The sequence below is a fragment of the Jaculus jaculus genome, unplaced genomic scaffold, assembly GCF_020740685.1.
Source record: "Jaculus jaculus isolate mJacJac1 unplaced genomic scaffold, mJacJac1.mat.Y.cur mat_scaffold_46_1_974171_arrow_ctg1, whole genome shotgun sequence".
Classification (NCBI taxonomy): domain Eukaryota; kingdom Metazoa; phylum Chordata; class Mammalia; order Rodentia; family Dipodidae; genus Jaculus; species Jaculus jaculus.
In genome coordinates, this window is record NW_025423499.1 from 476,121 (window position 1) to 548,209 (window position 72,089).

A 72,089-nucleotide genomic window follows, 5' to 3' on the forward strand; every position below is an offset into this window, starting at 1 on the left:
ATATCCACCAGGGTGTTCTGGCAGGAGGGGCCCCTCTTCTGGGTACATTTACCCTCCAAAAGTTAAAAACGTGGGATTTATATCCCATAAAAGGCTCTCCAAGAAATATCCTTCATCATGCCTTGTTTGTCCTAAACTTTTTATCCCTTAATACTCAGGGTAATTCAGCTGCTGATAGCCTTTGGCACACAAATACAAAAAATAACTTTGCTAAAGCCATGTGGAAAGATACTTTAACTTTAAAATGGAATGGCCCAGACCTAGTACTCATTTGGGGCCGAGGATAGGTATGTTTGTTTGACACCAAAAAAAAATGCTGCAAGATGGTTGCCAGAGAGACTTGTAAAACAAGCTGATGATCCTCCAGTGACATCTCACATATCTAGGGAAGAAACACTTCCCTGAGAGAATCTCCTTTTTTTCCCTAACAGGACAAAGCTGGAAGGACCTCGACTTATCTTAATCCTCTCACTCACAATTGGACCCATTGTTATAATTAAAATCATGTCTTTTATATGTCAACAGATTAAAGCCATTAAGGTGCAGCCTTTACAGGTCCATTATCACTGACTGGAGCTGGTGGATCAAGGCGTTGCCACTGAAGACCTACCACCTGCAGCTGTCACTCTCCCTTTATCTTACATTCTGTACTTATTTACTATACTGCTGTCCTCAACACCTCTGTTAGATTTTGTTCTCCTTATTGCTTGAGGTAGGACTTCCAGTACTATATTGAAGAGCAGACGTGAGAGTGGACAACCCTCTCTTGTTTCTGATCTCAATGGGAATTCATCCAATCCCTTTCATAAAGTATTATCTTTTTGCTTTAGGAACTTTTATGTAGAGCCTATATTATGTTAAGATATGGACCGATCATGACAATTCTCTCCAATGTTTTGATCATGAAGTGATGTTGATTTTGTCAAAGGCCTTTCCTGCATCTATCAAAATGATCATGTGGTTTTGTAATTAATCTTGTTTATGTGCTCCATTTTATGACCAGATAATAGAAGGGCAGGGTGGGAGAGGAGGGTAGTGTGGAGGTGGGGTACACTAAACTGGACCCAGATGGCAATGGTACCATAAAATCGTACATCCTAAAAGACAGACTAAATGTTTGAAATTTCATCAAGTCATTAGAGGGAATACCTGAATCACAAGGCCCTTGGGAGGGTATGATGAAGACTAACCTTAATCTTCTCCCACCCACCTCTCTCTCTCTCTCTCTCTCTCTTTCCCTCTTCTCTCTCTTCTCTCTATCTCTTTTATATAACCTCTATTTTTCTTCCTCCTTTTCCTTGGCGCTGGCCTGTAACTCCCACTACCAGCATTGGCTAACATCCACAATGAGCTGTTGATCAGAGAGACCTACAAGGTGTCCAAAAGAAGACATATTTCTGTCAGAGCAATTCATGATCCACCCTAGAGTAGTGCTAATATCCCACTGCTGAAGACACCAATGCTGTTGGTATGGACAACATGGAATGACAAAATATGTCCATATCTAACAATTAAAAAAAGAAAGAGAGCATGAGTGTGAGAAAGGAAGACTGAAAGAACGACAAAGAATTGGGGAGCAATGGTCTCTAGCCACTGCAGTCGAATTCCACACACATGTTCCACCTTGTGCACATGTATGAATTACTCCTGTGTCTCCTTAGGCCTCTGACTTATGAGGGATGTAGTAAGTCAAGCATGGGTCTTTCAGCTTTGCAGGTAAGCATCTTAATTGATAAGCAATCTCTTCTGCAATAGAAATCATAGGAATTACATTATGTAAGCAATGCTATTATATAATTCCAATACACTACAAAAATATTTTATTCTTTGAAGAAAAACAAAGGATCAGGCAAATATATAAGGTAAGTTAAGTGAATGAAATACAGCTTTGTTAGGCTGAGGAGATTGCTCAGCAGTTAAGGCACAGGCATGCAAAACCTAACCAACACAGTTAAATCTCCCATTACACAGGAATGACAGATGGGCAAAGTGGTACATGTATCTTGTGTTTGCTTTCAGTAGCTAGAGGGACAGGTGAACACATTTTCTCTGTTTCTCTTACGAATAAATAAATATTTTTTTAAAGCTATGTTTATCTCACCATAATGGTCTTTATTAGTTGCCATCACAACGATAGAGAGAACTACCTTAGTTGTCAATAGGAACATATAAGTATGGTTCATCTCTCAGACACTTTTTATGCAGCATGCCATGACAAAGAAGGCAATGCTACCACTAATCTGATACTTTGCTTAGTTTTCAAGATATGGATTAATATGTGAAATGCCCTATCAATCAGTATGCCAGCATAGAGAAAAATCAGTGTCTCTAAAAACTATGAAGTTTCTGACTTATGAAGATGCCTTGAGGACGGCTCTACTTGTATAGCCCTGTGCTTCTCTATATTTACTGCTCTTGTACTTGGGACTTTTGTGAAGCACCAAGACACACCGATTGTGAAGGCCAATAATCAAACAAACAACTACATGCTGCTCATCTTCCTCAAGGTCTGCTTTTTTGGTCCATTAGTCTTCATTGGACATTGCAACACGGCCAAGTGCATCCTGAAGCAGATCACATTTGCAGTTCTATTCACTGGGGCTGTGTCCACTCTTTTCACTGAAACCATAACTGTGGTTCTGGCCTTCAGGGTAAATTTTCCAGGAAAAGAGATGATGGGGCTGCTGGTATCAAGAGCATCTAACTTCATAATTCGCATCTGTACCTTGATTCAACTTGTTCTTTGTGGAATCTGGCTGGGAACATATGCTCCCTTTGTAAAAGTAAACAATGCACCACATGCTTCTGTACAATAGGTATGCAATATTATATTTATTCTTCTACTATTAGCTAACTACAGACCATAAGTTTCATCATATTTTCAAGGATTCAATGCACATTTCAAAGGCCTTACTTATTTTCATCACTGTCCAGAAATGTTTCATTTTTCACAATTTGGGCTCTTCTCACTGAAAGCAATTAAACTGCCTGACCTTTCCTCCTAAAACAGGAATATGATTATTTCAGGCCAACAAATCAAGACCGTAATATTATAGTATAAATCTTTGTGTGTGTGCCACTTTAACTTTTTAAACTGTGGTTTGTATTTGATTATGTAACTGTGAAAATGATGTACTTTATTGCTGGCAGCAACTGGCAACTTTTAGTGTAAATATTGTAATGGGCCAAAACGCTGATCAGTTCAGCGTTGTGGTCACATGGTCTCTGTGTCTGCTGTGAGACTCCACTGCTAGAGTGTGAAAACAGACCTAGGTGATGCAGACTAGATGGATGTGAAATATTTGGAACAAATCTTGAGATAGCATACTATAACTAAGTTTTTAATGCAACTCACATGTTATGAATTTGATTTTGAGAACTTTTTTCACATATGAATATTGATAATCCTATAATAATGATTGAAAGCTGGAGTTCAAAATCTGTTATTCATTTTATGAATAGCTATAATTAGAACATATAGCCTTCCAAAATACCAAAAATATGAAAAAATTGACTATTCTGAAACATAAATTGATACAAATTTGAAATATAATACTGCAAAATATCAATATGTAACTGTGAATCTTACATTTTTTAAAATTATACATATGAAAATTGTGAATTTGTCAGTTTTTCACTTAAATATGAATAAACTAATCTTACTCATTTGCATAAGTATGTAAAAAAATTCACAATTAATAAAACAATCCATAGAAACCAATGTTAGTTTATGAGCTATGCAAAAAAAGGTTCCACAATTTCAATTCTACATTTAATAAAATGAAGAAAATTGTAGTTGTGTAAAATGAAAGTATTCTCCAGTAAATAGGGTTTTGCCACATTTATGTATTAGTCAGTCTACACAAAGGGTTACAGAAATCAGCCTGTTTCTTAAAACAGAGTTTAGTGACTAACGTAACTATTCAGTAATTCTTATAGGCTGAAAGTTTTGTCTCCAGGACATAATCCTATTGTAGATTGTACATTTAAGTGGGGTGATCTGCTGTCATTTGTAAATGATATTCAACTATGTTCTTGCATGGGATACTGTCACACAAACTGCTCCTCTCCCTCTGTACTATGTGGCGGCACATTCTGCCTTTCATTCCACTAAGGATGTGCTGCTGTCGTCACAGCATAGAAGCACTGGCAGCAAACACGTGAACATAGAATAAACGTGCTTAAACTGTGAAACAAACTCACTGCTTTCTCTACATGATTAGGGACTATTCCATATGCTGCTGGAAAAAAAAAATGGGTGCTATGTCACAATGGGATGGGATATTCTATAGAGGTGTAGATTTTACAGATTTTTAAAGCTTTGGAGATTTATATGTAAGAAATAAAAATGAAGTTTATAACTTGTTTTATGTATGCAACTGCCATAGCATATATTGTTTTGGTGGCCTATGTCACCTCACTGGGCCACAAGTCACTGGCAGGTATCTCATCACTGGCATAGAATGTTTCTAAAGAATTTTATTTTTAAACTTGTAATCTGGGACAGACAGTAAGGAGAAAAACAGCAAGCTAGAGTAAGAAAATGGCTATACCATGCCATCTTGCCACTTCTAACAAAGTTAGATACATGTGCCAATTTGTGTACCTGGCTTTATATGGGTACAGTAAAATCAATTTAATGTCATTAGGCTCTGAGTGGTTACCCTGTTGTCATACCATTATTTGGTGAAAAGCTTTTTTTATCATATGACATATGATTAAATATTTTAAATTTAGTTTTTCAAAAGAAGAAAACAGATAAATTAAAAAAATAATAACAGGATATTACAATGGAAATTTATATAGAGAAAAAACAATGAAAATAAAATTGAAATGTTTCTGGAAAGAGGAATTCAAATTAAAAATTGTGGAAATCTTCTCCAATTGCATCCTATGAAACGCAGACTAACAGCAGGTAAAACAGGAAAACTGAATTAATGTTTCAGTCAAAATTAATAAGGTCGGGTTGGAGAGATGGTTTAGCAGTTAAGCACTTACATGTGAAACATAAGGACCTCGGTTCGAGGCTCAATTCCCCAGGACTGATGTAAGCCAGATGCACAAGGGGGCGCACACATCTGGAGTTCGTTTGCAGTGGCTGAAGGCCCTGGAGCGCCCATTCTCTCCCTCTCTCTCTCCCTACCTCTTTCTCTCTCTGCCTGTAGCTCTCAAATAAATAAACAAATAAACCAAAAAAAAAAATTAGTAAGGTCAAAATATGTAAATGAAATAAGGGATATTTGCAACCCTACAGCAGGACCAAGTTTACAAATTGTAGGCTTAGAAAGAAAAGAACCCTTGTCTAAAGGTATGGAATGTTTCAAAAATGTAGAAGTTGTTTTCTATTTCATTGGGGAATGCTTTCATCTCAATTATAGATATTAATCTATAACTTTCTCTTTTTGGGGGGGTCTCTGGTTCAGGTATGAGACTAATGGTGACTTCATAGAAGGACTTTGGATCATTCTCTCTTTTTCATTTGTGTGAAATAATTTTATAAGAAATATTTTTGTTCTTGAAAAGTTTGGTTCAATTCAGTAGTGGCTCTGACTTGATTTTTTTGTTGTCCTTTTTGGAAGATTCTTAATGACTTTTCCATTTCCTTGGAAGTAATATATTTGTTTAGGATGTCTGCTTTGTAAATTTACATCTGGACTGGGACATGAATCAAGGAACTCATCCTTTTCTTCCAGGTCTTTCAATTTAGTAGAATACAGTTTTTGAAATATGCCCATGATTCTCCAAATATCATTGGTATCAGTGTGACATCTCCACTTTCACTTTTAGGCATGTTACTTTGAGAAATCTTTTTGTTTGGTCGGTTGGTTCATTTGACCATTAGAATATCAATCTTGTTCAATTTCTCAAAGAATCGACTCTTTGTTTCATAAACTTTTTAATTCTTTTATTTCCAATTCCTTGTTTCTACTATGACCTTAATACTTTCTTTCTATCTCATTCTTGGACTGTTATTGTATTTTCAGCATCTTTAAACTGGTATTTAATTTATTTATTTAAAATCTGTTTTTGTAACATGGGCATTTAATTGTATAACTGGGAAGTAATGTTTTATCTTATGGAAAAAGAATGATTTAAATTACTTTCACAATTACAAAGAAATTAAACATTGGACCTAATAAACAAGTTGCAGACATATACAACGTGTTAGTTTATATGTAATCTCCCAAGTTCAGACTGAGTCCCCTAGCATGTTATGGGTCAATTGAACTATGTGCTTGCTCCAGTTTGATAAGAGAAGTTTCACAGGTCTGATGGTCTCACTTTTGTATGGTACTGAATGTTTCTAGAATGAGCTCTCAATACACTTCTTAGTTCTGTATATTAACAATTCTCACTATAACATACCCTGAATAGTTTCTTTTGTGGCTCATGTACATTTGCTATTTACTATAACTTTTGTACCTAGATAGTATCTTCTCTCCTTGAAAGAGGAAAATTCCTTCTACATGTTTTTCAGTGCATTCAATATCTTTTTTCACGGGTTCTTTTCTTTCTAAGCCTATAATTTGTACACTTGTTCTTTCTGTTGTGTTACAGATAACCATTATTTCCTTTATACGTTTTGACCATATTAATTTCGACAGAAGCATTAATTCTTTGTCTTTGTCTTCATCTGCTGATATTCTGTCCTTCATAGGATGCAATCGATTGGAGAGGATTTCCACAGTTTTTAATTTGACTTATTATGTTTTTTCTTTCCAGAAACATTGCAGATTGATTTTTCATTGGTATATTTCTATTTATAAACTTCCATTAGAATATCCTATTATGATTATTTTAATTCTCTTGGTTGTTTCCTTTGAAAGGCTAAACTTAAATTTTCAAATATTTAATCAGATGTCAAAACCCCAAATGAGGAAGAAAACCTTTTTCACTAAATAATGCTATGACAACTGTGTAACCATTTACAGCCTAATAACATTAAAGTGATTTTACTCTACCCATATAAAGCCAAGTGCACAAATTGCAACATACAACTGAAATTTGTTTGAAGAGGCAGGAGGGACTAGGGCATGCATTTTTTCTCTTTCTCTCTGTCACTCTCTCTCTCTCTGTCTCTTTCCTCACTGTTTGTCTCCCCTTACAAATATATAAGTAAAATTTTTTAGAAACATTCTATGCAAGAGATGAGATACCTGCCAGTAAGTTGTGGCTCAGTGAGGCAACATAGGTCACCAACACAATATATGCTATGGCAGTTGTCTTGGTTGTATACCTAACATAAGTTGTAAATCTTCATTTTTATTTCTTACATATAAATCTCCAAAGCTTTTAAAACATCTGTAAATCTACACCTCTACAGAATATGCCATCCATATGTGGCACAATACCCATTTTATCAGCAGCATATGGAGCAGTCCCTAATTAGGTAGAAAAGGCAGTGAGTTTGTTTCACAGTTTAAGCACGTTTATTCTATGCTCACATGTTTGTTGCCAGTGCTTCTATGCTGTGACGACAGCAGCACATCCTTAGTGGAATGAAAGGCAGAATGTGCCGCCACATAGTACAGAGGGAGAGGAGCAGTTTGTGTGACAGTATCCCATGCAAGAACATAGTTGAATATCATTTACTAATGACAGCAGATCACCTCACTTAAATGGACAATCTCCAAGAGGATCATGACCTGGAGACAAAACTTTCAGCCTATAAGAATTATTGAATAGTTACTTTAGTCACTAAACTCTGTTTTAAGAAACAGGCTGATTTCTGTAACCCTTTGTATAGACTGACTGATCCATCAATGAGGCAAAAACCTATGTACTAGAGAATATTTTCATATTACACAAATATATTTTCCTTCATTTCATTAAACATAGAATTGAAAATTCTGGATCATGTCTTTGCATAGCTCATAAACTAACTTTGGTTTGTATGGGTTTTTAAAAATTAACTGTTTATTTTACATACTTATGCAAATGTGAGTAATTAGTTTATTCATGTCTAAATGAAAACAATTCTTGAAATTATCATATCTATAATTTTTAGAAAATGTAAGATTACTAGTTACATATAACCCATATTTTGCAGTATTATATTTAGATAAATTTATATTTTAGAATAGTCAATATTTTCACATTTATTTTCACAGCGGATAAAAGTTTGAATCATTTGTGTAATTTTTGTTACAAGAATGGGATAGAACACACACTAAAAACAGCCAAAAATAAAACTGCTGATGAGCTATTCCCTTGGCCACTATGATTTAAACTTCTCTACATATTACATTCAGAATTCCATGGTCCAGATAGACGTTCAGGCTTGATATAAGTTCAGGTTTCATGAACACAAAGGCTGATATATTCATTCAGGAAAGACAAGGAATATTCAGCAAAAAGATGATAGGGTAATCATCATAGTTGTACCAGGAAGCACATATTGGATTATTCCTATGCCTGACTGTCTTTCTTATTGACCATGAACAGCGTTTGCACTGTCACCAATGTTTTGCTGACATTCTTTTGTATATTCCCTACCACAGAACATCAAGTGGCTAGTGATTTAAACCATAACTATTCTGTTTCAATTTTCCAGGGGATGAACTATTTGCTCCTATGCATGAATAAACCTTAATGTATATTGAAAACATTTTAAGTAAGGCCTCTGCTACTTTCAAAGGGAGCTATTCTTTTCCCTCCTAATTAAACCCTCACTGTACCTCTGAATATTGTTTGAACACTCAAATACAACTTTTTAAGACATTCTCAAAGATATTTGTTCTATCCAGCAAACTATAGTAGATTTCTTTGAAACAATCTGAAGAAGGCATCAGATGCAATTCAGGTTATCCAGAGTAATGGGAGCAAAATACAAAGTACATTAGTAATGCTTTGTTCTAAGTGTCTTTATTTACTAATTGGAGAGAGATGTGAGAAAATGATTATTCTTGTTACTGCAAACCATCTCCAGAGGCATATGACAGTTTGTGAAATTGGCTTATCATAGGAGTTGGTAAATGGAACATGGCCTGACAGCTGTACATGGAAGCTGATAAACAATGTTAGAATGTAAGAGCCAAAGGAAGGGTAGGACTCCTTACAACTTGCTCCTTCCAGACATAAAATGGCCTGGGTATCTATGACCTCATAGTGCCTGACACTACCTACACAAGACTGTCATAAGAGGAGGAAAAGATCATGACATCAAAATAACAAGGATACTGATTGAGATGAGGAGGGGATATGACGGAGAATAGAATTTCAAAGGGAAAAGTGGTGGGGGTAGAGCATAGAGGGTATTACCATGGGATATATTTATAATCATCCAAAATGTTAATAAAAATTGAGAAAACAAACAATGTTAGAGACCAAATAATACTTGTACATATGAACAAATATCTTAACCTCTTTTTAATATTTAGTGTTTACAATAGTGCAAGGGTTTCTACAGGATATAATTTAAGTTAGTACTTATGAGGTAAAATTTAAAAATCAATTGGTTGTACAATATGATTTTTCTTCACCCTCTTTAGAGTATTTTTACTGGGTCTTATCAAAAGGATGTAACACTTGGGGAAAAATATGCAACTTAGCAATCCTGTACTGGAGGCCATGATAGAGAAGACTTCCACTATCACCATGGCTATCCCCTTGGAGCTGTGATAGACAGGGAGGAAAGTGACCCACACACTGCAGAACACCAGCATGCTGAAGGTCAGAAATTTGGCTTCATTGAATGCATCAGGCAGGTTTCTGGCCAGGAAAGCCACAGTAAAGCTCCCTATAGCCAGAGATCCCAGGTATACCAGGACACAGTAGAAGGCAGTGTCTGAGCCTTTGTTGCACACAATGATGATGTACCCATGTTCTGAGTGTTCATCAGTGTCAACAAAGGGAGGGGATGTTCCCATCCAGATGGCACAGAGAACAAGTTGGATCAAGGTACAGATGGGAATGATGAAGTTAGGTGCTCCTGATACCAGCAGTCCCCTCAACTTTTGTCCTGGAGCAGTGGCCCTGAAGGCCAGAACCACAGTTATTGTTTTGGCCAAAACAGTTGACACAGCCACAGTGAACAGAAGTGCAAATGTGATCTGCTGCAGGACACACTTGGCTGTGGTGGGGTGTCCAATGAAGAGTAATGGACAGAGAAAACAGCACTTGAGGGAAATGAGCAGGATGTAGCTGTTTGTTCGATTATTGGCCTTCACAATTGGTGTGTTTTTGTGCTTCACAAAAACCCCAAGTACAACAGCAGTGAGTGTAGAGAAGCAAAGCGCTATACAAGCCAGAGCTATCCCCAAGGCATCTTCATAAGCCAGAAACTTCATAGTTTTTTGGAGACAGTGATTTTTCTCTAGGCTAGCATATTGGTTGATTGGGCACTTCACACATTGATCCATATCTAGTAGACAATGGAGAATATCATCAGATTAGTGGCAGTATTTACTTCTTTGTTACAACATTCTTGTATTCTAGGTCCTATTTACAATTAAGGTAGTTCTCTTTATAGCCATGATGGCAATTAATAAAGACCATCATATTAGGTGAGGTAAACAAAGCTTTTTTTAAAAAGAATACTTTATTTACTTGCTCATAGGCAGAGGGAGACAGAGAAATCCGGAGAGAATGGGTGCGCATGAACCTCTAGCCACTGTAAACAAGCAACACATACATGTACCACTTTGTACATCTGTCTTTCTCTGTGCAATGGGGAATTAAACTTAGGTAGTTAGGTTTTGCATGTCCTTTCTTTAACTGGTGAGCCATCTCCTCAGCCTAAGAAAGCTGTATTTTATTCACTTATCTTACCTTATATATTCTCTTGACCCTTTGTTTTTCTTAAAGGAATAAAATAATTTTGTTGCAGTGTACTAGAATTATATAGTGACATTTCTTACATGAGGTATTTCTTATGATTTCTACTACAAGAGTGACAGCTTATCAATTAAGATGCTCTCCTGCAATGCCTAAGGGCCCATGCTTGATTCACCACATCTCTCATAAGTTAGACACACTTGGTAATACATGAGTAAGTCTCACATTTCCACAAGGTGGCACATGTTTGGAATTCAACTGCAGTGGTTAGGGACCATTGCACCCCAATTATCTCTCTTTCACTCCCTCACACTCATGCTCTCTTTCAGTAAAAGAGCTAGTCTTGTCTCAAAAAGAAAAAAATACTAGCTCAGAGTTCTGTACACAGTGTAGTATGAGATCAGAGAGGTACATGATACTATGTTGATTTTAACACCTTTGTTAGACAACAACCATAAATTTAGATAATAAAATGTGATTTTTCCCTCATACTACAGTTCTCTGTCTTATGAAGCCTATCTGTCTGTATCAGTTGATGTTTTATGGCTTTGTACCCAAATGTCAGTAGGCACATATAATTGTTCCAACACATATTTTAGGGAATATAAATGAAATTGAATAAACCTAGATATAATTAACTCTGATATGATTATTGCTGAAATCTATCTACTTGGAATAGGTATTCATATACAAATTTTGAGATGACATTCCATTTATCTGTTTCTCCAAATTTACCTCAATAATCCTTGGTCTATGTTTTAGCATAATTTGGTCAAGAAGTTTATTCAAGAAAGGATTATGAACAAGATAATTTGCCAACTTTAAAAAAAGAATGAACATGACACACAATAAGGAACTGGGGAGAATTCTTGCCCCCTATAGGTTGTATTTTCTATCATGGTGCTTTACAGTTTTGATTGTAATTGCATTGAATCATAAAAGAGGACTTATAAGAAATAAATGGTATCTCCTATTGAATATTTACATAAAGGAATATTTTTCCAATAATTGTAGTATTACTTCTCTTAATCATGTATTGTAAATTTATGCACATATATTTTATGAATCATATATTATAAGGCCATACATACCACCTAATTTGGTAAATATAACATGGCCAACATGTACAAATTAAAAAAAAAAAAAAAACTTCAATGCTAATACTGAACTTATCCAACACCACTATAGTTTGTATTTAATTAATTAGTTTGGGGCTGGAGAGATGGCTTAGTGGTTAAGAGCTTGCCTATGAAGCCTAAGGACCCCGGTTCAAGGATCGGTTCCCCAGGTCCCACGATAGACAGATGCACAAAGGAGCGTAAGCGTCTGGAGTTCGTTTGCAGAGGCTGGAAGCCCTGGCACGCCCATTCTCTCTCTCTTCCTCTATCTGTCTTTCTCTGTGTGTCTGTCGCTCTCAAATAAATAAATAAAATAAATCTATCTTTAATTAACTAGTTTGGATTGCATGTTGAAGTATTACTTGAATGAACACTGTTTTAATATACTTCTAATTATATTATTTTATTCATTTTGTGATATTATCCAATCATACTAAAAATTCATGTCAATCTCATTCCTTTTTAACATCATATACCAATATTACTCTGTATCAACTTTGACTTCTGGTACACTGAAAAGGTGGTCTGGATGTTAGCATGTGCTCCAGACTCTAATAGATGAAAATACTGAGGAATTAATATTTATATCATATTTAAATCCTATTGATAATATTTACCACAGCCTTTAGGTTCTATTAACGTGCCACTCCCATTGTATTGTGTTCTCACCTGTAAAATAGAGAGCAACATAAAATAGTACCTATTTTTCCATTCTGTGCTCAACCCAGTAGGTTTGACATATGAGATATGTTTTATTCTTATTTTTAAATTCAGAATATTTCCCATTATCTCCTTAAATGCTTCAAGTTACATCTAAAATGATGCACATGATATTTTAATTGGAATGTTTATGTTTCCTGATAAAGGATTTAAATAGCTGTGATATGCTATTACCTAAAGTCTTGAAACCAACGGCTTTCTGAATTATTATTTCATAGACGCTAAGGAGATATTATGCTTATATTGAAAGTGTTTGCAAAATTACATATCGCTAAAGCCAGAAAAGGGAGGAGTGGTGGCATACTGTCTAAAGTACTTTCTTGCGAAGACTAAGGACCCAGGTTTGACTCTCCACATCCCATGTAAACCAGTTCTACATGGTGGCACATGCATCTGAACTTCGTTTGCAGTGGGTAGAGGCTCTGGCATTCACATTCTCACTTTACTCTCCTTCCCTATCTAATCAATCAATAAATAACAGAATGGAATGAATATAAAAATTTATGTCCAAAAATTATATCTCTGAGCATTTATTATTCATCAGCAACCTTTTGCATCCTGGGAAGATAATGATGTGAAAGATTCCTTCTTTTTAACTTCATTTTATGTCGATTCACAGAGGATTATATGAATATGTGACATTCCTTGATAGAAATAATATATTCATTAACAATTTGACCTCAAAGAGTATTTTTATTGTGGGAGAACCAGTATGTACAATGGATCTAGGTACTAAAAATGTGGTTCATGGAGTAAAGTGAGTATTATGTTTATGGTCATGAGTATTAATCATTTCAACCAAGTGATTACAATAGGCAATGAAGAAATATTATCTGTTTTTTTCAGAGAGATGGATAAAAGAGACAAACTGGAGAAAGACTCTCTAACCATCAACTTACACGTTTTGTTAGAAATCTCATTTTCTGGGCAGGGGAAACAATCAAAACAACAGGCTGCGTTTCCTTCATGTCGGAACTTCCTGAAACCAAGCTTGCAAGTCTCACTGCACACAGAGGAGGGAATCTGAGGTAAACCAGAAGTGTAGTTGTAAAAGTTAGTAATGTTATATACTCCATTCATAACGATATGTGAAAATAATCACCCTTACTAAACTCTTTTTCCACATCTACAATAAAATTGAGGTGTCACACTCCATTTGTTACAATGTATGTTGTCATGTCTGTCAAGATTTTTTTTGTTTTGTTTTTGAGGTAGAGTCTCACTCTAGCCTAGGCTGACCTGAAATGTACTATGTGATCTCAGGCTGGCCTTGAACACACAGCAATCCTCCGAACTCTGCCTCCCGAGTGGTGGAATTAAAGTCATGCACCACAACACCCAGCATGTCTGTCAAGATTTTGATGAAATATTTTTCCATTTCCAAATATTTTTCAAAAGATATAAAGAAAATCTAGGACATTGGTAAAAGAAACATAAACAACATGTTGCACTTGGCCAAATCGTGAGGGCACACATGGGCCCACACGATTTTATCTATTTATGTTGAGAGTAAAACATCACAGTTAGGTAAATATACCTGCCTACTCCCTGTGGCCCACTCTATGGCCTCATCAGACAAATACAATTGTTGACTGAAGGAACCATATGATGTAAACTGTCCTATTTTCACCTTGATTCCAAGACCTTGTGGATAATTTGAAATGTGGAAAATATCATAGTCTGCATCACATTTTCTTTTCTCATTAATAGTCACTAGGTCTCCAATGGGGTTAATAAATTCCATATTCTTCATAGTGTGGTAAAACTAAAGGAAACATATCAGTTCCAATTAAGTAAAGACAAAATGGACATAATATGTGATATGAGTAATACCTTTATTTTTTACAACCCTACCCAGAAAATGAAACTCTATTGCATGTACCCAATAATGTGAAATAAGTGATTTCCCAGAGATAAATGTAGAAGCACCCAAATTCAAAAGTACTCCCAGCAACAGGTTTTAAACTTATATGGAGCTACTTAGAAGGTATTACTGGTGACAATACATACCTTTGAGCAGTCAGGTACACATAGAATTGTTATTGGGTGAACATCTACCTGTTCATAATACATTGCATGGTAAGCATATACCCAGGCATACACAGCATTATATAGATTATAACTCTCATCATTCATGGCTATGTCAAATCCTTGACTTGCAAACCATTTTAATGAATTATTGAGTGCACATTTACTCTGTGTTCTACATTTAGATTCCATGTCCAAACAATTAAAGTATATCCGTTGTGATCTCAGAACAGAAATGTCTATTGGATATTGAGAAGTGTTCACTGACTGAATAAATTTTGTAAAATTGGGAATCTCCTGATGACGATTAGAAAATGTGAAAGCACCATAGAATGAGTCAAAATTGATGTCTCTTCCTGTATTTGTAATGACATCCCACTGTGAGGTGGAGACCCAGATCCTGCGGATGCCTAAATTTGCCCATCTTCTAAAGCTCACTTCCAGTGTGGAATTTAATTCACCATAAATGACCACAACATTTGCCAATGATGTCACAATTTGTTTATAATATTTCTCAGCCCTTGTATTGTATAAGTCCATGTTTAATGTGATCACATTCACAAAGGCTAAACAGAGTTCATTCCCTTGCATCATTTCTCTGAAGTCTGAGAGAAATTGAATACCTTGGTCATCATCGGAGATGACCAGCCCCATCCAGGTCCAGTTGAAATGAATCATTAGGGAGACTATGGCAAAAGGCAGCCTTGTTTCCTTGGGAGCAATCTGATACAGATAATGATACTGAAAACGGTCACTCAGAACAGGATTAAATGGGCCATAGTGAATCTAAAGGACACAGAATATAGAAATGAATGTGAGGAAGAACAATGGATGAAAACTCAAACTAAGATCTGAATCGCTTTAATCACCATTTGGGAAGAATGTTTGGAAGGATGTTTGCTCACACCATTATTCATTGTATTTCACTATCCATAAGACTCTGGAAAAGTACTGAACAGTTTAAGAGTTGTAGCAAATCCACTTTTATGTCTTCATAGTTCCTCCTATCAATTTTTAAAAGTTAAGTGCTGAAACCCCACCAAGTCCAAGATTATGATATCTATTAATTGGATGTAACAATACATGAATAATCCAAATATCTACTGGAAATATCCCTAAGCACATGAGATTCATAATTCTACTCTGTACATCACAAAGCCTCACCTGTCCTATATTAAATATTGTGAAAAATGTCGCAATTTTGCTACTTCTTTCCCATGATGGTCCTGTAAATGATAAGCCACAATCATTTATTTCACAATGATAATTAGGAAGAACAATCCGTTTAGCTTCTGTGTAATGTAGGGAAGAGACAATTGTCAATGAATCATCACATGTGGAAGGATGGAATGAAAAATTAATAGACTTGTTGGGTATAAGTTTGGGATTTCTGTTGATCTCTTCAGTGACAAAAATCATTGTGAGAATACATTGATATTTTTTGGTTGGCACACTGAAATGAAACACAGTAATCATTATGGATGAGGCTTCAAACAGGATAATCTTCAAAAGAATTTGAATGGACATGTAATACATGTTTTAAGTGATGTTTTGCTCCTGAAATACTCATGTAATCATGCACCTTTTAGTGAGGATATGACCCCACATAGCATAAAGATCAACTAGGTATTTTTAAATTATTAAATGAATGCCAATTCATAAAGGGATTTATGTTATGAATATATAGAGAGAGCTGTATTCACTTTTGGCTAATGAGAAACTGGTGAAAAGTATATATATATATATATATATATATATATATATATATAGTTTATTGGTCATAAACGAACTTGGAAGTAGACTTACTCCACACAGAATATCTTGATGCTAGAATTCTCAATTTTAAGAAATGAAAAATAAATGCAGTAGTGATCGAGTTTATGGTATTTTGGTGGGCATATGTGGGTAATAGTCACCATTTTCGTGGAAGATCACATTGTTTGTGTTTGTGTGTGTGTGTGTGTGTGTGTGTGTGTAAGAGGGCCTGCGCTTGTTCCAGTGTGTACACTATAAACTAGTGTAAGTTGTTCTTCTACATTACTGTACATGTCATTATTTGTCTTCAGTTTTTATTTTAACACAGGTTCTGACTCTTGCCCTTTCTGACGTGGGATTCAATATGTACTCTTAGGGTAGCCTGGAACTCATGTTGATATTCCTACCTCTGCCTCCTAAACACGGAGATTAAAGGTATGTATCACCATGTCTGATTTACATGCCATTATTCTGATGACTTGGAGTTCACTAATTTGGTTATACAAGCAACCAATCTCTAGGGATTAGGACTTTTCAAACTCAGAACATGGGATGACATGTGCTTCAAGTCACAATTTTAGGTTAGGGCCATGGATTTGAACAAAGGACCTCATGTTTATGGGGAAGTTCCTTTACAAATTCCTATGTTTTGCTACTTTTGTTAAATGCCATCCTGCAATGAGTAAGGCAATTCCCTGCTTAATGGTGAATATACAGTCAATCCTATCTATTTACACAAAAACATGGCACTTATAATGCCTTTGAAGGCATGGGTATCTCCTCTAATTGTAATGTGAACTCTATTTCACCAGGAATTGGAAGTGTCTCTTCATTTTTGGAGTTCATTTGCTTCTTCTGTTAAGTAACTCCCCTTTTCTAGGACAACATAGCTGACAAAAATCAGGTTAAAGGAAGGCATATTTGTTGCAGATTATCCTTCCAGATCATACTAAAGATACTCAAAATTGATAAGGATATTATTGGCAGTCATAGCATGGTATCTTGGAGTGGCCTCTTTCAGTCCAGCAAGGAGACCCACAGAGCTATATGAATATTGCACATTGGCAGTCATGCCTCTTCCTTTTTATACAGTAGAGGATCTCTGCCCTGCTATGGTGCTGCCCACAGTAAATTTGGATATCCCCATTTCAATTATGCAATCAGTCTTATGTAACAGGAATTCTCTCCAGGGATAACCTCAACCATATAATTCCTCTCAGATGATTGTAAGTCTTCTCAATTTGAATATAAATATAAAATGTGACAGTTAAAACATCTTTTTCCAATCTGTTACCTCAAAAATTCTCTCTCACATTTATCGTACCAATAACTGTGGGCTAACTCCACAATGCACGACCAAGGTACATCAGCAAGGAGGGGCCATTGGGAAGGTGGTATGCCGTGGATGAGCCTAATAATCATACCTAATAATCAAACTGCCTGTATTTGCAAATAGAAAACTAATAAAAAAAATAAATAAATTTAATAAAATTATCTCTCTAATGGTAATGTGAATTATTTTAAGGTGAAGAAATATTCCCTTTGTTTGTCTGATATAATCTTCTACTGTAAGTCTTTTGATCAGAGAATTAAGACCATAAATATCCAGAGTTATTGTTGTTCTGTGAGTTTATTTTTATTGAGTGTCAAAGATTTTTTTCATTATGGTGTTTTAAAACAAGGTTTCATTCCCCTCTTCCCCTTTTCTTTTTTCACATCCCTTTAAGCTCCTCCCTGATACTTAGCTTTTCACCCTTCATCCCTCAGGTTTCCTTTGGTTTGGTGGTATAACACTGTAGTTGTGCCTCTTGTGGTTGGTCAATAGTTGTAGCTCATGTTACCTACCCCTTCTTGTATTTAGAGTTCGTTGAAAAATCACCTATCTTAAAGGGCTTTTTTTTTTTTTTTATGTTTCCATCAGGAGGTGGCAAAGGTGGTATAAAGGGCAAAGAGTTGTCTCTACATTCGGACTCACAATTAGAACCCTCGAAGAAATTATTTATCTAGGAAGAGGTTCATGGATATTGGGAAATTGCTCCTATACTCTCATTGGAACCCAGAAATGGGAAGTGTGGGTGGAAATAAGGACATGGGTAAGGTTAAGTGTGCCCAAACTAGCATGAGTGCTTCTGTAGACCCGCAATTATGATCCTTGTCACAGGTGATATAGGAGTGAGAAAGTGGTATAGTGACTGGGCAGCTATGCTTAGAGTCATTTGTGACATCCAAGTCCATGTAACAGTGGCAGGAGGATAACATTAGATATCTGAGGATTTGGATACACTGGAGGGAGGATGTGTTGTGTAAACAAAAATCATTTTTATCAATGGAAAACAATGTTGCTATTGATAATTATTAATGTAATTCTTCTGACATCATGCTCTACCTTTACGTTACATTTTTCTATATCTATGTATCATTACTGGACTTGTAGTTGACCAAGTAAGGAGAAGAAACTCAGGGTATAATGATATTTCAGATGTTCATAATTTCATGTTCCCTTAAACTTTTGGATCTCTCTGCAAAAGAAACCCTTTGATATCCTATATAATTATGTTATTATTAAGTCTTTTTTACTTATATTTACAAGTATTTAATGTGTTTAATGATTTCTAGCTCATTAGAGGTATTCTGTAGATGCATTTTGACTTCCCATTTAAAATAGTTCTTCATAATCATTTACTCTATGTGGTCTTTTTGTGAACATTTAATACTTAATTATTTCAAGTGACTACAGCAATGTTAACTAGTGAAAACATAGCATTCTCAACAAATGTTTCTGGACATATTGAATAACTACATATAGAAAAATTGAAACTACACACATTCCTCTTCCCATGCCATAAAAATTAAAATACTAATGGATGAAATGCTTCAAAATAAGATCCAGAAATCTAAAGTTACAGGATTGTGGGAACCCATGCTGGCTTCGTCAGGCTTTGCCATGTCAGCTTGTTTACCGCTTTTGTATCCTAATTGTCTGCGCTTGAGCACATGATGTTATTCTAATATGGTTGCTCACCCATCCCAATTGGGTGATGCAAAATCATCTGATGAGACTTAAGCCAATCAGACAACGCTATACAATCACATGACCATAAGTATATAAGCTTGGCTCTCCGTAGGGTCGGGGTCCTTCTCTCTTTCAGCTAGGAGCTCCCAATAAAGTGTGCTTGAGAAGAATCCTGTTGTCGTTCTTCTTGCTGGCGGGAGGGGCGCAACAAGTGGTGCCGAAACCCAGGAATTTGTCAGCAAACAGCCAGTTGAGAGGACCCCTGAGGATACTTCCGAGGGAGGATTCAGAACTCAACACACAGAGCAGCGGTACCGGTAAGTCCCCTGGTGCTATATGATAAGTTTTTGCCTGTAACTGATCTATAAGTAACATATATAAGTTTACAAAATGGGACAATACCACTCTACCTTTTTGGAGCCACTTCAGGAAGTATTAAAACAACGTAAACTTAAGATTTCAGATAAAACTCTTAAAGGGTTTTTGGAAGAAGTGGATATGATAGCGCCTTGGTTTGAGCTGACTGGGGGTTTAAATTTGACCTGCTGTTATAAGTTAGGCAGAGACATTGACTGTGAGTCAGAAACGCGAAAGTTGCGCGCAGGTACACAGCCCTTATGGCGCTTGGTGCGATCATGTTTGGAGGACAAACGTTGTGAAGAAGTGATCAGGGAAGGCCAACGCATATTAGCCCATCATCAAGATAGTATGTCAGAGTCTGAAGAAAGTAAAAGGGGACAACAAAAAAAGGTTAAAATGAAAAGTGAACCTAGGTTTCAGATAGAACAGAATAAATGTGCACAGAATAAAAGTAAATCACAAAAGGAAGGGCCACATTCAGGTCTGAAGCTATATCCAGATTTAATGGAACTTACAAATTTATATATAGAAAGTTCTAGTGAATCTGAGGGAGAAGAATTAACTCCAGAGGAAGAACAGGATTTTGAGGAAGTAGAGACCAAGTATGTTCGGGAATGTTCTAGACCCAGACAAGATGGCGTCTTTACTCCTCCTCCAGCTTATGCCTCTACAAGTAAAAAATGTAAACAACAAGATGGCCGACTTCCGTTTGGGGTGTGTCCTTCGTCCGGATGTAGTTTGATAAAATCAGATACTTGGAGAAAGCTGGCTAATGCTTATCCAGTTTTTGAGACTCATGATACACATGTTAGATACCATGAACCTATAGGGTATAACGAGCTCAAGGATCTTGCAGAAGCCACTAGAACTTATGGGATAAATGCTTCTTTTACTATGGCATTGTTAGAACGACTTACCAATAGAGCTTTGACCCCAGCAGATTGGTTTGGAGTCTCTACAACTTGGCTGTGTTTCCCAGTATCAACATTTGTGTATTACTCCTTTGCAATTTAATTTTACTGCTTCTTTTAATCAGAGTCGCAAGCTAGCTGAATTTTTGGCAGGAAACTGGACACTTGAAGGAGAGCAGCTATCTCGGAAGTTATTGTTCCAGATTGTACATCTGAATGGAACTCATCTGGAGCCAATCTCTTTGGGAGATTTTACTTCTTGGCTATCTTCTGCATTTTCTTTCTTTAAGGAATGGGTTGGGGTGGCTATGTTTGGAGCAGCCCTTTTGTGTGGCATGGTGTTCTGTCTCTGGCTTATCTGTCAAATCAGATGACAACGTCAGCAGGATAACATTAAGATTGTTCAGGCACTTATGGCTTTGGATCAAGGAGCATCTCCACAAGTATGGCTGGCTAGCCTGCATACTGGTTAGTTTCACCCTGTCTTATGTAAGGCCTTTGTACACCAAGTGACCTTGTTACCATTGCACCTTGGAAGGCTTACATCCCTGCATGAGCAGCCTTTGCACCCCGAAGGGATTTTTCCCCTTACACTCGGGAAGGTGCTTAAGTAGGCTTTTGGTCTTAGGCTCTACCCTCGATCGGACTGGCCATCATGAGGGTTGGTCCTTGATCGGGTATCCTGAGATTCAAAACAATTTTTTAAAGGGGGAACTGTGGGAAGCCATGCTGGCTTCGTCAGGCTTTGCCATGTCAGCTTGTTTACTGCTTTTGTATCCTAATTGTCTGCGCATGAGCACATGATGTTATTCTAATATGGTTGCTCACCCATCCTGATTGGGTGATGCAAAATCATCTGATGAGACTTAAGACAATCAGACGACGCTATACAATCACATGACCATAAGTATATAAGCTTGGCGCTCCGTAGGGTCAGGGTCCTTCTCTCTTTCAGCTAGGAGCTTCCAATAAAGTGTGCTTGAGAAGAATCCTGTTGTTGTCACAGGATGAAACAAAAAGGGAACTTTCTATAAAATATGACTAGGGCCATACTTCCTGAATAATATCCCAGTAATCCAGGAAATTAAATAAATCATTCAACCCATGGCAACTAATAAAGATAAAATGTTTGTCTACAAACAACATACCCTAAACAGAGCCCACAAACTACCTACAGATGTGGAGAAAATCTTTGCGAAGAATTCAGTATATTGTAGAACGAGAAGAATTTCGATCCAGAGGCTTAGTAGGCATTTTTAACAAAATCATAGAAGTAAAATTTTCCCAAATTGTGAAAGAAATGCCAATGCAGATACAAGAAGCTTTTAGAACACCACATGGACAAAATCTGGAAAGAACTACTCCTCGCCTTGTTATAAATAAACTACTAAACACACAAACAAAAGAAAATATATTGAAAGTACTTAGAGAAAAAGTGTCACCTACACAGGCAAGCCCATCAGAACAACTGCAGATTATTCAATACAAACTTTAAAAATCAGAATGACTTGGAATGGTATATTCCAAGTTCTGAAAGATAACAACTGTCAACCAAGATCACTTTATCCTGCAAACTTATCTATCCAAATTGATGGAGAAATGAGGATATTACAAAACAAAAGCAGGATCAGTAAATTTATGACAACTAGACCAGCTCTACAGAAAGTACTCAAAGGAATCCTTCTTAATGGAGAGAATGCAAAACACAAGAGGAGGAAAAATTTAAAAAAAAAAATCTTACTCAAATAACAGTTCAAACAAGCAAGTAAAGGGAAATCAGGAAGTACTACAAAACAAGAAGAATGGAGAAAATAATACATACATTTCCATAGTAACTGTTAATATGAATGGCCTCATTTCACCAACCAAAACACACAGCCTTGTAGACTGGCAGGATCCTGATATTTGTTGCCTTCAGGAGACTCATCTCTCAATAAGAGACAGACACTGTCTTTGGGTGAAAGGTTGAAAAATGGTATTTCAAGAAAATGGGCCTAGGAAACAAGCAGGAGTTGCTATCCTAGTATCTGACAGGATAGACTTTAAAAGAAAAGAAAAGAAAAGAAAAGAAAAGAAAAGAAAAGAAAAGAAAAGAAAAGAAAAGAAAAACACTAGTGAGGAAAGATAAAGAAGGTCACTTTTTACTGATTAAGGGCCACTCCACCAGGAGGAAATTACTATCCTAAACATGTGCGCTCCTAACATGGGGACTCCCAATTTTATCAAACAAACACTATTAGACTTAAGGTCACAGATAACAACAAACACAATTTCAGTGGGTGATTTTAATACCCCAAACTCATCAATTGACAGGTCAACCCCAGAAAAAATAAACAGAGAGACATCTGGATTAAATGATGTCATGGAACAAATGGACCTAACAGATATATACATAAAATTCCACCCAAACACTGCAGAATATATATTTTCCTCAGAGTACATGGAACATTCTCTAAAATAGACCATATATTAGGACACAAAGCAAATCTTAACAACTACAGGAAAACTGAAGTAACCCCTTGTACTCTATCTGACCACAGTGGGATTAAATTGCAAGTCAGCAACATGAAAATCTATACAAATCAGATGTATTTGACTATGGCAACATTCTGCTCAGTAAAATATAAAATAAATTTGGATCCATTCATAAATGATATGTTTGGGAGGAAAACTGCAAGGGATCCAAAAACTGTTACTGTAGCCATATAGAAACTTCTTACACATTATTCATGATTTTCCAATATAAAGTTAAGTAACAAAACTGACAGTTACCGATAAAGCTGGTTCATTGAATCATAGTCTATCATATGCTTCTTTGATGTTTTAATTAAAAACATACAATCCTTGCACATATCTCCATCATTTTCTGTGTTTTCTTTTGTTCTCCAAAAGCATCCTCTTTCTGTTAACCTGCAAAAGACGACAGAAAGCATTGGAAGAAGTAAGACAAAAATGAAAATGATTAGCTTCCCCATGTCTTAAAACTCATAGTCTGAGCTCTAATGTCATAGGCAGCATCAGGTAGCTACACACATCACATATGCCTGTTTATTTGTGTGTATCCATCCTTACTACTATTGCTGACTAGAGGAGATATTTATATCCCTAATTTCTATCTTTGTTGTCTTTGTCTTCCTTCCTTGATGAGTACAGAACACAGCCCTGGGGCTCTGCATCTGAGGTCTACATCAAGGTCATAACAATGAGTTGAAAAACATGTTGTGAGCATCATCTTTTGCTTCAGGTGCTATGAGTTCATGTATCTCCAGGCATGAATGTCATGGGGATAATCTCCTGAGCATACTTGTTTTCAAACTAATTTCAGAATTCCATTTGGATGAACAGGAACTGAAATCATCTAAGTGGATTTCACTGGAGTTTCCAAGTCAAGATGTAATGTGAAAAGGTCAGAAAGGTTTCCTGCGGATCATAGCTCATGAAGGTATGGGCAGCATTGTTCAAGCAGTGGAGAGACCCTCACATACCTCACTTCCATCAGCATCATAGCATTTACTGTGAGGTCCATGCACTGCTCATAACAGTTTAATGCTTGTAATGTCCCACGACCCCATGTTTCCCATTGTCTGAGGACACAACACAGAAAGCAATCATGGAAAGTCCAGGATTGCCAGCCAGTCTCCCCGTAATGATGCAGACATTAAGTTTCATACTTTAGTTCTGTTACATGACCTGCATCCTTTTTCCTCAGTTTCCACAGAGTAATAAGCTGTGATGACTCAGATTCTCATCTTTAACATTGTTTTTACCTCATTAAAGTATTCTACACAGAATTTTTATTTTATGTTTGTACAATCCACTTCCACCACCTCAACCATGTGAACACACACAATCATAGGAAGAAAAACAAAACAAAAAAATCTTTGCATGTTCTCACTCATTCTTGGTTCCTAATCTGGAACAGCTTCAGTTGCCAAAATGGCTGATAGGCCACTCACAGCCTAGACATTAGGGTTAGAAAGTTTTGGGGGGAGAGGAAAGATAGGATAGGTGAGGTTTGGGGGGAAAAACACAAAACTAATTCAAAAAATTATACCTGGAAATAAAGTAAAAGATATAACCTTCAACAGGAACATGGGGTGACCACCTGAAAGAAGGGCCTCGGAGAAGATAGGATGAAGCATTACCTTAATTTTGTTGTTGTTGTTGTTCTTTTTGTTTCCATGGGCCTGTAACTCTCAGAACCAGAAACCAGTTGCTATCCACAATAAGCTGTAGGTCTGTCACAGCTTCAAGGCCTCTGCACCAAAACAAACAAACAAACAAACAAACAAACAAACAAACAAAAAACACGTTTCTCTCAAAGTACTTGGATAATTAGCTGAGGCAAAAGTTAAGATCCTGCTTTCATATGCTGTATCTTCTCCAATGAGTATTTTTGGCATTTTTATCGAATATCAGGTGGCTATAGCTACTTGGGCTTACATCTGGGTCCTCTATTCTGTTACACTGATCTACATGTCTGTTTTGTGCCAGTACCATGCTGTTTTTGTTACTATGGCTCTGTAGTATAGGTTAAAATCAGGTATGGTGATAACACCAGCCTCATTTTTGTTGCTCAGTATTATTTTAGACATTCGAGGTTTTTTGTGATTCCAAATGAATATTTGGATTGTTTTTTCTATTTCCATGAAGAAAGCCTTTGGAATTTTGATAGGGATTGCATTAAATGTGTAGATTGCTTTAGGTAAGATTGCCATTTTCACAATATTGATTCTTCCAATCCAGGAACAAGGGATGTTTCTCCACTTTCTGGTGTCTTCTGCAATTTCTCGCTTGAGTGTTTTAAAGTTCTCATTGTATAGATTCTTTACTTCCTTGGTTAGGTTTATTCCAAGGTACTTTATGTTTTTTGATGCAATTTTGAATGGGAGTATATCTCTGATTTCATCCTCTGTGTGTTTGTTGTTAGCATATATGAAGGCTACTCATTTCTGTGTATTTATTTTGTATCCTGCTACATCGCTGTAGGTTTTGATCAGCTCTAACAGCCTGCTAGTAGAGTCTTTAGGGTCCTTTATGTATAGAATCATGTCATCTGCAAATAATGATAACTTGATGTCTTCCTTTCCAATTTGTATCCCTTTTATGTGTGTCTCTTGCCTTATTGCTATGGATAAGACTTCCAAAACTATATTAAATAAAAGTGGGGACAGTGGACACCCTTGTGTTGTTCCTGATTTCAGTGGAAAAGCTTCCAATTTTTCCCCATTTAGTAATATGTTGGCTGTAGGCTTGTCATAAATAGCCTTTATCATATTGAAATATGTTCCTTCTATTCCCAGTCTCTGTAGGACTTTTATCATGAAGGGATGTTGGATTTTGTCAAATGCTTTCTCTGCATCTAATGAGATGATCATGTGATTTTTGTCCTTCAACCCGTTTATGTAATCTATTACATTTATAGATTTGCGTATGTTGAACCATCCCTGTATCTCTGGGATAAAGCCTACTTGGTCAGGGGGAATGATCTTTTTGATATACTCTTGAATTCTGTTTGCCAATATTTTGTTGAGAATTTTTGCATCTATGTTCATGAGGGAGATTGGTCTGTAATTTTCTTTTTTTGTTGTATCTTTGCCTGGTTTTGGTATCAGGGTGATGCTGGCCTCATAGAAGGAGTTTGGTAGAATTCCTTCTTTTTCTATTTCCTGGAAAAACTTAAGAAGCAATGGTGTTAGCTCTTCCTTAAAAGTCTGGTAAAATTCAGCAGTGAATCCGTCCGGGCCTGGGCTTTTTTTAGTTGGGAGATTATTGATAACTGTTTGGATCTCCATGTTTGTTATAGGCCTATTTAAGTGATTAATCTCATTTTGATTTAATTTAGATAGGTTATATAGATCTGGCTGGGGTTCTAAAGGCTTCCTGTATCTGCATTGGCACCTCTTTCCCAATTTGGGGGAAATTTTCTTCTATGATTTTGTTGAAGACGCCTACTATGCCTCTGGAGTGCAGTTCATCTCCTTCTACTATGCCCTGAATTCTTATATTGGATCTTTTCATAGTGTCCCGAATATCTTGAAATTCCCACTCATACTTTTCTATAAGTTTGTCTTTCTCTTTGTTGGATTGCATTAGGTCTGCCACCTGGTCTTCTAGCTTAGATATTCTGTCCTCTCCCTCATCCATCCTACTGGTGAGATTTTCTACAGAGTTTTTTATGTCATTAACTGTGCTCTTCATTGCTAGTAATTCTGACTGGTTTTTCTTTATTATTTCTATTTCCTTATTTATGTCTTGTATTGCCTTCTTTATTTCATGAAATTGGTGTCCTGCATCTTCTTTGATTCCTTTGATTTCCTCTTTGATTTCTTCTTTGATTGTTTTGATGTGTTCTTTGACCTCTTTGAACGTATTTATAATCATTCTTTTGTACTCTTTCTCAGGCATTTCCTCTAACTCTTTCTCACTGGAGGACATTTCTGATGCATTAATACTTTTAGGTGGATTTATATCGTCTTGCTTTTTAGTGTTCCTTGTGTTATAATGTATATATTTTTGCATCTTGGATTAAGGTAATGCTTGGATTTTCTAGCTAGCTGTGTATTCTTATCTGTATCAATTGATTTGATGTAATATATTTTCAGGGTAGGACCTTAAGGTATTAGGTGTGGCTCTTAAGACTCTTAGAGTATCTACAAAGATGTTCTTAGGGGTTGAGTTTCCCTGCTATAGGAGTATTCAAGCAGGCTGAGTGGAATAAAATGCAGGTAGATTCTAAAATTGAACTAAACACTGTACACATTCAATCAAAAACAGCCCCGAGTATGTATGCAAGAGTAGTTATTATAACGACCAGATCCTCTATCAACAAAGAGGTTAAGATTTCTGGTCTGTTGAGGGATCCAAGTCAGCTTGCGACCAAGTGAGACCCTTCCCTGGTGCAATCCCAGTTACCTTGGATGATATTGGTCTCAGTCAAGTTGCTGCCTGGGTCGTCAGGCTGCTGTTCTGATTTCTGGAACTGGGCACTTGCTTTTCCTGCAGGGCAAACTGAGCCTGGCAAGTGTGGCCCTGCAGATCAGCACCCCTGCTGCTGGAACTTCTGCTGCTCAAGCTGCCCCTGCTGGGACTGTAGCCACTGCTGCTAAAGGTGTTGCTGCTGGACCCACCGCTGCTGCTGCCTCTGCTGCTGCTGTAGCTGCCGCTGATGGAGCCACCACTGCTGCTGAAGCTGCTGCTGCTGTGTCCACTGCCGCTGCTCTCCCTGAAGCTGCTGCTGCTGAGTCTGCCGCTGCTGCCACTCCTGGGTCTGCTGCTGCTGGGGCCGCTGTTACTGGTGCTGGAGCTGCTGACGTTGCTGCCAAACTCTGCTCCTGCTTGGGTCCCGCTGTCAGCCCAAGTTGGCATGGCCAGGTCTGGGCCACTGCTCTGTTCGCCGCAGCTGGGCTCATGTGGTGGGGGAGGGGAGGGAGCCGCAGCTGCTCTGGATCTCTCCCTGCTCCAAGAGTTCTTCTATCTTGCGGTCTGCTCCTCCGCTGCCGCTCTCCCCTCGCATTTCCCGAGTTGCAGAGAGCGCGGTGTGAGGGCAAGCTCCCGCACCTGGCTTTTCCTGTGGCTGGAGCCGAGCCTGGTGGCTTTCTGGTGCGCCGCAGCCGCGGCAGTTGGCTGAGCTGCCGGAGCCCGCCTGTGCAGGCTCTCGATGCTCTGGAACTCTTCTACTTCTCCGCTCTACTCTTCTACTACTCTTCTACTTCTCCGCTGACGCTTCAATTTCCTATACACCTCACTTTTTAGTAAAAGTGTGTATTTTTCGAAGTTTTTTGGTCTTTTTCCCCCCTAGGCTGCTTTGGCGTGGTACCTATGCTGCCATCTTAACCGTAAGTCCTCCACAATTAGCTTTTGATCAGACAAACCGACATTTTCTAAAAGAATAACAGATATCTGTCAGAGAACTTGATGACCCATGAAAGATCAGTGGTAAGACCCTACTGCTGAAGACACCACATGTAGCTGACAAATAAAATGGAACAGCCTGGCTGGAAGCCAGGAGAGGGTCAGTCCCTAGACAGTAAGCATGTCTAGTGCCAGAAGGTGGTACATTGGCGACTGGGGGAAACAACCAATATCTATCCAAGTGACTCATGGTCCAACCTACGTAGCAGCAAACAACCTGTTGTGATGCCCACAAAAGTGCAATAGTGGCACACAGCCATGGTGGGAAACCAACTGCTGTTGATTTGACTAACTGATCCCCTCAGTGGTGCAAGACCCATAGCTGGAACTGGGAGACAAGTCAGAACCATATCCAAACATAAGCCCACTCTCCAATATCAAGTTACCATCAATCATGGGGCACAAGACTACCTACACCTATTAAACTCTCTATTAAAAAAGGTAAGGGCTATCTCATTTGACCTGGTGCTAACTTACTGTCCGTTGGAGAATGTGCTTCTCTTTTTCAGATAGATGCAGATCCTAAGGAGAGAGCCACCCCACGATACCTCAAAAGGGCCCCTGCTGAAACTAAGGAAAATTGGTGAAACAAGCAAGGGTGCTGTTTTCCTCATGAACCAGATATCAGCACAAGGGGAAGGAGATCAACACAGAGAAAAATCAACGCCTACCAAATCAGAGAGCCAGTCCCTCAGAGGCCTCAAACACCTCAGCACAGAAGCAGACCAAAAATGAACCCAACATGGCTCAGGGAAATTTTGTGGAAGAGGGGGCAGAAAGAATGTCAGAGCCACATGTTGGGTCATGATATGCAGAGACATTTGTTCTACCAATAAGTGTGGACTACCTCCAAAATGCACGACCCATATACCTCAACAAGGAGGAGCCAAATAGAGGGTGTAGGTCACAGATGAGCCTAATAATGGTACCAAACTACCTGTATTTGCTGAATAAAAACTAATTTAAAAAAAAAGAACCATGGAGGGAAAGGTTTCTTCTCATGTATATTATTTAGGGCATACAACTATAGTTCATATTCTCCGAGTACATGTGGGAATGATGTTTTGGGATATATACTGGAGAGTACGGTGTTTGTTGGCATTTTTCTAGTCCCTGTTGCTTCTTGTATCCTCACAAGTCATGGTATAATTCACTGTAGCTTGGGCTATTTCTTGGAACCAATTATATGATATACATGATATACAGAGATATTTATCATACCAATAACTGTGGGCTAAGTGTGGGCTAACCCCACAATGCACGACCCATATACCTCAACAAGGAGGTGCCAGTGGGGAGGGGTAGGTCATGTATGAGCCTAATAATGGTACAAACTGCCTGTACTTGCACAATAGAAAACTAATTAAAAAAATAAAATTTAAAACAGGGGTAGTCATGAGCCCTAGAGTTGTAACTACTCCTGATGTCAAGATAAATGTACATACTATGCTTATCAAACTGCTCAGTAAGAACTTCTCTTAATATTCATACTCTTAGATTAATGCTAGCCTCACTTTGGGTAGAGAGTCTTCTCTTTTCAGATGGCAGTGACTTCGGGACGACTCAGAAGGTATCATGGTGCTGGAATGAAGTGACTGGCATACTGAGTAATATCTCAATCACACCTTCCAAGGCTCAGGGTCTTAAGCAGAGGAGGTGGTGGAAAGAATGTAAGAGCCGAAGGAAGGGTAGGACTCCTTACAACATGCTCCCTCCAGACATAAAATGGACTGGATATCCATGACCTCACAGTGCCTGACACTACCTACACAAGACCATCACAAGAGGAAGAAAAGATAATGACATTGAAGTTAAAAAGAGACTGAGTGAGATGGGCATGGATTATGATGAAGAGTGAAATTTCAAAGGGAAAAGTGTGGGGAGGGAGTGTATTACCATGGGATATTTTTTATAATTATAGAAGATGTTAGTGAAAATTGAGAAAACAAGAGAAAAATATGTCACAGTGGCAAGATAGTGTTCATGGAACTTCAAAGAAGTGAAGAGTTTTTAGGGAAATCTGGAGCTGTTTTAGTTGTGTATTCTGACAGGGTCAAAAATAATTTATTGTTATAATGTATGAAAAATGTAAATCTGTCATGGTGTTGGGTAACAGCATTGGTGCTAGAAAATTGAAAAGAAATGGAGATTTAATTCCACTTTATCAATCTAGAACTTAAGAGTGGTGGTAAATGGGTCAGCGGACAAATCGCTTTCTGCACATATATGAGAACTGGAGGTTACATCCCCAGAACCACATAAATGCTACGTAGGCATGGCCACGCACCAGTAATCCTATTACTCAAGAGGTGGAAAAATAGGATGCCCGGGACAAGCTGGCTAGCTAAAGTTAAAGTACAACATTGGCAAGTCCTAGGTTCAAGTGAGAGGTCCTTCCCATTAAATAATGTGGATAACGATGTAAGAACACACATGAACAAAATCTATGGCCTTCACATGTATGTGAAGCCATGTACATGCAAATCTACACACATGTGCATATGTGCCCACACAAGTGTGAACACACATACACATGTAAAATGTATATTGAGAAAGGATACATTGTACACAAATGTCTGCAAATCAGGACCAGATGTGAATCCTCCATGTTTCAGACACATCTTCATCCCAATCTTCCTACATTTCTTAATGTGATATTGGCTGTTCTTAGGGTGCCACAGAGAAAATATACAAAATCTTTCAGGAGCTCAAACACCTTTTGTTGTTTAATAATCTGTTCATTGATATGCTAGCTAAATTTCTAAAGAAAATACAGAAAATCAGATCACCATGTTACCAGTAATGCCTATATTCTAGACTTTTCTCTATTTTTTTTTATTTTGAGAGATAGAGAAAGGATTGAGAGAGAGAGAGAGAGAGAGAGAGAGAGAGAGAGAGAGAGAGAGAAACATGGATGTGCCAGAACCTTTGGCCACTGTGAATGAACTCAAGACTTGTTTTCCCCCTTGTGGGAACTTGCATCACTGCATGGAGCATATAGATTTATACATGAGTTCTTGCAGGTAAACGCCTTAAAAGCTAAGTCATCCTTCCAGCCTGTATCTTCTTCTTTAAACAAGTCAATTATCTGTTTTTAATACACCTTGAAGATTTTAACTAAAATAAAATTCTAGGCATGAGCTCAGACACCTTCTGATGTAATATAAATTCAAAGTAAAATAAATTGAATTCATTTCCCTACAATTCATTGCTCCTTGAAGACAAGGATTTTGTGAAAAGAAAATTACAATGCACAGGTCAGATAAAAAGGAAGTGTGACAAGAAGATGATAGAAATTAAATGGAAGAAAACTTACTGTAAATTTGCACAGTAATATCTTGATGTCTTCCATTTACAATAGCTCTCACAGAACTGTTTTATGATGGACTTTAATAGTTTAAAAGTGACTTAAGGATTTGGGGAAAATGAAAGGAAGATCCATTAGTAGAGGATATTACCTTTGAGTTTTATATAAGGGTTGGCATCATGCCTGTGACTAGTGTCTCCACTCATCCTGGATTCTCCATGTCATCCTACTGCATGATGTTTAGGATTCTGTGGCTTGAGGTAGTAGGATCTCCTAGGGACAAATAAGACTTGCCTTTCATACCAGTATCATTTTCTGTAATGAAGACACTGAAGCCTGCCCTAAAGGTCTCACCACACCACAGCAGGCAGAGAGATGATAGAGAGACCAAGGCTTCAGGTCTCACAGAGGACACCATTGCCTCTCTTGGGCTCTGCATCAGTTGAGGATGAAAGGGTAATATTTCTCACTGGGGCAGAAGCCTCATTTTTTTTTTCTTTTTTTGAAAGGACTGCATGGAAGACACATTTTGTATGAAATAAAATGATGCTTTAGTAAACAAGAGACCCAATGCCTCCCCTTCCTTCAGCACAGGCCATAAATGGGACCAGCAAGGATATAGTACTGTGGTTGAAAGATGTCCTGGGGAAGTAATGAGTGTTTCCAACTCATTTCTCCTGGGTTATCTCAGAGACCTCCATAAGGCCAGGGTGGACAGAACCCAGAACTCAAGCTAATGACACTTGCATCCAATAACAAAAATACAGGGACATGGGGTGTGCTTATGTACACACACACACACACACTACACAACATAAAATTCAAAACATCTTTAAAAAGTAAAATTTTGTTATGCACACATTACAAAAATCTAATGTTTTGTTTCAAATGAGAGATACTTAAACACAAGAAGCAGCTAGCAGAGAAATTCTCCAACACAGCCAGCAGCCAAGTAAACAAGAACACATGAGAACTGGTTCATTAAGTGTGACAAGAACAGCATGAGCATTTGGATGTTGAGTATACGAACAGAATGTGAATTATCTGAAGACTCTATTTTGCAACATTCCTATAAACTTAAAACTATTACAAAATTAACTATTGATAACACTTGGATTTCCTTAGAAATGAAGTACATATGCCTAAATTTCAATATTACTTCCAGTAGGATTATTCAAGTAAAATGTATTCAATATTAATATGGTATCAAATATGCAAAATTCCAATCTATATCATTGTCAAATGTCTATTAACAACTTCCATGATTATAAAACTATCCCGTGGTAATATCCTCCCTCCCTCCATTTTCCCCTTTGAAACTCCTTTCTCCATCATATGCACTCCCCATATCAATCAGTCTCTTTTATTTTGATGTCATGATCTTTTCCTCCTCTTGTGATGGCCTTGTGTAGGTAGTGCCAGGCACTATGAGGTCATGGATATCCAGGCCATTTGTGTGTGGGGGGAGCATGTTGTAAGGAGTCCTACCCTTCCTTTGGCTCTTACATTCTTTCTGCCACCTCTTCTGCATTAGAACCTGAGCCTTGGAAGGTGTGATCAAGATATTCCTCAGTACTCCAGTCACTTCTTTCCATCACATGATACCTTCTGTGTTGTCCCACACTGAAATCCAGGACACAGTGGTGGAATGCTGGTATATACCCCTAGATTGCCTGAGGAGACTCTCCTGCAGTGCTAGCTTGTCAGTCACTTTTTAAAAAGATTTATTTTTATTTATCTATGAGAGAGAGGATGAGCACACCTGAACCTCTAGCCACTGCAAATGATCTCCAGATCCATGCAACACCCTGTGCATCTGGCTTACATGGGACCTGAAAAATTGGATATTGGTCCTTAGGCTTCACAGGCAAGTGCCTTAACAGCTAAGCCATCTCTCTAGTCCTTGTCAGTCACTTTTAAGGTTGGACATATTGAAGTATATTTTAAAGAAGTAAGCAATTCTTGCACTTCTTCCACATCATTTTCTTCTTTTTCTTGAGAAAAATAAAGTGTTATTCATTTTAAACATTTGTTACAGCACCACATTTTATAGTATAATTGTAATCCAGCTTTTTGTTTTACTTATACCAATACACAAACAGTTGTGTATATGAGCATGTTGCAAACTATTCACCTATATACTATAAGCTGAAATTTAAGCTTAAAAGTTACTAATCATCTGTTTATGTATAGAGCATTGGCCTGTAATAAACACAAGGAGACTTCAGGATCACTCAAAGGTAAAATTCACATGTGAACCCTCATGTCTCAATGGTACATGTTATGTGGAATTTATATGATGTACTGCTATACAATAATTTTTTAAAGAAGTCCAACAGACTGGCATCCCACTTTTTTGAGAGACAGAAAATTGGTACACCAGGGACTTCAGCCACTGTAATCAAACTCTAGATGCATGTGCCACCTAGTGATCATGTGTGACCTTGTGTGCTTGCATCACCTGTGAGTCTTGCTTATGTGGGACCTGAAGAGTCAAACATGAGTCCTTAGGCTTGGCAGGGAAGTGCTGTAACTGCTAAGCCATTTCTCCACTCCTGTTCATTCATTCTTAAGAAAAGTAATACGTGCATATCTTCAAGTAAATCAACTCTTCCTGAAATGTCACCATTTCCTGAGGCTTTCTTCCCTGCATGTGCCATCATGAAAATTAAGCCCTTAGCCTCTCAAACTTGGAAATATACCTTTATTGTCAAAGCTTGAAATAGCCATCAGTCAATTACAGTTCAGTATAAATGTTTCTTGGTTCCTTTCTAGATGGGAGTGAAAGTATGAAAAGTGATAGTGCCATTATGAGGACTCTGGTGACCCAGGAGGTGACAATGGATGTGACTGAGTTAAGACAAATGCAGAGCTAAGCAGGAAAAGCACTAAATTTTCAAGAAGGCTCGCATTTCAGAAATATAGGTTAAGGAACTAGAGATCAAAATCTGTCCTATGGTGAACGGACAGCAATTTGAATAGTTCCTATTGTCTTGGTTCCTACCTCAGCCCCGCCTTACCTCAGCCCCTGCATTCTTAAGCACAGGTCACAGTGAAATATGACCAGTGAATTTATGATCTCACAGAAGAGATTGTCACCACCACAAGACCTGAGCAAGTTTGAGGCCATCAACAATGTGACAGAGGACAGAGAAAGACAAAAATGCGAGACATCAGAACAGAGGAAGGACAACTTGAAAAGAAGAGGGAAAGTGGAATAGAAATGCAGAGGGGATAAAGGAGAGCAACATGGGAAAATATAATAAAATTACAGTAGATTCATATACTAAAATCTTCAGGGCTGGAGAGACAGCTTAGCAGGCAATAAAAATATGCTTGCCTGGAAAGCAAAGGACAATGGTTCACTTCCCCAGGACCATGTGTATCAGATGCACAAGGTAGCGCATATGCCTGGAGTTCATTTTCAGTAGATAGAGTCCCTGGTGAGCCTATATTCTCTCTCTCTCTCTCTGGCCTTCTCTCCTTCCCTCCCTTTTTTCTTCTCTTAAGTAAACAAATTAATCAAATTTTAAAATCTTCAAAGAAGAAACAAACAAACCAAATTATTAGGGTTTTGATGGAGATCTTTGAATTGAATGGCTTCTTTAAGACCTGTAGCTAAGCCTGTGTTTTGGCTCACCTTGTATACATGCTTGATCCCCTTTATGATGTGATGGTGGAATCTCTCTGTCTGCTGCTGATGGTCTTTAGAATTGAAAGGATTGATCATCACTAGTTTTTGTATGATTTCTTGTAACATTAAATAAAAGTCCACAGTTGTAAGCACAGACCATGCAGAAACCTGGATGGAATCCAGAGGAGAGCTAGTCCCCAGACAATTAACACATCTAGTGCTGGAAGGTGCTACATGAGCTTCCAGGGGGAAAGTGGACAAAATCTGTCCAAGCAATCAAAGTCTAAGTAACTCAAAAGCAAACAACCTGACATGATGCTCACACAAATGCAATAGTGGTACACAGCCATGATGGATAACCACATGCTCTTGGATTGGCTATCAGACCCATTCAGTGGAAAGGAAACCATATCTGGAATGGGAAACAAGTCTGAACCATATCCAGATGATAATTCTCTTTTCCACGATAAATCTCCCCCTAAACATAGACTATAAGAGGGTCTACATCCTTTTAATTCTTTCTAATTAATAATGGTTATCCCATTTATCCAGCAATGACTTCATTCTCCATTGGAGAACTTCCTTTTCTTTTTTCAGATGGGAGCTAGACCTGAGGAGATAAACGACCAAGTGCACGCCTCTCTGACCACAGCTGAACCCACAGAGGAATTGGGGGGGGAAAAAAGAGTGCTCCTATCTTAGTGAATCTGATATCAGCTCTTGGATGATGGAGAAAGATACTGAGGAAACTCAACATCTACCAAACCAGAGATCCAGAGGCTCCTAAGTGTTCATCACTTAAGGAGATTTAATATGATCCGAGCATCGCTCGGGGAATTTTGCAGAAGAGGTGTGCCAAGATTGTTGGAGCCACAAGTTGGGATATTTTGCATAGAGACATTGCCTCTGCCCCCCCAACACATGGCATACATTCCCCATGGGGTGGACATGCATCCAAAATAAGGAAGTCCTTTTCAGAAAAGGGGCAGAGAGGAGGGAAAGGGTGATACCAACATGTGTTGTTTATATACTAATTATGTCCATATCTAAAAATCTTTCACATGCAAAAAAAAAAAAATGATAAACTTCTTGGAACTCATGCTAAAAAAAAAAAAAAAACATTCATCCCAAAGTGAACAGCGAGCTGAAAAAAATAGACATTACAGGTTCTCTTTTCTATCAGTTCTGAGGATAACTCCAGTGTCAAAGATGGATTATGATGTCATAAATTCAGATCGATGATTGATGATTGAAAGTTTAGTTCAGAACCGTGTTCCCTCTTGTTCACATAATTTTACTCTATCCTTTTCATGTGTGTCTCTGTGCATGGTGTGTGTGTGTGTGTGTGTGTGTGTGTGTGTGTGTGTGTGTGCATGGTATTGTGCATTCATGTGGATCCGTGAGCCACAGCATACATGTGGAGATCTGAGGACAAGTTCAGGTTTCAGATCTCACCTTGCATCGTATTTGAAGCTGTGTCTCTCAGTCAACAAATTATTCCCCAGGATGGCTCAGCAAGTTTCTAGGTAATTCTCCTGTCTCTCCCATATTTGGCCATAAGCAATCTAGGATTACATATTTTATGCTGCACATCTGGATTTCATGTGGCTTCTGAAGATTTCAAATAGGATGCACTTGTGTGGCAAGTTCTTCATCCACTGAGCCATCTCTGTAGCTCTCTCCTATCTTTTGATGGCTGAAAACTTCTAACTCTTTGTTATCTGTGTTGCTGCTTACATATTTGGAATCAAATTATAATACATGCCCACCATGAAAGCCTCTTCTATGGCATTTCAGGTAGCATGTGCATATTCTGTGTGTTTTGCAGTGAAGAATAATCCAGACAAATATTAGCACATCAGAATCTGGTACAGAGATCTAATGAAAGCATAGAATGAATTGAGAACAAGCTTTGGAGGTGAGCTTGGAGCCAACTAGACCATCTCCTCTGGGGCAATGGTATGCTGTGATGCATTTGTTTAATATAGTCTCCTTGAACATGCCATCGTAGAGCAATGATTACATCTTCATCATGAGCCAATGAACTCCTTTATCTACTCTACATTCTTCTTACCTTTAAGATGAAATTTTATAATGAGGGTGTTTAAGAGTTGGTCAGGAGAAAGAAAACGTTTAGTCCACCAAATTACATTGATTACTGGATGGGATCATCTGGATTTTTCTAAATCCCTGAATATTATGTTTCCATAGACATTACAGTATCTTTAAAGTATAGGGAATGATGAGACTCAACATGTACAGTTCAATTTCTATAAACGAAGTGATTGCATTCCCTGGTCTTCTGCCTGTTATAATGCCAAGGCTCAAGAAAAAGTCTTCTGTTACCCTTAGCCAACTCTCTCTCGTCTGGCTAGGAAGCATTGCCCAGACAAAAGCTGCTCACACTATGTGGCATTAGGCATCACCTGGAAGTTGCATAAAATGCAGAGTCTGAATCCAAAACTCTTGAGGAGTGTGAATTGTGTGTGAATTGGTCATTTGGCTTTGCACACAGTGTCTTAACCACTAAGCCATCTCTCCAGCCCCATTTTTCACAATTCAGCACATCCAACGAGCTTCCAGGAGATGCTGTGATAATGGTCCAAGAGGCATATTTTTAAGATGCCAGAATTTGGGCTTATTTATTGTCTTCATGATCCCTTCCAGACATCGCTTACATATTTTTGAATAAATATGCATTTGTAGAAAGTAGAGACAGATCCAATGAGCCAAACATTATCTAATTAATATTGTGTGAATGTCTTGGTTTCTTCTTACAGACCTTCTAATGAGATACTGTCAATTTATGAATCTAATTCATGAGGCAGCGTTCTTGTCTGATGATTCCAATGTCACCTACCCTTGAGTTTAGAAATGTCACCTGGGTAATCGTGAGACCTATTGTCCTACTACCTTGGAGTTTCTTTAACAGAATACATGCAAGGATGGCTTCTGATGAAAATTTATGTCTAACTGTCCCAGATGCTAGTAAATCAAGGCTCTAATGGATGTGGACTGTAGTGAGGGTACTTCCTCATGGGTAGCTATTTTTGTCTCTAGCCTCACACGACAGAACTTTGAGGCTCATGCTTTCTATACATTTCATGTAAAGACAAAGAAACCCATCATGAGGCCATCGACTCCAAAACTAAAATCATGCACTAGAATTCCACACATACATTTGGAGAGACACAAATGTCCAGCCTATAGGATCTGGTAAAGATTTCAGCCCACAAACTCATGTAATGAGAACTGTATCTTTATTTTCTCACTTGTCGAAGTGTGATGTCTTGTCTTCTAAGGAGTTCTGGAGGAAAAACTATTTCTTCCTGTTTGGATTATTGCATCTACCCTGGATCTTGTCCAACAGCTAAGGGTTTACTTGTGCAAATGTCTCTGGAGGGCAGGGGCCCACCATATCAACAATTCACACAATAAGTTTCTAGAGCTATGGGATCTCTGGGTTGGGCCCAAAGGGAATTATGCCACTAAATATGCACATGCTCTGATTGTCTCATTCATGACTTCGAGTAGTCACTGCCTGCTGAGGATGCTTCCATCTTTTCACACATATTAGAGCACGTGTCCAACTTCTCTCTTTGGAGAGCCCATGCCTGGGTCAGAGGTAAGGACACAGAGTGGCTCTTCATAGGAACTTTTTCATCATTTTCAATTCCCTTTCATAGTTCTGGGAGTCAGTTCCCACAGCCTCTTGAATGTCAAGAAAGCATGTTTTCCTTCTTTTATTAGTTTCTAATGTGATAACTACAAAAAGATGTGAAAATACATGATTGACTTATTTTTTATTGGTCCCTTAAATTGCTTCCTTGGAGGAGTTTACACTAATGTACTACTATTGACTGAAGTGGAAGTGGAAGTCCTCACCTCCAGTACCTTAGAGTGAGGCTTTATTTTTATATGGAGTTAATGCGCAGGTAAATAAGTTAAAAGTGTGCCATGACTAGAGGAGACCCTAGTATATGGAGAACTATGGAGGGAAGGTCACATGAAAACCCAGGAGAAGGTGACCTTCTGGAAGCATGAGGAAGCCCAGTGCTATCAGCACCATGATACTGGATTTCCAACCTCCAAATTCATGAGAGTGCAATGGCAGTTCTTTAAGCTACCCACATTGATTACTTGTTTCCAAGTCCTGGTGAACTAGATACAGAGATACTGGCAGTTTTTCCATTGTATTTTGTCCTGTGCATTTGAAAATTTATCCTGTACATTGTGGATATTGTTATTTGTCTACACTTTTCACATTGTATCACTGGAAACATTTAAGAATTTGAAAAACGGGCTGGAGAGATGGCTTAGTGGTTAAGACACTTATGTGCAAGCCAAATGACCAAGGTTCAATTCCTCACAATGCACACAAACCAGATGCAGAAGGTAGTACACTCATCTGGAGTATGTTGGCAGCATCTAGAGCCCCTGTAATTCACATTATCTCTCTCCCAAATAAATAAATAAAAATAAAATATTAGCATCTCAACTGCTAAGCTATCTCTTCAACCCCTTGATGCAATTTTTAACTATGAAAAATTGTGCACCTTTAATAGGATGTGAAGAGCATATATTCAAAATTTTTTTGAGATACATACTGATTAAAGCCTAAAATCTGAGGTTCAATTCCCCAGGACCAATGTAAGCAGGATGGACAAGGTGACAAATGCGTCTGGAGTTCATTTGCAGTGGCTGGAAGAAAGGCCCTTGTGTGCCCATCCACTCTCTATCTGCCCTTTTCCTCCTCTCCTTCTTAAATAAATAAAAATAATTTTAAAATAAACTAAAATATTAGACTTCTGGCCAAGATAGTGACTGCCTCTGCAGCACACATCCCTGGGAATAAAGGCAAGACATTTTAGGGGGTCACTGTTTCTTTTAGGTGAGAGCAACCTCCAGTAGATTGCCAGTTGGAGGGCACAGAGAGGAATAAAACAGGGAATCACTGATTCCTCACATGAGGGTAACCCACCCCTCCCATCAAGCAGCCACTGTACCCACAGTCCCAGCTTCAGGAACCTCTAACATTTACTACAGGAAAAGAGTCCCAGGCCAATATAATTCCACTTGCTTCACTGCACAGGGGTGATCGCCCTGCTACCCCTGGCCAGGAGTGACCTTGGCCAGGCTACAACCATGGGCCCATTGGAGCTCAGGCTCCTATGATCAATTTGCCTGTCAAATGTGTGCCACCGCACCAATCCCTGCTTGTGTAAGCTTAGCATGTTCGGCCCATTTGCTCACTTATTGCTCTGGCCACTGCACATTCATGCACAAGCCCAAGCCCATTGCAACTGCCCATGGGAGCTCAGGCTGTCTCTGTCACTTGCATCAGCTCAGGTTCAGGACCATCCCTGTCTGTTGTGGCCTACCGCCATTGTCCTGTTGGGGTGGAGCTCAGACTACTTCTGGGTCCTGGTGTTCAGCCATGCCAGAGTGTGGGCTGCCTAGGTGCTTGGTGCCTCAATGTACCTCCTAGTGCAAACACAGGCAGCTTCGGCGCATTACAGCATGAAAGCTCAGAAAACTTTGGGGCCACTACCAGGCAAGAGCTCAGGCAGCTTTGGAAAGTTAGAGCCAAAGCAAGATCTTGAAAAAAAATCCACGCAAACCAAATCCAACAGTACATCAAAAGCATTATCCATCTTGACCAAGTAGGATTCATCCCAGGAACACAGTGGTGATTCAATATACAGATATCTGTCAATGTAATACACCACATAAACAAGGTTAAACACAAAAACAACACGATCATTTCAATGCTGAAAATGCCTTTGACAAAATACAACATCATTTTCATGATCAAAACAGTGGAGAGAACTGGCATGGTTGGTTCACATCTCAACATAATAAAGGCAATATACAAATCTCCTAAGGCCCAAATAATACTTAATGGAGTGAGACTGAAGGAATTTCCATTGAAATAAGGAACAAGACAGGGTTATCTATGCTCACCTCTGTTTTTCAATATAGTACTAGCTCAAGCAATAACACAGGAGGAGAAACAAAAGGGATACAATTTGGAAAGGAAGAAGTTAAGTTAGCTTTATTTGTCGATGTCATGATTGTATATGTAAGAGACCTGAGAAGCTCCATGCCAAAACACTTGAAGGTGATTAACTCCTATAGCAAAGTAGCATGATACAAAATAAATGCACAAAGTAAGGAGCCTTTCTATATGCAAATGACAAAGATACAGAGAAAGAAATAAGGGACATGGCACTCCTAGGCATATATCCTAAGGACTCATCTCATTTCCTTAGAAGTACATGATCAACCATGTTTATTGCTACTGAATTTATAATAGCCTAGATGTCCCTCACCTGATGAGTGGATAATGAAGATATGGTACATTCATACAATGGAGTTCTATGCAGCAGTAAAGAAAAATGAAGTTATGAAATTTCCAGAAAAAAATGGATGGATCTGGAAAGGATTATACTAAGTGAGGTAACCCAGGCCCAGAAAGCCAAGCACCACAGTTCTCACTGACTGGGATACTGTGTGAGAAGGAAAAAACTCAGAGGCAGAGGCTAGTATGTTAAAAAGAAGATATAAAGGGAAGAGAAAGGAAGGAAGGAGGGCACTTAATAGTTGGTATTGTATATATATAAGTAGATTGATTGAGATGGGGAGAGGATATGATGGAGAATGGAATTTGAAAGGTTAAAGTGGGGTGGGGGAAGGGAGGGTATTACCATTGGATATTTTTTTATAATCATGGGAAATATTAGTAAAAATTGAGGGAAAAAAAAACAGCATGGTACTGGCATAAAGACTGGAGTATAGACCAATGGAATAGATTTCAGGACCTGGACTTTAGGTGAAGCAACTATAACTACTTGATATTCGACAAAGCCCCTAACAATAGAGGCTGAAAAAAAGACTGCATCTTCAACAAATGGTGCTGGACAAACTGGATAACCATATGCAGGAAACTAAACTTGATCCACACATCTCGCCATGCACTACACTCAAGTCCAAATGGATCAAAGAACTCAATACAAGACCAGAAACTTGACTACTACTGGAAGAAAATGTAGGAAGTGATTTCCATGATATAGGCATGGAAAAAGACTTCCTGAACAAAACCCCATTAACTTACAACCTTAAACAGTGACTCAACCAATGGGATCTCATGAAGCTGAAGAGTTTCTATACAGACAATCATATCATAAGACAAGCCAATAGACTACCCACAGAATGGGAGAAAATATTTGCAGGTTATCCAATTGACAGAGGCCTATACTCTAGAATCTACAAAGAACTCAAAAATCTAAAGAGTAAAAAGCCAAAAACACCCCACTCACAAAATGGGGCAAAGAGATGAACAAGCAGTTCACAAAAGAAGAAATAAAAATGACAAACACACATTTAAGAAAATGTTCATCATCCCTAATCATCAAGGAAATGCAAATTAAAACAACTATGAGATTCCACCTTACCCTAATAAGGATAGCAAACATCAAAAAATCAAATGAAAATAAAGCTGGCAAGGATGTGGAGAAGAAGGAACACTCATGCACTGTGGTGGGAATGTATGATGGTACAACCACTTTGAAAAGCAATATGGAGACTCATGAAAAAGCTGACTATAGAGATACCAACAAACCCAGTTATTCCCTTACTGGGCATCTACCCTAAAACCTTCAAACCACAGGCCAGAGAGATTTGCTCAACCATATTTGTAGAAGCTCAATTCATAATACTTAAGAGCTGGAATCAACCCAGATGTCCATCACTATAAGAATGGATAACTAAGGAGTGGTCTATCTACAGAATGGAATTCTACACAGCAGTATGAAAAAAATGACACAGTGAAATTTGAGGAAAAATGGTTGAACCTAGAATAAATCATTCTCAGTGATCTTATCAAATCATGGAAAAAAAAAATGCCACATAGTCTCTCTCATCTACAGCACCTAACCCGAATCTACCCAAGATGCCTTACATACCCAGCAAGCATCTTGTGGACTAGAAAATAGGATGGGTAGGGATGGAGGGGAGGGCAATGGAGGGGTGGGAAACTCAAATCTAGACACAAACGACAATGGTACCATAAAATTCTGCTCCCTAAAAGGCAGACCAAATGGCTGAACCTTCACCAGGCCCTTAGAGGGAACACCTGAGCCACAAGACACTGGAGAGGGTATGATGAAGACAAACCTAAATCTTCTACAGCTTCCCTCCCTCCTTCTCTCCCCTCTCTAGCTCGTTCTTTCTCTCTCTCTTCTCTAATTCTTGTAAATTAGCTCTCTTTTTCTTCCTTTTCTTAGTAGGCACTGACCTGTAACTCTCAGTACCAGCATGTGGCTATCATCCACAATGAGCTTTTGATCAGACTGACCTACAAGATTTCCTAAAAGAAAGATAGATTTCTATCTGACTATTTGATGACCCACCATAGGTTAGTGGTAAGACCCTACTGCTGAAGACCCTTTATGTGGTCGACATGTAAAATGCAATGGTATGGCTGGAAGCTGGAAGACAGTCAGTCCCCAGTCAGTGCGTCTAGTGCCAGAAGGTGCTACATGGGTGACTGGGGGAAACTGACCAATATCTGCTCAAGCATCTAACCTACTTAGCAGCAAATAACCCTCTGTGATGCCCACACAAGTGCAATAGTGGCACACAGCCATGGTGGGGAACCAATTACTCTTGATTTGGCTAACTGATCCCCTCAGTGATATGAGACCCATAGCTGGAGCAGGGAAACAAGTCAGAACTATATCCAAACATATGCCCGCTCTCCATTATCAAGCTACTATCAATCGTGGACTACAAAAGGGCCTACACCTATTAAATTCTCTGCTTAAATAAGTAAGGGTTACCTCCTTTGTCCTGGTTCTAACTTACTCTCTGTTGGAGAATCTGCTTCTCTTTTTCAGATAGATATAGATTCTAAGGAGAGAGCCTCCCCATCATACCTCAAAAGGACCCCAACTGAAACAGAAAACAAAACAAAACAAAACAAACAAACAAAAAACTTGTAAAACAAGCAAGGGTGTTGTTTTCATGGTGAACCTGATACCAGCACAAGGGTGAAGGAGATTAACACAGAGAAAAATCAACTCCTACAAAATCAGAGAGCCAGAGACCCAGAAGACCCCAACACCTTATCACTGAAGTAGACCAAAAAGGAACCCAACATGGCTCAAGGAAATTTGTGGAAAAGGGGGCATGAATAATGTCAGAGTCGCATGTTGGGTCATGATATGCAAAGACATTTATCCTACCCATAACTGAAGGCTAATTCCACAATGCATGACCCATATACCTCAACAAGGAGAGGCCAAGGGGAGGGGAGGATGAGCCTAATAATGGTACCAAAGTTACTGTATTTTCTGAATACAAAACTAATTAATAAAAAAAGTAAGGACAAAAACGTCCTAAGACTTAAAATATCTAGATTAGATGAGGTATACATTTAGGTTCTTTTTTTTTTTTTTTTAAAGAGAGTGCCAGTCGTGGTAGCACGCATCTTTTTTTTTTTTTTAACAAATTATTTATTTATTTATTTGAGAGCGACAGACACAGAGAGAAAGACAGATAGAGGGAGAGAGAGAGAATGGGCGCGCCAGGGCTTCCAGCCTCTGCAAACGAACTCCAGACGCGTGCGCCCCCTTGTGCATCTGGCTAATGTGGGACCTGGGGAACCGAGCCTCGAACCGGGGTCCTTAGGCTTCACAGGCAAGCGCTTAACCGCTAAGCCATCTCTCCAGCCCACATCTAGGTTCTTAAGAGTCAATGGCTTTGTTTCTTTTTATTTTTAATTTAGTTGAGAGAGAGATACAGAGAGAAGGCAGACACAGACACAGAGAGAGTACGGGCATGCCAGGGTCTCTTACTGCTGAAAACAACTCCAGAAGCATGTGCCACCTTGTGTACTTGGCTTTCTGTGGGTTTTGGGGACTTGAACCTGGATCCTTTAGCTTTACAGACAAGTACCTTAACTTCTGAGCCATCTCTACACCCCTTGTTCTTTTTCCTTATATGTCAGGGTTTATTTTATGGAAACAAGTACTCAGTTGTCTCTGGATCTGAAATATTTCCTCAGGGGTGTCAAGTCTGCTCACCTGAATCTGAATTTCTAAGAGAAATCAAATATACTTGCAGGGATCCTTGTGGCACCTGTAGGCTTCACAGACTTGGAGGTGATGTCTAAATGCCAGGACACCCAGTATTCCCAATAGTAGTGTGTGTGTACTGCTGTGATAATCTCTTTCTGCACCCCAGGTCACTGGAAGAGGTATCTGGAAAGATCACTCTAACCTGGAAAGCTTGCCCAAGAAAAAAGTACCCCAAGTGGAAGTCAGGCAATGGATGAGCCAGTCTTGTACATGACATAGAACACACATGCACATGCATGCACAAGTAAACACACACAAACACACATACATACACACACACACACACACACACACACACACACACACACACACACATTGCACATCATTAAGATGTGTGAGCACATACAAGCCCAGAACCCATCCCGAACTCTTTTAAATTAATCTCAACGTTCATAGTGCCTGAGAACTAGTGCAAATGAATGCCTGTTTTTCTCACCATTCAGTTGTTTTTAAAATTTTATTGTCTTGTACACTGAGACATACCCCCAACCCTACCACACAATTCATATGAAGAAAATATAGTAAGGAGGAAAAGGAGACTCAAATTTCACCTTGACACTCCCTCCATGGGAGTCTTGCTTCCTAAGGTTCTGCCACTTTTGCTCTGCTATTCAGTTTCCTGACCTTTTTGTCATTGATGTCCTTTGTAATTAATTAGTTTATTTACATAATGAGAGAGACACACAGAGAGAGAGAATGGGCAAGCCATGTCCTACAGCCATTGCAAATGAACTCCAGCAACATGAGCCATTGTGTGCATCTGACTTCATGTGGGTAGTGGGGAATTGAACTTGGATCCTTAGACTTTGCAGGCAAGTGCCTTAACCACTAAGTAATCTCAGCCTGGGCTAGAGTGAGACTGTCTCAAAAAAAAAAAAAAAGTAAAGAATTAGTTGAAGAGTATGGCATTTGTGTGCGTTTGTATGTGTCTATGTGGTGTTGGGGGAGTGCACATGTCTTGGGATGTTAGGCCTCATCATTCACCATGTTTGAGATAGAGAGAGCAAGAGAAATGATTTCTGTGGTACCGACCATCTAACCACCCATGCATGCTTTGGGTTTCCCCTAACTCTGTCACCCAGTGGTGTAGGTACTTGTGAATGACAGATGCAGGCCTTATGCCATCCAGGCTTATGTGGGTTCTGGGGGTTACAAACTTCAATGCTCAGGGTCTTACCGTATTTGTAAACTTGAAAAGTCCCAGTACTTTGGCTACTAAGGCTATAAGAATCTCTCTGTCTCTCTGTATATATATGTATGTATATGTATATCTATCTATCTATCTATCTATCTATCTATCTATCTATCTATCTATCTATATATATATATAACATACATACACACATATATGTACATATAATGATCCAAAAATGTTCAATGGAAAACATTAGAAACAGATAACTAAAATTGAAGCTAATACCATGTCCTTATATGAACAGCACTTTTTCCTCTTCATACATGTGACAGCAAAGTTTAATTAATTGCTTTATTTTTTTGTTTTATTTTTTTGACATAGGATCTCGCTTTAGCCCAGACTGAGTTGGTATTCATTCCTATGTAGTCGCTTGCTAACCTCAAACTCATGGCCAACCTCATACCTCTGCCTCCCCAGTGCTGGGATAAAAGGTCTGCACCACCACATCTGGCCAGCTTTTGAAGATAATTATTTTATTTGTGTTTTGGCACTTTCATATGTGGATATCATGCTTTTGATTTTATTTCCCTCAATTATTCTCTGTTTTTTGTTGTTTGTTTTTTGAGGTAAAATCTGTTGTTTGTTTTTAAGGCTCTACATTTTATGTTGTGAGATAGGGTTTCATTGAGCCTGGAGCAACCCAGTTCAGCTAGACCACCTGGCCAGTACATTTCAGGGATGCTCCTGCCTCCGCTGTCCCAGCCCTGGGATGACAAGGGACTGCCATGGTGAGTGTTCTTTAAGTCTGCATTACTGTGGAGCTCTCAGTAGGTTCTGGACTTCTGCTTTGGTGTGTTGTGAGTCTCCTCAGTGCCTGTCTCCATCACCCTGGTGCAGGTTGTCAGGCCCACTGTGGAAGCAGCTCTCTCACTCCTCTTGCCAGTTCCTCTCTTTGGTTTCACCTGAGCCTACTGTTTCTTTCTTTTCTTGGTTGGAATGAGGTTCTTGTGACCCCACAATGGGTTCAGATTGTATTTCCTGAGTATCTAGTTTATGGTGGGGGAAAGGTTTACTTTCTGTAGTGACTTCTTTCTGACACAATGAAGATGTTACCTTGAGTGTTTATTTGGTGTGAATCTACAGTGGTGGAAAGGCTATGTCTGAATCTTTGGTAGAGAAAATGGAGTCAGTGAGTAATAGCACAATTGCCATAGCAAGTTCCTAATGTAGTATTGAATCCGAGAGTCTAAGTCATTGAAAAACCATGGCAATGGGGACTATGTTGATTCTTCCTTAAAGGAATGGATATATAAGTTCCTACATTTGAGTACAATGAGGTGCTGCAATTTTTCAAATGAAAGGGATACTTTATTTTTGATTTTTTCATTACTTTTGTACAGTTAAGTTGGTACTATTGTTAGCCATCTCCTGTTCCCCCCTCCACCTGGCCCCTTCTTGTTGGGGTATATGGGTCATGCACTGTGGGCTTAGCCATCAGTTATGGGTAGGAGGAAATGTCTCTGTGTTTCATCACACAATGTGTGGCTCTGAAATTCTTCCTGCACCCTCTTCTGCAAATTTCCCTGAGCCATGTTAGGTTCATTTTAGGTCTGCTTCAGTCACGAGGTCTTGGGAGCCTCTGTGTCTGTGGATATATGAATTGGTATGAGTTGATTGTGCTCTGCATTGATCTCTTTCACCCTATTGCTTGTACAAGGTTCACCAAGAAAACAATACACTTGCCTTGTTTTGCCAATTATTCTTAGTTTCAGCTGGAACCCTCTTGAGGTATGATGGGGTGGTTTCCTCCCTAGGGCCTCCGTCTATCTGAAAAAGAGAAGCAGATTCTCTGAAGGAAAGAAAATTTAGCACCAGAGAAATGGGATAATCATTATTTTTTAGAGAGAATTTAATAGGGCTAGGACCTCTTGTAGCCCACTATTGGTAGTAGCTTAATAGTGGAGAACACGTTCATTTTTGGGTGTGGTTCTTTCTTGTTTCCCAGCTCCAGCTATGGTTTCTGTCACTGAGCTGATCAGTTAGCCAAATCAAGAGCAGATGATTACCCACTATGGCTGTGTGCCACTATTGCACTTGTGTGAGATTCACAACAGGCTATTTGCTGCTAAGTAGGTTAAATGATGAGTTGGTTGGGCAGATATTGGTCATTTTCCCCCAGTTGCCCATGTAGCGCCTTCTACAACTGGACAAGGTAACTATATGGCTACTGACTCTCTTCCAGCTTCCAGCAATGTCATTCCATGTTACAGGTCAAATGCATATGGTGTCTTCAGCAGTAGGGTCTTACCACTAACCTATGGTGGGTCATCAAGTACTTTGACAGAAATCAGTCATTCTTTTAGAACACTTTGTGGGTCTCTGATCAAAAGCTCATTGTGGATGATATCCTCCTGTTGGCACTTGGAGTTACAGTTCAGTGCCCACTGACCTGTAAGAATGAGCAAAAACATAAGTAATATAAAACACAGAAAAGAGGAAGAGGGAGAAAGAAAGAGAGAGAAGCAGTAGGAGATTAAGGTTAGTCTTTATCATACACTCTCCAGGGCCTTGTGACTCAGGTGTTCCCTCTAAGGGCCTGGTGAAAGTTTAACCGTTTGGTCTGTTCTTTAGGATGTAGAGTTTTATGGTACCATTGCCATTTGTGTTCAGATTTGTGTTCCCCCCTCCCTTACCTTCCCATACCTCCCCACCCACCCTATTTTTTGGTTCTTGAGATACTTCATAGGTATGTTGGCATCTTGGGTAGATTCAGGTTAGGTGCTGTAGATAAGTGAAACTATGTGGTGATTATCTTTCTGTGATTGGGTGAGTACAGTGAGCATGATCTATTCCAGGTTCAACCATTTTTCTTCACATTTCATTGTGTCATCGTTCCTTACTGCTGTGTAGAATTCCATAGTGAAGACATACCACAACTTAGTTATCCATTTTTCTAGTGATGGACATCTGAGTTGATCCCAGCTCTTAGGTATTATGAATTCATCACCTATAAACATGTTTGAACAAACTTCTCTGGACTAAGGCTTATAGGTTTCATGGTATATGCCCAGTAAGGGAATAACTTGGTCTCTTGGTAACTATGTGTTCAGCTTTTATAGGAGTCTCCATATTGCTTTCCAAAGTGGTTGTACCGTCTTACATTCCCAACAACAGTGGATGAGCATTCCTATCTCTCCACATCCTCACAAGCATTTATTTTCATTGGATTTTTAAATGTTTACTATCCTTACTGGGACAAGGTGGAAGTTCATAGTTGTTTTAATTTGCATTTCCATCATGATTCTGGATGATGAATATTTTCTTAAGTGAGTGTTTGCCAATTGTATTTCTTCCTCTGTTAACTGCCTGAACATTTCTTTGCCCCTTTTGGTCAGAGGGTTGTTTGACTTTTTCTTGCTTAAGTTTTTGAGTTCTTTGTAGATTCTAGAGATTAGGGGTCCTTCAGTTGGATATTTAGTAAATATTTTCTCCCATTCGTAGGGTAATCTTTTGGCTTTGCTTATTGTATATTTTTCTGTGAAGAAACTCTTCAGCTTCATGTGATCCCACTAGGTGAATAATTCTTTAACATCCTGTGCTACTATGGTTTTGTTGAGGAAGTCTTTTCCCATTTATATATCATGGAAATTTCCTCTTATATTTTCTTCCAGTAGTAGCTGAGTTTCTGGTCTTATATTTTGGTCTTTGATCCATTTGGACTTGAATGTTGTGAATGGAGAGATGTGTGGATCAAGTTTTAGTTTCCTGCATATTGTTATCCAGTCTGTACAGCACAATTTGATGAAGATGCTGTCTTTTCTCTAGCCTATATTGTTAGGGCCTTTATCAAATATCAAGTAGGTGCAGTTGCTTGACACAAAGTCAGGTCCTCAAGTCTATTCCATTTATCTATACTCCTGTTTTATTGCAGTACCATTCTGTTTTTATTACTAAAGCTTTGTAATATTGTTGGGAGCTATGAACCAAACTTCGGCCATGTTAACAGAGACTGCCATATAGCAAGTTAAAGTTTCTACTTCCTCACCTAAGGCTCAACTGCCACAAACAAAGACTGCCATATAGCAAGTTAAGTTTCTACTGCCTCACCTAATATTCAACTACCAGAAACAATGGGATCATACACCTGGCCAAACATTCCCCCATCCTGCCGGTAGCTAATGAAGAAACAAAGGCATTGCAGTTTAACCAGTAACTCTGTGATCTTTGCCCTGACCACATTCCCTTCCTCCTACAACTCCTTGCCCTGACCACGTCCCCTTCCCCCTACAGCCCTATATCAACCTACATGTAAGAATAAACTCTTGAGGCTGTGACAAATGACTAGCATGGTCTCCTTCTTGTGTCTGTTTGTCTTTCACCCAGGTTAGCTTATCCTTGAGTCCTTGTTCAACTCCCTGCTGGCCGGGGCAATTGGCGCCCAATGTGGTGCCCAAGGTACGAAGTGTGACCTGGGCGTCACTTGAGTGGACGGCCTGTACCAGCCATTAGACTTCCACTCCACGGGAGTGGTGAGTGAAGTTCTGCATAGAGGTCACTACAGGCAATACACCTGTAATACAGACCTGCACCGCAATCGACGCAGAAAAGCCCGCCTGCAAAACTGATCTGTTTGAGGTAAGCAATGAATTTTAGGCAATTAAAGTAAAGACTATTGAGTCATTTTTTTCAAGGCACAAGAACTGCGGGACTTCCTTTTTGCACTTCTTTTCCTCCTTTTACTTTCGGTTGGCGGCATCGTGTGGAATTGCAACATAGCAACAGGACAACTGAAGCCTCTTGGCCAGGGCTACCCTCTGGCATTGGCTGAAGGCCCCTAGCTCCCTGTGTGAATACCGACGGCCTGTTCGGGCATTGGCAAAAACCTCCTATCTAGCCTCTCTTCCTATCAACAAAACTGGATACGCAATAGCCAGTAAATATTCTTAGAGCGGCCGCCAGTTCTTAAAATTGTGGTCAGACCCATCGGTGAAACCCCCCAAACCAGTTCTCCAACCAGGAACATTGCCCTCTGGTCTTGCCATTTCTCCTCTTTCCTTTTCTACCATGGGACAGACCCTAAGTAAGCATAAATTTTTAAAAGGCTTAAAACTTCTCTCAAGGCACAAGGAACACAGGTTAAAAAAAAAAGATTTAACAAAGAGTAAAAAGGAACTAATTGCCATAGTAAAAGATATTTTAAAAACACAAAAATTGAGATTACTTCAAGTTCTTTTTGATTTTATCAGGAGGATTTGTTGTGTGTGTGTGTGTGTGTGTGTGTTTATGTGTGCTCATTGTGCTTGCTAGTCGTGTCATGTTTGTGACTGTAATTAAAGAGACGAGATAGACGGAGGTGACATTCCTTTCTCTTCTAGAAAACCATTCAAGGAAATCAAAGACCTAAGCATAGAAATTACAAAGGAAAAGTTAAATGTCTTTTACAGGAGTAAATTTGCCTGATATTTGTTCTAGATCAAGTTCATCTTACATAGAGGATTGTTAAAAACAACAAAACTTCCTCCAAAGAGGTAACTTATAATTTGCCAGATATTTTAAAAAAGATTGTAATGTCCTGTTACTTAAAAGGAGGAGGCAACTGACCTGACTTCTGAGCCAGCATACCTCAAGATAACAACACAATTTGCCTTAGCTACTCCTAATAAAATCATTTCCAAGTGTGTTATTTGTATTATTGATAGAAAATTGTATTAAGACTGCTTTCTTTTTAGTAATAGGATTAACCATTTTGGTGTAATATTTTAATAGCCTTATAAGAAAGACAATCAAGTCTCAGCCTTTTGGCTAAGATCAAATGTAGTATCTGTTCTTATCAGTTTAATATCTGATATGTACTCTAACCAAGGACAATATATTAAATGGCTTTTTGTAGCTCAGAGTTGGAATAGGAGCTAGCTCAGTCCACTCCATGCATCCACCTGGTATTGCCGTACTTCCAGGAACGGTGCAACCCCTTGGGGAATAACAAAAAAAAAAAAAAAGATAGAAAAGATAATTAATTATGGGGTGAAATGAATTAATTAAAGGAACTGGAAAAGAATTTTTCAATGGTGAGACATAGAATGCTCATTAAAAATGCTTTTTCAGGGCTGGAGAGATGGCTTAGTGGTTAAGCGCTTGCCTGTGAAGCCTAAGGACCCCAGTTCGAGGCTCGGTTCCCAAGGTCCCACGTTAGCCATATGCACAAGTGGGCGCATGTGTCTGGAGTTAGTTTGCAGAGGCTGGAAGCCCTGGCACACCCATTCTCTCTCTCTCCCTCTATCTGTCTTTCTCTCTGTGTCTGTCGCTCTCAAATAAATAAATTTTAAAAAAATTTAAAAAAATGCTTTTTCAGTGGTACTGAGAATGTTAAAGTATTTGAATAAAGATGTGTGTATGTAGGAAAGAATTTTCAGGCCAAACCTAAATGCCATGCCTAAAGTTAGAGATTCTTCAACTGTTTACAGACTCTTAAGGATAATCAAAAAGTTTTATATTGGGACATGATCTTAATCTAAATTCATCTTACATTAGACACAGGTGATGCCTATGTTAGGTGGGTCACAAAGTCATAAGTATAGATGTAATTGGAAGTTTAACCAGGTTAAACATAGACAAGAGTCTATCACCTTGTGTTTGGCAAATGGGTAAATTTGCTATGTAAAAACAAACAACTTCGGAAAAGAAAAAAAATGTCAGAATGCTTATCTCTCTTCTCTGTAATCTCATATTGCTCTTGCTTTCCAACATATGCTACTTAAATTCATGGAAAGCTGGACTGTGAAAAAAAATAGATAGAACCACCTTTATCTCAAACCCCATGTAAGTTTAATCCATGTGTCCCCCAGACTCTGACTAGAGACAAAAATGGCCAATTGTCTCTGACAAGGGAAAAAAAATTACAGCATATAACTGGTTCTCTTTAATTCATCTCTTATGAACACGTAAAGTCACATCTGTTAGATAAAGTCTCTCACTAGACAAAAGTTAAATAGATAAACTGAGTCCTATGATAAGGCCTCACTCATTAACAGGTCACTGATGCTAATTTGGCATGATTTAAGGGTTATAAAACTGGCTTTAAGACCTCTCAGTAAAGTAAATTAGGTTCCTCTTTTCATCAAGGTTTTAACTATTCTAAAGATATAGACTCACATAGAAATGGTTAATTTCCAAAGGTGAAGTACTCATACCTAAAGACATTGTGACTTTACAGATAACTTCTGTCTTATTTCTGTTAATTTTATTGAATGGTCATAATTAGGTTTAATTGCTTAGGTTTAAGTGATTCAATTTCCATAATAATAACTTTCATCTTCCTGGAATTTGTTGGAATAACTTACTTAATTTTTATCAAACTTAAGTATTGGGTAAAACATAAAATTGTTTTATGTTAATAAAAATTTCTGTCGTACATAAAAATCAATAGCTATCAAGTTTAAGCCAAAATCATTGGTTGTCAAATAATATTTTTCTTTCCAAAACTTTATCAAGGGTTATATTAATATTTACCTAGCTGTTTTGGCTCAGAAAAGACCAAATTCTACTCTAATATATGTAAAGTAACTATCTCAATTTTGGCACCATGATAACATTTTGTTAGATTTGGTTAACTTACATTCAAATATTCTAGCTATACAGAACAGTCATCTTGATTTTGATGCTACTAAGGCTGCTAATGATTTATTTACTACAATGAAGTCTGTGGTGCCTGGTTGGGACTCTCTAAGCTCCTGTATAGGCAGCTTTACAGCTGTGGGAGTTTGCCTTCTGCTTCTCTTATGCCTATTGCCTTTTTTCTTCAAGTGTTTAATGAAGTCTATTGTAAATGTTCACACAGAGGTCCGAGCTATACACTATAGGACATGTCCCTGGCTCTCTCAGACTTTATCTTAGTTCTCCCTTAATTTTGTCCGCTGACGGCCAGAGACGGATAAGAAAAAAGAAGGAGAATCTATAACAGAGAAACCTGCTGGCTCAAAAAACACTGAGGGTAAGGTAATCTCCATTGCAAACAATGGTACTTTAAAACTTTTAAAATGACAGGTTTATCTTAACAGGTCCTTGGAGGCCAGAGGCCCCCACAGTGGAGTGTTCTGAATTGCCCTTAAAGTGGAGATTGCTCCAGGACCTTAAAAAAATTAATAAGGCCATAGTACCTATGGGAGCCCTACAATCAGGCCTCCCCACTCCAGTAACAATTCCTGCAGGATATTGTAAAATCATTATTGACCTAAAGGGTTACTTTTTCCCTTATACCCTGAGAATTGTCAGCATTTTACATTTAATTTACCTGTGGTAAATTTTAGAGGCCCTAAAGATAGTGCAGGCTACAATTCTGAGCCAAAGGGTCACTTTTATCTCTTATAAAAAGCCTCTTCCCCTGGTCATTTGTGCCACTAACTTTATATCCACCAGGGTGTTCTGGCAGGTGGGGCCCCTCTTCTGGGTACATTTACCCTCCAAAAGTTAAAAACGGGGAATTTATATCCCATAAAAGGCTCTCCAAGAAATATCCTTCATCATGCCTTGTTTGTCCTAAACTTTTTATCCCTTAATACTCAGGGAAATTCAGCTGCTGATTGCCTTTGGCACACAAATACAAAAAATAACTTTGCTAAAGCCATGTGGAAAGATCCTTTAACTTTTAAATGGAATGGCCCAGACCAGTACTCATTTGGGGCTGAGGATCAGTATGTTTGTTTGACACCAAAGAAAATGCTGCAAGATGGTTACCAGAGAGACTTGTAAAACAAGCTGATGATCCTCCAGTGACATCTCACATATCTAGGGAAGAAACACTTCCCTGAGAGAATCTCCTTTTTTTCCCTAACAGGACAAAGCTGGAAGGACCTCTACTTATCTTGATCATCTCACTCACAATTGGACCCATTATTATAATTAAAATCATGTCTTTTATATGTCAACAGATTAAAGCCATTAAGGTGCAGCCTTTACAGGTCCATTATCACTGACTGGAGCTGGTGGATCAAGGGGTTGCCACTGAAGACCTGCAGCTGCCACTCTCCCTTTATCTTACATTCTGTACTTATTTACTATACTGCTGTCCTCAACACCTCTGTTATCGCTGTGGTCTACCTGTCTTGGCCAAATAGCTACCCCTCCTACAGGAGCTGCATAGGATTCGGACCTATGCATATCAATTCACAATAAAGCGAGTGTGATATGGACACTGACGTGGGTGCAAGGCAAAGCACCACAGGGGAAGGTCCTTATCTGACTGCTTCTTTATTCGCCAAAAGGTATACCTGGCTTGCATGGAGATTGGTACCATAACTGTTATCACTAAGGCCGCACCTCGCTCTCTGGCCACATAGGCCCTACCCTGCCCCCCAACAGGTACCAATGGCCTTAGATAGTGAGAAAAAGACATCCCACGGGAGAAGTCGGGTCCCTACTTCCCCAGTTGGTTAATGCCCACAGCTGCAAAGCAGCCCTTCCCTCTTTTTGTATAAACGAAGGGAGGAGATGTTGGGAGCTATGAACCAAACCTTGGCCATGTTAATAGAGACTGCCTTATAGCAAGTTAAAGTTTCTACTTCCTCATCTAATACTCAACTACCATAAACAAAACTGCCATATAGCAAGTTAAGTTTCTACTGCCTCACCTAATATTCAACTACCAGAAACAATGGGATCATACACCTGGCCAAACATTCCCCCATCCTGCTGGTAGCTAATGAAGAAACAAAGGCATTGCAGTTTAACCAGTAACTCTGTGATCTTTGCCCTGACACGTCCCCTTCCCCCTACAACCCTATATAAACCTACATGTAAGAATAAACTCTTGAGGCTGTGACAAATGCCTAGCATGGTCTCCTTCTTGTGTCTGTTTGTCTTTCACCCAGGTTAGCTTATCCTTGAGTCCTTGTTCAACTCCCCACTGGCTGGGGCATAATACAGCTTTAGATCAGGCATAGTCATGCCTCCAGGGTTATTTTCTTTTTCTGAGCATACACTTGGCTATCCGAGGCATTATACCATTCCAAATGAATTTTGAGATCATGTTTTTCTATTGCTGTGAAGAGCAATGTTGGGATGTTAATTGGAATTGCATTAAATCTGTTTATTGCCTTTGGTAGAATTGGCATTTTCACAATGTTACTTATGCTTATCCAAGACCATGACAGGCCTTTTCATTTTCTCAGGTCCTCCTCAAATTGTTTTTTCAGTGTTTTTATGTTTTCATTGTAAAGATCTTTCACTTCCTCAGTTAAAGTTATTCCAATATATTTCATTTTTTGTGCTTTAGAAAATGGGACAATGTCCCTTATTTCTTTCTCTGTATCTTTGTCATATGCATATAGAAAGACTACTGATTTTTGTCCATTGATTTTGTATCATGTTGCTTTGCTAAAGGAGTTAATTACCTTTAAGAATTTTGGGATGGAGTTTCTCAGGTCTCTTATATATAGAAAGATGTCATCTGCATATAGAGCTAACTTACCTTCTTCCATTCCAAACGTATCTCTTTTATTACTTTCTCCATATTGCTTGAGGTAGGACTTCCAGTACTATATTGAAGAGCAGACGTGAGAGTGGACAACCTTGTCTTGTTTCTGATCTCAATGGCAATTCATCCAATCCCTTTCATAAAGTATTATCTTTTTGCTTTAGGAACTTTTATGTAGAGCCTATATTATGTTAAGATATGAACCGATCATGACAATTCTTTCCAATGTTTTGATCATGAAGTTATGTTGTATTTTGTCAAAGGCCTTTTCTGCATCTATCAAAATGATCATGTGGTTTTGTGTTTAACCTTGTTTATGTGGTGCATTTTATGACCAGGAAATAGGAGGTTGGGGTGGGAGGGGAGGGTAGTGTAGAGGTAGGGTACACTAAACTGGACCCAGATGGCAATGGTACCATAAAATTGTACATCCTAAAAGACAGACTAAATGTTTGAAATTTCTTCAAGTCATTAGAGGGAAGACCTGAATCACAAGGCCCTGGAGAGGGTATGATGAAGACTAACCTTAATCTTCCCCCCACATCTCTCTCTCTCTCTCTCTCTCTCTCTCTCTCTCTGTTTCCCTCTTCTCTCTATTTCTTTTATATAACCTATCTTTTTCTTCCTTCTTTTCCTTGGAGCTGGCCTGTAACTCCCACTACCTGAATTGGCTAACATCCACAATGAGCTGTTGATCAGAGAGACCTACAAGGTGTCTGAAAAGAAGACATATTTCTGTCAGAGCAATTGATGACCCACCATAGAGTAGTGCTAATACCCTACTGCTGAAGACACCAATGCTGTTGGTATGGGCAACATGGAATGAATTGGCTGGAATCTGGAAGAGAGTCAGTCCCCAGACAGTTAGCTCGCCTAGTGCCAGAAGTTAGTACATGAGTGACGGGCGGGGAGGAGGGGGAGGGATATGACTAACATCTGTCCAAGCAACATGTGGTCTTAGCTACTCAGCATCAAACAACTTGGCATGATGCTCACACAATTGCAATAGTGGTACACAGCCATGGTGGGTAACCAACTGTTCATGATTTGTCTAACTGATCAACTCAATGGAACAGAACTCAAACCTGGAGCTAGGAAGCAAGTCAGAATCATGTAAAAAAAAAAAGTGCCTGCTATACATTACCAAGCTCCTATCAATTGTGGGCTATAGAGGGCCTACACCTATTAAATTCTCTCTAAAATAACAATGGTTACCCCATTTATCTGGTGCTGACTTCACTGTCTGTTGGAGAATTTGCTTCTCCTGAGGAGAGATTCAGCCCATTGTACCTCAATAGGGCCCAAGAAAAAACCAAGAGTAATTGGGAAAATGATCAAGAGTGCTGCTTTCTTGGTGGAACAGGATTATAGCAGAGTGATCACAACATATGTAAAACATAGAACCAATATATTGGTGAAGGCAAGAGAAGAGTTGATGACGTTGTTTGTTATAGGGAAACAGGAAATATTATTCAGAACCAAACATCATGGCTACATAGAGTCTGCATTGAAAGTAGAATGTTATTCGTAGGGCCAGAGAGATGGCTTAGCAGAAAGCATTCTGGCCTGCAAAACTTGAGGACCCTGGACCAACTATTCAGTACTTATGTAGAATCACATGCACAAAGTAGTACATGTGTCTGGAGTTTGTTTGCAGCTACTATACATTATGGTATAATCATTCTCATATTCTCTCTCTCTCTCTGCTTAGGTATAAATAAATTTTTAAATATAAAAATAAAAAATCATTCTTTTGCTTAAGTGCATTTATGTAGTAAATTACATTTGTCAATTTCCTTATTTTGAACAAACCCTGCTGCCCTGAGAATAAACCTACTTGGTCAAAGTGCATGATAATCTTGATGGGTACTTCAAAGGGGCAGAAAGATTGTGACAGCCACAAGTAGGGACATTTTGCACAGAGATATTGCCTCTCTCCCATAAGTGCATGCTGCCCATGTAAGGCATGACTCACAATACCTGTGGGATTGACCTGCATCCCCAATGAGGAAGTCCACCTCAGAAAAGGGGCAGGGAAGTGGTAAGACCCTATTGCTGAAGACTCCATGTGCAGCTGACACGTAAAATGGAATGACATGGCTGGAAGCCAGGAGAGAGTCAGTCCCCAGACAGTCAGCGTGTCTAGTGCCAGAAGGTGCTACATAGGCGACTGGGGGAAATGACCAAGATCTGTCCAAGCAACTCATGGTTTAACCTAATTAGCAACAAATAACCTGATGTGATGTCCACACAAGTGCAATAGTGGTACACAGCCATGGTGAGGAACCAATTGTTCTTGATTTGGCTAACTGACCCACTCAGTGGTACTAGACCCATATCTGGAGCTGGGAAACAAGTCAGAACCATACCCAAACACAAGCCCACTCTACAATGTCAAGCTACTATCAATCACGGGGTATAAGAAGGCCTACACCTATTAAACTATCAAAAAAGTAAGTGTTATCTCAATTACCCGGGTGCTAACTTACTCTCCCTTGGAGAATCTGCTTCTCTTTTCCAGATAGATGCAGACCCTAAGAAGAGAGCTGCCCCAACATAACTCAAAAGGGGCCCAACTGAAACTAAGGACAACTGGTGAAACAAGCAAGGGCGATGTTTTCCTGTGAACCCAATACCAGCACAAAGGGGAAGGAGAACAATGCAGAGAAAAATCAACTCCTACCAAATCAGAGAGCCAGAGCCACAGAGGCCCCCAAAACCTCAGCTCTGAAGCACACCAAAAATGAACCCAACATGGCTCAGGGAAATTTTGCGGAAGAGGGGGCGGAAATAATGTCAGAGTCACATGTTGGGTCATGATTTGCAGAGACATTTATCATACCAATAACTGGGGGCTAACTCCACAATGCACAACCCATTTACATCAACAAGAAGGGTCCAATGGGAGGGGGTAGATCACAGATGAGCCTAAACAATGGTACCAAACTGCCTATATTTACTGAAAAGAAAACTAATAAATTAAATTAAAAAAAAGAAAAGAAAAGGGGCAGGGAGGAGAGAAATATGGTACCAATGTGTGATGTTTACATACAAAATATGTCCATAACTAACAATTAAAAAAAAAAAGAGAGCATGAGTGTGAGAAAAGAAGACCGAAAGAAAGACAAAGAATTGGGGAGCAATGGTCTCTAGCCACTGCAGTCGAATTCCACATACATGTTCCACCTTGTGCACATGTGTGAATTACTCATGTGTCTCCTTAGGCCTCTGACTTATGAGGGATGTAGTAAGTCAAGCATGGGTCTTTCAGCTTTGCAGGTAAGCATCTTAATTGATAAGCCATCTCTTCTGCAGTAGAAATCATAGGAATTACCTCATGTAAGCAATGCTATTATATAATTATAATACACTACAAAAATATTTTATTCTTTTAAGAAAAACAAAGGATCAGGCAAATATATAAGGTAAGTTAAGTGAATAAATACAGCTTCGTTAGGCTGAGGTGATTGCTCAGCAGTTAAGGCACAGGCATGCAAAACCTAACCAACTCAGTTAAATGACCCATTACACAGGAATGACAGATGGACAAAGTGGTACATGTATCTTGTGTTTGCTTTCAGTAGCTAGAGGGTCAGGTGAACAAGGTTCCTCTGTGTCTCTTATGAATAAATAAATAATTTTTTAAAAACTTTGTTTATCTCACCATAATATGATGGTGTTTATTAGTTGCCATCACAACTATAGAGAGAACTACCTTAATTGTCAATAGGAACATGGAATACAAGTATGGCTCATCTCTCAGACACTTTTTATGCAGCGTGCCATGACAAAGAAGGCAATACTACCACTAATCTGATATTTTGCATCGTTTTAAAGATATAGATTAATATGTGAAATGCCCGATCAATCAGTATGCCAGCATAGAGAAAAATCACTGTCTATAAAACTATGAAGTTTCTGACTTATGAAGATGCCTTGGGGACGGCACTACTTGTATACCCCTGTGCTTCTCTATATTTACTGCTCTTGTACTTGGGACGTTTGTGAAGCACCAAGACACACCGATTGTGAAGGCCAATAATCACACAAACAACTACATGCTGCTCATCTTCCTCAAGGTCTGCTGTTTTGGTCCATCAGTCTTCATTGGACATCGCAACACGGCCAAGTGCATCCTGAGGCAGATCACATTTGCAGTTCTATTCACTGGGGCTGTGTCCACTCTTTTCACTGGAACCATTACTGTGGTTCTGGCCTTCAGGGTAAATTTTCCAGGAAAAGAGATGATGGGGCTGCTGTTATCAAGAGCATCTAACTTCATCATTCGCATCTGTACCTTGATCCATCTTGTTCTTTGTGGAATCTGGCTGGGAACATACTCTCCCTCTGTAAAAGTAAACAATGCACCACATGCTTCTGTACAATAGGTATGCAATATTATATTTATTTTTCTAATATTAGCTAACTACAGACCATAAGTTTCTTCAGATTGTCAAGGATTCAATGCACATTTCAGAGGCCTTATTTAATTTCATCACTGTCCAGAAATGTTTCATTTTTCACAATTTGGGCTCTTCTCACTCAAAGCAATTAAACTGCCTGACCTTTCCTCCCAAAACATGAATATGATCATTTCAGGCCAACAAATCAAGACCGAAATATTATAGTGTAAATCTTTGTGTGTGTGCGACTTTAACTTTTTAAACTGTGGTTTGTATTTGATTATGTAACTATGAAAATGATGTACTTTATTGCTGGCAGCAACTGGCAACTTTTAGTGTAAATATTGTAATGGGCCAAAACGCTGATCATTTCAGCGTTGTGGTCACATGGTCTCTGTGTCTGCTGTGAGACTCCACTGCTAGAGTGTGAAAACAGACCTAGGTGATGCAGACTAGATGGATGTGAAATGTTTGGAACAAATCTTGAGATAGCATAGAATAACTAAGATTTAAATGGAGCTCACATGTTATGAATTTGAATTTAAGAACTTTTTTCACAAATGAATATTGATAATCCTATATTAATGATTGAAAGCTGGAGTTCAAAACCTCTTATTCATTTTATGAATAACTACAATTAGAACATATAGCCTTCCAAAATACCAAAAATATGAAAAAATTAACTATTCTGAAACATAAATTTATACAAATTTTGAAATATAATACTGCAAAATGGATATGTAAGTGTGAATCTTACACTTTTTTAAAATTATACATATGAAAATTGTGAATTTGTTTGTCAGTTTTTCACTTAAATATGAATAAACTAATCTTACTCATTTGCATAAGTATGTAAAAAATTCACGATTAATAAAACAATCCATAGAAACCAATGTTAGTTTATGAGCTATGCAAAAAAAGGACCCACAATTTCAATTCTACATTTAATGAAATGAAGAAAATTGTATTTGTGTAAAATGAAAGTATTCTCCAGTAAATAGTTTTTGGCCTCATTGATGTATTAGTCAGTCTACACAAAGGGTTACAGAAATCAGCCTGTTTCTTAAAACAGAGTTTAGTGACTAACGTAACTATTCAGTAATTCTTACAGGCTGAAAGTTTTGTCTCCAGGACATGATCCTCTTGGAGATTGTCCATTAAATTGGGGTGATCTGCTGTCATTAGTAAATGATATTCAACTATGTTCTTGCATGGGATACTGTCACACAAACTGCTCCTCTCCCTCTGTACTATGTGGCGGCACATTTTGCCTTTCATTCCACTACGGATGTGCTGCTGTCGTCACAGCATAGAAGCTCTGGCAGCAAACACGTGAACATAGAATAAACGTGCTTAAACTGTGAAACAAACTCACTGCTTTCTCTACATGATTAGGAACTATTCCATATGCTGCTGAAAAAAAAAATGGGTGCTATGTCACATTGGGGTGGGATATTCTATAGAGGTGTAGATTTTACAGATTTTTAAAGCTTTGGAGACTTATACTTAAGAAATAAAAATGAAGATTTACAACTTGTTTTAGGTATGCAACTGCCATAGCATATATTGTTTGGGTGGCCTATGTCACCTCACTGGGCCACAAGTTACTGGCAGGTATCTCATCACTGGCATAGAATGTGTCTAAAGATTTTTATTTTTAAACTTGTAATCAGGGACAGACAGTAAGGAGAAAAACAGCAAGCTAGAGTAAGAAAAAGGCTATACTATGCCATCTTGCCACTTCTAACAAAGTGAGATACATGTGCCAATTTGTGTACCTGGCTTTATTTGGGTACAGTAAAATCAATTTAATGTCATTAGGCTCTGAGTGGTTACCCTGTTGTCATACCATTATTTGGTGAAAAGCTTTTTTTTTTTATCATATGCCATATGATTAAATATTTTAAATTTAGATTTTCAAAAGAATCAAACAGATAAATTAAAAAAATAATGACAGGATATTACAATGGAAATTTATATAGAGAAAAAACAATGAAAAATAAAACTGAAATGTTTCTGGTAAGAAGAATTCAAATTAAAAATTGTGGAAATCTTCTCTAATTGCATCCTATGAAACACAGAATAACAGCAGGTAAAACAGGAAAACTGAATTAATGTTTCAGTCAAAATTAATAAGGTCGGGTTGGAGAGATGGTTTAGCAGTTAAGCACTTACGTGTGAAGCGGAAGGACCTTGGTTGGAGGCTCAATTCCCCAGGACTGATGTAAGCCTGATGCACAAGGGGGCGCACAATCTGGAGTTCGTTTGAAGTGGCTGAAAGCCCTGGAGCGCCCATTCTCTCCCTTTCTCTCTCCCTACCTCTTTCTCTCTCTTCCTGTAAGTCTCAAATAAATAAATAAATAAATAAATAAACCAAAAAAAAATTAGTAAGGTCAAAATATGTAAATGAAATAAGGGATATTTGCAACCCCACAGAAGGACCAAGTTTACAAATTGTAGTCTTAGAAAGAAAAGAACCCTTGTCTAAAGGTATGGAATGTTTTAAAAATGTAGAACTTGTTTTCTATTTCATTGGGGAATGATTTCATCTCAATTATTGATATCAATCTATAACTTTCTATTTTGGGGGGTCTCTGGTTTAGGTATGAGACTAATGGTGACTTCATAGAAGGATTTGGATCATTCTCTCTTTTTCATTTGTGTGTAAGAATTTTATAAGAAATATTTTTGTTCTTGAAAAGTTTGGTTCAATTCAGTAGTGGCTCTGACTTGATTTTTTTGTTGTCCTTTTTGGAAGATTCTGAATGACTTTTCCATTTCCTTGGAAGTAATATATTTGTTTAGGATGTCTGCCTTTTGTAAATTTACTTCTGGACTGGTACATGAATCAAGGAATTCATCTTTTTCTTCCAGTTCTTTCAATTTTGTAGAATACAGTTCTTGAAATATGCCCATGATTCTCCAAATATCATTGGTATCAGTGTGACATCTCCACACTCACTTTAAGGCATGTTACTTTGAGCAATCTTTTTGTTTGGTCGGTTGGTTCATTTGACCATTGGAATATCAATCTTGTTCAATTTCTCAAAGAATCTGGTCTTTGTTTCATAAGCATTTGAATTCTTTTATTTCCAATTCATTGTTTCTACTATGACCTTAATACTTTCTTTCTATCTCATTCTTGGACTGTTATTGTATTTTCAGCATCTTTAAACTGGTATTTAATTTATTTATTTGAAATCTGTTTTTGTAACATGGGCATTTAATTGTATAACGGGGAAGTGATATTTTATCTTATTGAAAAAGAATGATTTAAATTACTTTCACAATTACAAAGAAATTAAACATTTGACCTAATAAACAAGTTGCAGACATATACAATGTGTTAGTTTATATGTAATCTCCCAAATTCAGACTGAGTCCCCTAGCATGTTATGGGTCAATTGAACTATGTGCTTGCTCCAGTTTGATAAGAGAAGTTTCACAGGTCTGATGGTCTCACTTTTGTATGATACTGAATGTTTCTAGAATGAGCTCTCAATACACTTCTTAGTTCTGTATATTAAAAATTCTCACCATAACGTACCCTGAATAGTTTCTTTTTTGGCTCATGTGCATTTGCTATTTACTATACCTTTTGTACCTAGATAGTATCTTCTCTCCTTGAAAGAGGAAAATTCCTTATACATGTTTTTCAGTGCAAATATCTTTTTTTTTTTCTTTTTTGCCTATGGTACTTTATTTTAAATACATGAGTATTATATAAGTTGATCAAGACCATCTTCTATTTTTTTTTTAAATTTTTATTAACATTTTCCATGATTATAAAATATATCCCATGGTAATTCCCTCCCTCCCCACCCCCACACTTTCCCGTTTGAAATTCCATTCTCCATCATATTACCTCCCCATTACAATCATTGTAATTACATATATACAATATCAACCTATTAAGTATCCTCCTCCCTTCCTTTCTCCACCCTTTATGTCTCCTTTTCAACTTACTGGCCTCTGCTACTAAGTATTTTCATTCTCACACAGAAGCCCAGTCATCTGTAGCTAGGATCCCCATATGAGAGAGAACATGTGGCGCTTGGCTTTCTGGGCCTGGGTTACCTGACTTAGTATAATACTTTCCAGGTCCATCCATTTTTCTGCAAATTTCATAACTTCATTTTTCTTTACCGCTGAGTAGAACTCCATTGTATAAATGTACCACATCTTCATTATCCACTCATCTGTTGAGGGACATCTAGGCTGGTTCCATTTCCCAGCTATTATAAATTGAGCAGCAATAAACATGGTTGAGCATGTACTTCTAAGGAAATGAGATGAGTCCTTTGGATATATGCCTAGGAGTGCTATAGCTGGGTCATATGGTAGATCAATCTCTAGCTGCTTTAGGAACCTCCACACTGTTTTCCACAATGGCTGGACCAGATTGCATTCCCACCAGCAGTGCAGAAGGGTTCCTTTTTTTCCACATCCCCGCCAACATTTATGATCATTTGTTTTCATGATGGTGGCCAATCTGACAGGAGTGAGATGGAATCTCAATGTAGTTTTAATCTGCATTTCCCTGATGACTAGTGACGTAGAACATTTTTTTAGGTGCTTATATGCCATTCGTATTTCTTCCTTTGAGAACTCTCTATTTAGCTCCTTAGCCCATTTTTTGATTGGCTTGTTTGATTCCTTATTGGTTAACTTTTTGAGTTCTTTGTATATCCTAGATATTAATCCTCTATCAGATATATAGCTGGCGAAGATTTTTTCCCATTCTGTAGGTTGCCTCTTTGCTTTTTTCACTGTGTCCTTTGCGGTGCAAAATCTTTGTAATTTCATGAGGTCCCAGTGGTTAATCTGTGGTTTTATTGCCTGAGCAATTGGGGTTGTATTCAGAAAGTCTTTGCCAAGACCAATATGTTGAAGGGTTTCCCCTACTTTTTCCTCTAGCAGTTTCAAAGTTTCCGGTCTGATGTTAAGGTCTTTAATCCATTTGGACTTAATTCTTGTGCATGGCGAGAGAGAAGAATCTATTTTCATCCTCTGCAGATATTTATCCAGTTTTCAAAACACCATTTGCTGAAGAGGCTGTCTCTTCTCCAATGAGTATTTTTGGCATTTTTATCGAATATCAGGTGGCTATAGCTACTTGGGCTTACATCTGGGTCCTCTATTCTGTTCCACTGATCTACATGTCTGTTTTTGTGCCAGTACCATGCTGTTTTTGTTACTATGGCTCTGTAGTATAGGTTAAAATCAGGTATGGTGATACCACCAGCCTCTTTTTTGTTGCTCAGTATTATTTTAGATATTCGAGGTTTTTTGTGATTCCAAATGAATTTTTGGATTGTTTTTTCTATTTCCATGAAGAAAGCCTTTGGAATTTTGATAGGGATTGCATTAAATGTGTAGATTGCTTTAGGTAAGATTGCCATTTTCATGATATTGATTCTTCTAAGCCAGGAACAAGGGATGTTTCTCCACTTTCTAGTGTCTTCTGCAATTTCTCGCTTGAGTGTTTTAAAGTTCTCATTGTATAGATTCTTTACTTCCTTGGTTAGGTTTATTCCAAGGTATTTTATTTTTTTTGATGCAATTGTGAATGGGAGTGATTCTCTGATTTCATCCTCTGTGTGTTTGTTGTTAGCATATACGAAGGCTACTGATTTCTGTGTATTTATTTTGTATCCTGCTACATTGCTGTAGGTTTTTGATCAGCTCTAACAGCTTGCTAGTAGAGTCTTTAGGGTCCTTTATGTATAGAATCATGTCATCTGCAAATAATGATAACTTGATTTCTTCCTTTCCAATTTGTATCCCTTTTATGTGTGTCTCTTGCCTTATTGCTATGGCTAAGACTTCCAAAACTATATTAAATAGAAGTGGAGACAGTGGACACCCTTGTCTTGTTCCTGATTTTAGTGGAAAAGCTTCCAGTTTTTCCCCATTTAGTAATATGTTGGCTGTAGGCTTGTCATAAATAGCCTTTATTATATTGAGATATGTTCCTTCTATTCCCAGTCTCTGTAGGACTTTTATCATGAAGGGATGTTGGATTTTGTCAAATGCTTTCTCTGCATCTAATGAGATGATCATGTGATTTTTGTCCTTCAACCCATTTATGTAATGTATTACATTTATAGATTTGCGTATGTTGAACCATCCCTGCATCTCTGGGATAAAGCCTACTTGGTCAGGGTGAATGATCTTTTTGATATACTCTTGTATTCTGTTTGCCAATATTTTGTTGAGAATTTTTGCATCTATGTTCATGAGGGAGATTGGTCTGTAATTTTCTTTTTTTGTTCTATCTTTGCCTGGTTTTGGTATCAGGGTGATGCTGGCCTCATAGAAGGAGTTTGGTAGGATTCCTTCTTTTTCTATTTCCTGGAAAAGCTTAAGAAGCAATGGTGTTAGCTCTTCCTTAAAAGTCTGGTAAAATTCAGCAGTGAATCCATCCGGGCCTGGGCTTTTTTTAGTTGGGAGATTATTGATAACTGCTCGGATCTCCATGTTTGTTATAGGTCTATTTAAGTGATTAATCTCATTTTGATTTAATTTAGGTAGGTCATATAGATCAAGGAAATCATCCATTTCTTTCAGATTTTCATACTTTGTGGAGTATATGCTTTTATAGTATGTCCCTATAATTTTTTGAATTTCTCTGGAATCTGTTGTGATGTTACCTTGTTCATCTCTGATTTTATTAATTTGTGTCTCTTCTCTCTTTCTTTTGGTCAGATTTGCTAAGGGTTTATCAATCTTGTTTATCCTTTCAAAGAACCAACTCTTTGTTTCATTAATTCTTTGGATTGTTCTTTTTGTTTCTATTTCATTAATTTCTGCCCTAATCTTTTTTATTTCTTCCCGTCTACTACTTTTTGGTTTGCCTTGTTCTTCTTTTTCCAAGGCTTTAAGGCGAAGCATTAGGTCGTTTACTTGCGACCTTTCTAATTTCTTAATATAGGCACTTAAGGCTATGAATTTACCTCTTAGAACTGCCTTCATTGTGTCCCAGAGATTTTGGTATGTTGTGTTCTCATTATCATTTGACTCTATAAATTTTTTGATTTCCTTTTTGATTTCTTCATTGACCCACTCATCATTTAGTAGTGTATTGTTTAGTTTCCATGATTTTGTGTATGCTCTATAGCCTTTCTTGCTACTGATTTGTAGTTTAATTCCATTGTGGTCAGATAGAATGCAAGGAATTATTTCAATTTTCCTGAATTTGTTAAGATTTGCTTTGTGTCCTAATATATGGTCTATTTTAGAGAATGTTCCATGTGCTGCTGAAAAGAATGTATATTCTGCAGCCTTTGGGTGAAATGTCCTGTATATATCTGTTAGGTCCATTCCTTCTATGACCTCATTTAGTCCAAATGCCTCTCTGTTTATTCTTTCCCTGGATGACCTGTCAATTGATGAGAGTGGGGTGTTAAAGTCACCCACCACCACTGTGTTTGGTGTTATCTGTGACCTTAGTTCTAATAGTGTTTGTTTGACGAATTTGGGAGCCCCCATGTTAGGTGCATATATGTTTAGGATTGTAATGTCCTCCTGTTGGAGTGTGCCCTTAATCAATATAAAGTGACCTTCCTTATCTTTTTTGACTAACGTTCGGACTAAAGTCTACCCTTGTCTGATATTAGGATAGCAACCCCTGCTTGTTTTCTAGGCCCATTTGCTTGAAACACCGTCTTCCAACCTCTCACCCTAAGATAATGTCTATCCTTTGTAGAAAGGTGAGTTTCTTGGAGACAACAAATTGTAGGATCTTGCTTTTTAACCCAGTCTGCAAATCTATGTCTTTTCGTTGGGGCATTGAGACCGTTGATATTAAGAGATATTATTGAAAGGTGTGTATTTATGTTTGCCATTTGTGTGTGTGTGTGTGTGTTACTTGTTCTACCTGTGCTCTCTTCTGTTAACTGGTATTTGAGTATGGCTGGTTTTTTCTAGGTTCCTTATATGTGTGCTTTTCCTTTTGTTCAGCATGGAGGATTCTATCAAGTATTTTCTGTAGAGCTGGTTTTGTCTTCAGATATTCCTTTAACCTGCTTTTGTCATGGAATGTCTTTATTTCTCCATCTATTTGGATGGATAACTTTGCAGGATAAAGTAACCTTGGTTGACAGTTGTTATCTTTCAGGAAGTTGGAATATATCACTGCAAGCCCTTCTGGCTTTAAAAGTTTGTGTTGAATAATCTGCTGTAATCCTGATGGGCTTGCTTTTGTAGGTAACTTGATTTTTCTCTCTAACTGCTTTCAATATTTTTTCTTTGGTTTGTGTGTTTGGAAGTTTGAGTATAATGTGGCGAGGAGAGTTTCTTTCTGGGTTTTGTCTGGCTGGGGTTCTAAAGGCTTCCTGTATCTGTATTGGCACCTCTTTCCCAATTTGGGGAAAATTTTCCTCTATGATTTTGTTGAAGATGCCTACTATGCCTCTGGAGTGGAGTTCTTCTCCTTCTACTATGCCCTGAATTCTTATATTGGATCTTTTCATAGTGTCCCGAATATCTTGAAATTCCCACTCATACTTTTCTATAAGTTTGTCTTTCTCTTTGTTGGACTGCATTAGGTCTGCCACCTGATCTTCTAGCTTAGATATTCTGTCCTCTCCCTCATCCATCCTACTGGTGAGATTTTCTACAGAGTTTTTTATTTCATTAACTGTGTTCTTCATTGCTAGTAATTCTGACTGGTTTTTCTTTATTATTTCTATTTCTCTATTTATGTCTTGTATTGACTTCTTTATTTCATTAAATTGGTGTCCTGCCTCTTCTTTGATTCCTTTGATTTCCTCTTTGATTTCCTCTTTGATTTCTTCTTTGATTGTTTTCATGTGTTCATTGACCTCTTTGAACATATTTATAATTATTCTTTTGAACTCTTTCTCAGGCATTTCCTCTAACTCTTTCTCACTGGAGGACATTTCTGATGCATTAATACTTTTAGGTGGATTTATATCGTCTTGCTTTTTAGTGTTTCTTGTGTTATAATGTATATATTTTTGCATCTTGGATTAAGTTAATGCTTGGATTTTCTAGCTAGCTGTGTATTCTTAGCTGTATCAATTGATTTGATGTAATATATTTTCAGGGTAGGACCTTAAGGTATTAGGTGTGGCTCTTAAGACTCTCAGAGTATCTACAAAGATGTTCTTAGGGGTTGAGTTTCCCTGCTATAGGAGTATTCAAGTGGGCTGAGTGGAATAATATACTGGTAGATTCTAAAATTTAACTAAACACTGTACACATTCCATCAAAAACAGCCCCGAGTATGTATGCAAGAGTAGTTATTATAATGACCAGATCCTCTATCAACAAAGAGGTTTAGATTTCTGGTCTGTTGAGGTATCCAAGTCAGCTTGTGACCAAGTGAGACCCTTCCCTGGTGCAATCCCAGTTACCTTGGGTGATTGTGGTCTCAGTCAAGTTGCTGCCTGGGTCGTCGGGCTGCTATTCTGATTTCTGGAGCTGGGCACTTGCTTTTCCTACGGGGCAAACTGAGCCGCTGCTGCCGCCTCTGCTGCTGTTGTAGCTGCCACCCCCGGAGCCACCACCGCTGCTGAAGCTGCCGTTGCCGTGTCCACCGCTGCTGCTCACCCCGAAGCCGCTGCTGCGGGATCTGCCGCTGCTGCCGCTCCTGGGTCCGCTGCTGCTGGGGCCACTGGTACCGGTGCTGGAGCCGCTGAAGTTGCTGCCGAATTCTGCTCCTGCTTGGGTCCTGCTGCTAGCCCAAGGTGGCGTGGCCGGTCCCGGGCTGCTGCTGTGTTCGCTGGAGCTGGGTTCAGGTGGTGTGGGAGGGGAGGGAGCCGCGTCTGCTCTGGTTGTATCGCTGTTCCACGTGTGCTTCTACCTCGCGGTCTGCTCTTCCCTCCGTTGCTCGCTGCCGCTCTCCCCTCACGTTTCCCGAGTTGCGGAGAGTGCGGTGTGAGGGGAAAATCCCGCACCTGGCTTGTCCTGCGGCTCGAGCCGAGAGTCCGGCGGTTTTCTGCCGCTCCGCGGCTGCGGCGGGTGGCTGAGCCGTCCCGGAGCCGCTGTTCCCGCCTGTGCAGGCTCTGGATGCTCTATAACTCTTCCACTTCTCCGCTGCCGCCTCAATTTCCTATACACCTCACTTTTTAGTAAAAGTGTGTATTTTGCTGAGTTTTTTTTGGTCTTTTTTCCCCCTAGGCTGCTTTGGCGTGGTACCTACGCCGCCATCTTAACCGGAAGTCCCAGTGCAAATATCTTTTGTCAAGGGTTCTTTTGTTTCTAAGCCTATAATTTGTACACTTGGTCTTTCTGTTGTGTTACAGATAACCATTATTTCCTTTATACGTTTTGACCATATTAATTTTGACAGAAGCATTAATTCTTTGTCCTTGTCTTCATCCGCTGATATTGTGTCCTTCATAGGATGCAATCTATTGGACAGGATTTCCACAGTTTT

General features: G+C 38.6%; 1 protein-coding gene and 1 non-coding gene across 2 annotated transcripts; one reads left to right on the forward strand and one right to left on the reverse strand.

Moving 5' to 3' along the window:
- Positions 1-9,443: 9,443 nt before the first annotated feature.
- Positions 9,444-32,108, reverse strand: LOC123457423 (vomeronasal type-2 receptor 116-like). Its single transcript, XM_045141341.1, has 9 exons — positions 32,054-32,108; positions 28,501-28,564; positions 24,167-24,265; positions 23,454-23,591; positions 15,807-16,095; positions 14,625-15,428; positions 14,152-14,379; positions 13,514-13,637; positions 9,444-10,363 (listed from the first exon to the last, which is right to left on the reverse strand). The coding sequence occupies exons 1-9, from the start codon at positions 32,106-32,108 to the stop codon at positions 9,444-9,446; spliced, it is 2,721 nt and encodes a 906-aa protein (XP_044997276.1).
- A 20,484-nt stretch (positions 32,109-52,592) lies between these two features.
- Positions 52,593-52,783, forward strand: LOC123457431. The gene has a single exon (XR_006635015.1). It is a non-coding gene; the product is annotated as a U2 spliceosomal RNA (small nuclear RNA).
- The last annotated feature ends 19,306 nt before the right edge of the window (positions 52,784-72,089 follow it).

Coding starts and splice junctions, on each gene's coding strand:
- LOC123457423 (XM_045141341.1), bottom strand. CDS start 32,108: ATGAGTGGAGACACTAGTCACAGGCATGATGCCAACCCTTATATAAAA. Junction 23,592..24,166: donor ATGATGCTGATGGAAGTGAG/GTATGTGAGGGT, acceptor CGTCTTTTGCAG/GTTAACAGAAAGAGGATGCT. Junction 15,429..15,806: donor CAATATTTAATATAGGACAG/GTGAGGCTTTGT, acceptor TGTGTCCTTTAG/ATTCACTATGGCCCATTTAA.